At 50.0% G+C, this 70,059-nt stretch overlaps 5 protein-coding genes and 1 long non-coding RNA gene across 6 annotated transcripts in view; 2 read left to right on the top strand and 4 right to left on the bottom strand.

Moving 5' to 3' along the window:
* Positions 1-581, bottom strand: part of LOC101771746 (serine-threonine kinase receptor-associated protein) — an 8,536-nt gene extending 7,955 nt beyond the window's left edge. The window contains exon 1 of the mRNA XM_004965909.3: positions 135-581. Within this exon, the coding sequence (XP_004965966.1) occupies positions 135-255 (121 nt within the window). The 5' untranslated portion in view covers positions 256-581. The remainder of the gene's footprint in view (positions 1-134) is intronic.
* An 11,562-nt stretch (positions 582-12,143) lies between these two features.
* LOC101762989 (proteoglycan 4-like) lies at positions 12,144-12,959 on the bottom strand. Its single transcript, XM_004967143.1, has 2 exons — positions 12,634-12,959; positions 12,144-12,552 (listed from the first exon to the last, which is right to left on the bottom strand). Exons 1-2 carry the CDS (start codon positions 12,957-12,959, stop codon positions 12,144-12,146), a joined length of 735 nt encoding a protein of 244 aa, XP_004967200.1.
* Positions 12,960-42,184: 29,225 nt separating this feature from the next.
* On the bottom strand, positions 42,185-43,950 carry LOC101762178 (putative cyclin-dependent kinase F-2). The gene is made up of 2 exons (XM_012845309.2): positions 43,861-43,950; positions 42,185-42,730 (listed from the first exon to the last, which is right to left on the bottom strand). The coding sequence occupies exons 1-2, from the start codon at positions 43,948-43,950 to the stop codon at positions 42,185-42,187; spliced, it is 636 nt and encodes a 211-aa protein (XP_012700763.2).
* Positions 43,951-44,465: 515 nt separating this feature from the next.
* LOC105914300 lies at positions 44,466-45,189 on the bottom strand. Its single transcript, XR_001163876.1, has 2 exons — positions 44,799-45,189; positions 44,466-44,530 (listed from the first exon to the last, which is right to left on the bottom strand). It is a non-coding gene; the product is annotated as an uncharacterized LOC105914300 (long non-coding RNA).
* A 1,553-nt stretch (positions 45,190-46,742) lies between these two features.
* On the top strand, positions 46,743-50,228 carry LOC101770959 (26S proteasome regulatory subunit 8 homolog A). Its single transcript, XM_004965907.2, has 8 exons — positions 46,743-47,037; positions 47,651-47,748; positions 48,277-48,501; positions 48,584-48,646; positions 48,724-48,887; positions 49,021-49,276; positions 49,385-49,495; positions 49,875-50,228. The coding sequence occupies exons 1-8, from the start codon at positions 46,833-46,835 to the stop codon at positions 50,013-50,015; spliced, it is 1,263 nt and encodes a 420-aa protein (XP_004965964.1). The 5' UTR covers positions 46,743-46,832; the 3' UTR covers positions 50,016-50,228.
* A 665-nt stretch (positions 50,229-50,893) lies between these two features.
* Positions 50,894-53,576, top strand: LOC101770548 (GTP-binding nuclear protein Ran-3). Its single transcript, XM_004965906.3, has 8 exons — positions 50,894-51,090; positions 51,296-51,365; positions 51,463-51,519; positions 51,675-51,792; positions 52,565-52,654; positions 52,754-52,933; positions 53,042-53,119; positions 53,239-53,576. Exons 1-8 carry the CDS (start codon positions 51,088-51,090, stop codon positions 53,306-53,308), a joined length of 666 nt encoding a protein of 221 aa, XP_004965963.1. The 5' UTR covers positions 50,894-51,087; the 3' UTR covers positions 53,309-53,576.
* Positions 53,577-70,059: the final 16,483 nt, after the last annotated feature.

The raw sequence follows: 70,059 nt of genomic DNA, 5'->3' as shown, positions 1-70,059 counted from the left end.
ATCTCGCAACAGCATATAGCTAACAGCAGGCCATCGCGTCACAATCAACAGCCTGATCCGAACCAATCACAAAACTAAAAATAAAAAGCATCGCCCAGAACCGGAGGGAATGCCGGGGGATTCGATTCACTTACCCTTGCTGGCGCTGATGAGGAAGTAGCCGTCGGGCGTGACGGGGCTGTAGAAGAGGTCCACCACGGGCCTCGAGTGGCCGTGGCACACCAGCGGGATCGTCACCTTCTTCTTCTGCTCCATCGCGCCTCGGCTCGCACCCCGTTCCCCCGGTGAGATAAACACCCTAGCCCCGGCGACGACGATGGCCCTGGAATGCGCCGCCCCTCGCGCCCCAAACCCTAGCACTCCGATCGGAGAAGAGAGAAAACCCGCAACAAAAATCCGGGGCAAAAAAAATCGGAGGAAATTGGAATCAAATCGCGCGGATCGGCGCGGGGCAGGGCGATCCGGATCCTTAGGGTTGGATCTGTACAGGCGCTTTATTGGGTGGATGGATCGGCGGGGGGCGGGCGGGAGTGGAGGGTGAGGCGAGGCCGGCCTCCTTGGGCGGAAGGGTGGGGAAGGGGGCAGGAAGCCGGACGCCGGGCTTATATAGGGACGGGAAGAGGCGAAGAGGCACGCGCTCGAGCGGTCGCAGCGGGAGGGGAGGGCGAGACTGCGCGAGTGGGAAGCTGTCGCCTTGTCGGGTTGGGGTCGTTGTGGGCCGCAGGATCGTCGACTGACGGTCTGGATTTTCCGTGAGCGTTTTGGAAGATTTGTCTGGGCCGAGACGAACTTCTGTTCTACGGGCCTTTTATTTACGGAAAGAAATGGTGGGCCGTGTAATCTCACTTCAGAGATCATGCTATTGCTATGGTTTGCAAAGGGGTTAAGCGGCTGGGCCTTTTCCCTCTCTTCCTCTGCTCGATCTCATCAGAGATCATGCATGGTTCATTCATTCATTGGAGACAAAGTTCAATCATCGGTAACAACCAATTTTATTACATATTAAAATTTAAAAAGCGCCAATTGGAGAAGTTAAAACGTGATGGTATGAAAGAAATTGCAGAACGGTAGGTCGGTAGCACGCTAGCATGCGGTATGTAGGATGGATGGCACAGCACACTGATGAACAGGGTTACAGGGCCACTGATGATCTGCCTCGTTGGACTTGGCGGCTCAAAGACCGCCAAGCAAGTAATTGCGCAGCGCCGTCGCGATACAAGCACCGGCGGCCGCGAGCCTTGGGAACCGCCGGGCAACGAGCGACAGCATCGCGAGCGCCGCGCCGAGCAGCCAGAGGATGAGGCCGATGACCAAGTGCTCGACGTTGCCGGACGAGGGCGCGCTCCTGCTCACTTGGTGCGTGAGGGTGATGGCGCCGAGCAGCAGCAGGACACGGGCGGAGTCGATGAGCTGCTGGTGGTGGCCGCCGATCGCGCGGGCGCGGCCGTCCATGGCAGCCATTGCCGCGAGACGTCGGAGGTACCGAGCGAGCGGTGCGACCATCGTCGTCTTCCGCTGGATCTGCGTGAAGTAGGAGGTGACGGCGAGTGTTGGTGAGTGCGTACACGCGCATGGTGTTTTAAAGCCGGCTGGAATCCGGGAAAACGCTTTACATCTCTTATTCTTTGAGTCCATCCATAGAAAGGCGTGGATTTCCTAGCGTGGGTCCAGGAATGGTCCACCTTGGACTTTCGACCATCGTAGCGTGGATTTCGATCCTGAGCTGTGGGTCCAGGAGAGAACGATGTTTCTGCACAGCGTTTCCGTTCGCTTGAGCTGTGGGTCCAGGAGAGAACGATGTTTCTGCACAGCGGTTTCTGTTCGCTTGAGCTTGTAAGCCGTCTGAAAAGCTGAAACGGCTGATTTATTGTGAGAGAAAATACTGTTTGGTGGCTGATAAGCCGGCTGAATAAGCTGAAGCGAACAAGATTAGCATGTGTACCGTGCAGGGCTGAACCGGAAAAAATTGAGGCCTTGTATCAAACTCTAAAATGAGGCCTACCTCTGTAAAAATTAGGACTATTTAATATATGATATATCAAAAACCGTACCTATTCGAATCTTTGCTTTCATAATCTTTACATGAATTGCTTCATTCTTTTAGTGTTCCTTGAAATGAAATCTTCAATGATATGTCCTTGACCAAGTGACTGATTATCGGTGGACACTTGTGACTCTTTTCTAACAAATTTATCCATAGCACCTTTTTGAGATTGAGTTAAATCCTCTATTCTTTATTTTTTTTCTTACGCTTTTGGTAACCAGATTCATACTTTCTAGATCGGTTTGCAAAAAACACGACTAGAATCTTGAATCGGAACACTAGATAATCCAGAACCAGAACAAAGATAACCGAACACCTAGATGGATCAATATTATATTAGTCATCACCCATCAACATTGATTAAAATATTAAAAATTAACTGGACCAGATTAGTATACCTGAAGCGATCGATCACAATTGACAAATCGATTAGCGAAAAGGAAGTCTTCTACGGTTGTACCAGTGCCGATTCTGATACCCGACGTCGCAGATGCGCCGCACACTGCCGGCACCGGCGATTGGCGAAAAAGGAAGAGTGTGAGGGCCACACGCCCACACGTAGCACACCGGAGTCCGGAGTCGACATGCGCTGCGACGGCTGCGCCACCAGCGACATGACTGCACACCAGGGCCGACGGGCGATGGGCGATGCGTGACGGATGGACTCCTATCTCCTAGCCTCCTGCGAACCTGCGCCTGCCGTCTATACCCTATTGTCCCTATAGAACCTTGCTGGTTGGTGGCCCCCTCCAATTTGGGGGCCTGTTCCATCGAACCGCTCGCACACCCTTCGGCTCGGCCCTGGTACCGTGGTGCCTCGGAGATGCCTCAGAGATGGAGATATTTAGGCAGGCTGCCCACTGCTGCTGTTGGGGGAAAATATTAACGATCTCCTAATACCGCTTAAAGCAACAATCATGAAGGCCCAGGCCCATCCAAGATAGAGAAATCGCCGTCAAGCCCAACATGAGCGGGACTCCGCCTCGTCCGACCGCGGTCCCGGGGTCGGGAGCGTCCGACCCCTCGCCGCGAGGCTCCGCCTCGCCCGACCCTGGGCGCGGGGGTCGGACTCAGTGGGGTCCACGAGATGGATTTTCCTCTCGGGCGCGGACCGGATGATCAGGGCAACGATCTCGTGGGTCCTCCTGTCGATCTCGTCATAAATGCATCGCAGGTCTGTCAGGAAGAAGGATGATCGTGCTCCTCACGCAACCTACTGCAAGTACCCATGCACGGCCGCACTGTACAAGCTACAGTACCTGCGGCCTCCTTCCATTCGCCACAAGGCACTCATGGCCTGCGCCGCCCGGAGCAGCGGGAAGACTCGCCCGTTCTCGGGTCCCGGGCGCCTGGTAGTAGGGATGTGACGCCCGCTCTCCACGAGCCATCAGCAGGACGGCGGCATCCGCCGTCCCTCCCAACGGACACCAGAGTCACGATGAAATGCCCTCATCATGACCTGGCGGCTACAGCCACCGAGGCGGCCACCTGCAGGGCGCGACGACAGTTGGCGCGCCGCCACCCTCCTCCTCCGGCATATGCGCCGGCAGACGTCGAAGGCCGGCGTGGATGCCGGGAGCCTAGGAACTTGGTTCCCCCCTTTCGTGTTGTATTTTTACCATACTACGTTTAAACTCTTTACTGCTCTCACCACCCGGTCTCACCTGTAACCCCAACAGTCCCCTTACGATATAAAAGGGGCATCGGGGGCCAGAGACGGGGGGCTCGAACTCTTTTTCCTCAAGCGAACAGCACACCCTCACGTCCCCTTAGAGCACAAGCACCTTCAAGAGAACTGGGATCGGATCCCTTTCTCGTCCATCTGTAACCCCTACTACAGAACCCCGCGTGGGTAACACGAGCAGCCTCGATACTGGACGTAGGGCCTCCTTTGCCCGAACCAGTCTAACCCCGTGTCTCCCACGCCACCATGCGAAGCCTTATGTGCATAAAAGAAATTTACTAGTCTAAGTCTTGATCCGCAAATCTTGACAACGACAGTTGGCGCGCTAGGTAGGGGACCTTTGCGCGTACATCTCCGGCTTCAGATGGCCAATCACGATATCAGCTTCGCTCCGGGCCCCTGATCCGCTTCGGGAGTCTGGACTTCCTCGCCACTGGGGAAGGGATCGAGCTGATCCCTATCCTCGTCTTGCCCGCTCATCCCGCCATCCTTGGCCCCGCCGCCGGGACAGCGGCGAGCGGCCGGGCGCGCACCGGAGGGTCCTTCCCAGGTGGTCGGCTCTTCGGGCTACGCAATGCCGCGGAGACTTACGGTCGCCTCCTGACGCGGTCCATGACCGTGTCGCCCGCGAGCAACGAGCTCGCAGGCGTGGCGAGGACGATCTCCGACGCCGGCTCCAGCAACGGGAGCCCCCACCCCTCGCGTGAGTGCTTCATGGCCGACGTGCACTCCAAGGGGTCCAACGACAACGGCGCGAGGGGAGACAAAGGACTCCCTCCCCCCGCGCGCCGCGGCTACGACCGGAGCCTTACTAAGGGCCCCAGAGCGCTCTCAGCAGCCGGAGGCGCGCGCAGCGTCCCGCCAAGAGGTCGAGCGTCCCCGCCATGAAGGCAGAGCACGACAGCGGGCGCGCGACGTCTAGCAGCGCATTTGCGCGGACGAGGAGCATCCACAGCTCTTCGCCCGCGCCAGCCAAAACGTCGCGACTGCGGTGGCCTTGCTCCGGCAACTCCCCGAGCCGGCGACGCCCGAGGAGCGACAGGCATGCCAAGAGATGCTCGACTTGCTCGAATGCGCCGCCGTCCAGCAGGCGGAAAGTTCCGCGTCCCGGCGACGCGGGCAGAACGCCAACAGGGCGACGCCCGACGCGCCCCCGGAGAGACGGGGGGAGTCTGTCCACCAGCCCCCTCCTAGGGCAAACCAGGCCGCGTCCGCCCGGCGGACACCACCACCCGCGGGAGGCGGGGCTTGATCCGTTCATCAACGCGTCGGCCCCGTCCGCGACGCCCGCGACACCCTGAACGCGCGGAGGCGCTCCCGCATGGATAGGGAGGGCGGGGTAGATCGTGGCTATCACGTTCACCGCGGCGGGCGCTACGACAGTGGGGAAGACCGCAGCCCGAGCCCCGGCCCGGCTGGGCCCCGAGCCTTCTCTGCGCGCATCCTGAACACGCCTTTTCTGCCGCGATTCAGGCAGCCGACGAATGTAGCCAAATACTCAGGGGAGACGAACCCTGGGGTTTGGCTCAGTGACTACCGGCTCGCATGTCAAGCCGGCGGGGCGGACGATGACCTGTTCATCATCCGCAACCTACCACTCTTCCTGGCCGACTCAACACGAGCCTGGCTGGAACATATCCCTTCAGGACGGATCTGCTGCTGGAACGACCTGAAGGAGGTTTTCATAGGAAACTTCCAGGGCACGTACACGCGCCCCGGCAACTCCTGGGATCTCCGGAGCTGTCGCCAGGGAGCGGACGAGTCCCTCCGGGAGTACATCCGGCGCTTCTCCAGGAAGCGCACTGAGCTCTCCAACGTCGCGGACGCCGACATCATAGGGGCTTTCCTAGCAGGAACCTCCTGCCAGCCCCTCGTCCACGAGCTAGGGCGCCGAGGCCCGCGAACCACGGAGGAGCTCCTCAACATTGCCACCAGCTACGCCTCGGGCGAAGAGGCTGTTGGAGCAATCTTCGACCACTCCAAAGGCAAGGCAAAGTGGGAGGAGGATGTTGATGAAGGCACCTCCAACCGCCAGCAGAAGAAGAAGGGCAAACAGCGGCGCGAGGCTCCCCTCGTGGCCGCTGTCGAGCGCAAGCGAGGGCAGCCGCCCCAAGAGGGCACTCCTGGCTTCTTCGACAAGCTGCTTGAGGGACCGTGCCCGAACCACGAGTTCCCCATGAAGCACGCCTACAAAGACTACAACCTCATGAAGAGGTACTTTGTAGGCAATCCGGTGAAGGGCGACCGGAAGTGGAAGCCCGATGAAGAGAAGAAGGGCGACGAAGAGAAGGAAGATGGCTTTCCCAAGGTGGATGGCTGCTTCATGATCTTCGGCGGCTCGGCGGCGTACGATTCCAAGCGCCAGCAGAAGCTGGAGCGCCGGGAGGTCTACGCGGCCGAGCCGGCGACGCCGGCCTTCCTCGACTGGTCGGGACCGGCCATCACCTTCGATCAGTCCGACCACCCTGGACACGTCCGGCATCCAGGACGCTACCCCCTCGTCGTCGACCCCATCGTCGGCACAACGCGCCTCACCAAGGTGCTCATGGATGGGGGCAGCGGCCTCAACATCCTCTACGCCAAGACTCTCAACGCTATGGGGATTGACCGCTCCCGCCTCCGTCCCAGCAAGGCACCGTTCCACGGCGTCGTGTCGGGAAAACAGGCGATGCCTCTCGGGCAAATCGACTTGCGCGTCACCTTCGGGACCCCCTCCAACTATAGGAAGGAGGTCCTCACTTTCGAGGTGGTAGGGTTCCGCGGAACCTACCATGCCATCTTGGGGCGACCATGTTACGCGAAGTTCATGGCCATCCCCAACTACACCTACCTCAAGCTCAAGCTGCCGGGGCCCAACGGGGTCATAACCGTCGTCATGTCTTTCCAGAAGGCGTATGAGTGCGACGTGGAATGCTGTGAGTACGCCGCAGTCATCGCCATCATGGGCAATCCGGCGGTCCGGCTCACGGAGGGCGTCGAGGACCAGCCCGACTCCAAGCAGTCGGCCACCCCCTTTGAGCCCACCGAAGGCATCAAAGAGGTCCTCCTCGACCCGAGCAGCTCCGACGGCAAGGCCGTGCGGATCAGCGCTACCCTATCCCCCAAATAGGAAAGGGCGCTCGTCGACTTCCTCCGCGCGAACAGCGACGTCTTCGCGTGAAAGCCCTCGGACATGCCCGGCATTCCGAGAGAAGTCGCTGAGCACTCCTTGAACATCAAGGCCGGCTCCAAGCCAGTGAAGCAAGGACTGTGCCGCTTCGACGAGAAGAGACGCAAGGCCATCGGCGAGGAGCTCCAGAAGCTTTTGACGGCCGGATTCATCAAGGAAGTGCACCACCCCGAGTGGCTAGCTAATCTTGTTCTTGTACGAAAAAAGAATTGGAAATGGAGGATGTGTGTTGATTATACCGGTCTAAACAAGGTGTGTCCGAAGGATCCGTTTCCTTTGCCACGCATAGATCAAATAGTCGACTCAACCGCCGGGTGCGAAACCCTTAGCTTCCTTGACGCGTATTCCGGCTACCATCAGATCATGATGAAAGAGTCCGACCAGCTCGCCACCTCTTTCATCACCCCCTTTGGCCCCTACTGCTACGTTAAGATGCCATTCGGCCTCAAAAACGCAGGGGCTACTTTCCAGCGATGCATGCTGAAGTGTTTCGGGGACCTCATCGGGCAGACCGTTGAGGCTTACGTTGACGATATCGTGGTCAAATCCAAGAGGGGCGACCAGCTCGTCCCTGACCTCGAACTAGCCTTCGAAAGGCTGAGAGATAAGCATATTAAACTCAACCCCGAAAAGTGTGTTTTCGGAGTTCCCAGGGGCATGCTGTTAGGCTTCGTCGTCTCCGTGCGCGGCATCGAAGCCAATTCGGAGAAGATAGCGGCCATCAACGACATGGGGCCAATCCAGAACGTGAAGGGAGTTCAACGCGTCACAGGATGCTTAGCGGCCCTGAGCCGCTTCATCTCGCGCCTTGGCGAACGAGGGCTTCCTCTCTATCGACTCATGAAGAAGACGGACTGCTTCGAATGGACCGACGAGGCCCAGGAGGCACTTGACCGGCTCAAGGACCTTCTGACGAAGGCTCCGATCCTGGTCCCACCGATCGACGGCGAGCCCCTCCTGTTATACATCGCGGCGACCACCCAGGTGGTTAGCGCGGCCCTAGTGGTGGAGCGAGAGGAGGAGGGACACGCTCTCAAGGTGCAACGCCCGGTGTATTTCATCAGCGAGGTCTTGTCCGAGTCCAAGGCGCGCTACCCACAGATCCAGAAGCTCGTCTACGCCGTCCTCATCACGAAGAGGAAGCTGCGCCACTACTTCACCTCCCATCCGGTAACGGTTGTTTCGTCGTTCCCACTAGGCGAAGTGATCCGGAACCAGGACGCCACGGGACGGATCGCGAGGTGGGCGCTCGAGCTCATGGACCAGGGGATCACTTACGCACCCCGCGCCGCCATCAAGTCCCAGGTACTCGCCGATTTCGTGGCAGAGTGGACGGAGATCCAAACGCCTTCAGCGTCGGAGAAGCAGGAGTACTGGACGATGTACTTCGACGGATCGCTGATGAGGGCCCGTGCCGGAGCGGGTCTCGTCTTCGTCTCTCCTCTAGGCGTGCGCATCAGGTACATGATCCGCCTCCACTTTCCTGCATCCAACAATGTCGCCGAGTACGAGGCCCTCCTCAACGGGCTGCGCATCGCTATCGAGCTGGGCATCCGTCGGCTAGATATCCGAGGCGACTCCCAGCTAGTCGTCGAGCAAGTCATGAAGGAGTGGAGCTGCCACGACCCCAAGATGGCCGCCTACATCAACGAGGTTCGCAAGCTTGAAGACAAGTTCGACGGGCTGGAGCTCAACCACGTCGCAAGGCGCTTCAACGAAGCCGCCGACGAGCTGGCGAAGGCAGCATCCGGCCGAATGCCCGCCCCTAACGGCGTTTTCGTCAGCGACCAGTTCAAGCCTTCAATCCGTCATCCAGAGCCGGCAAGGGTCGGCGAAGCACCCCCGGCCCCGGGGTCGGACCCCGACCTGGGGGAGGCCGGCAGCGCGCCACTCGTCCCAGGCCTTGACGCCAGCACCGACGGGGTCGGCGCCGCTTCCCCCGATTCGGCCCCGGAAGCCGACCCCTCTGGCCCCATGGTCATGGAAATCGCGGCAGACCCCGCGGCGGGGCCCGACCTCCCAGCCGACTGGAGAGCCCCGTACCTCGATTACCTCGTCTGTGACGCGCTCCCGACAAACAAAACAGAAGCCCGTAGGATCGCACGCCGCGCCAAATCCTTCGCCATCATCGATCAGGAGCTCTACAAGAGAAGCCACACCGGCATCCTCTAGCGCTGCATCCCGGTCGAGGAGGGAAAGGCACTGATCCAGGACATCCACGCCGGAGCCTGCGGCCACCACGCTGCGCCAAGGACCCTCGTCGGCAACGCCTTCCGGCAAGGCTTCTACTGGCCGACGGCGGTCGCCGACGCTACCCAAGTAGTCCGTACCTGTGAGAGGTGCCAGTTCTTTGCGCGCCAAACTCACCTGCCCGCGCAGGCCCTCCAGACCATCCCCATCACGTGGCCGTTCGCGGTTTGGGGGCTGGATCTCGTCGGGCCCTTCAAGAGAGCGCTCGGGGGCTTCACCCACCTACTTGTCGCCGTCGACAAATTCTCTAAGTGGATCGAAGCAGGATCGGTGGCGCAAATCAAGTCCGAGCAGGCGGTACAGTTCTTCACTGACATCATCCACCGTTTCGGAATCCTCAATTCCATCATCACCGACAACGGCACGCAGTTCACCGAGAAGAAATTCCTCCAGTTCTGCGACGACCACCACATCCGAGTAGACTAGTCAGCCGTGGCTCACCCCCGCACGAACGGGCAGGTCGAGCGAGCCAACGGCATGATACTCCAGGGTCTCAAGCCACGAATCTTCGACCGCCTCAAAAAGTTTGGCGGACGGTGGGTCGCCGAGCTCCCCGCAGTCCTTTGGAGCCTGAGGACGACTCCCAGCCGGGCGACTGGCTTCGCCCCGTTCTTCATGATTTACGGGTCCGAGGCCATCCTGCCCACCGATTTGGAATACGGATCGCCGAGGGTCAAGGTGTACGACAAACAAGGGAACCAGGCATCGCTCGAAGACGCACAGGATCAACTCAACGAAGCACGAGACGTAGCCTTGCTACACTCGGCTAAGTATCAGTAGGCCCTACGGCATTACCACAGCCGCAAGGTACAAGGCCGAGCCCTCAACGTCGGCGACCTGGTGCTCCGACTCGTCCAGTACAATAGGGGTCGGCACAAGCTAACCCCCCCGTGGGAAGGTCCTTTCATCGTCGCGCAAGTACTACGGCCAGGCACCTACAAGCTAGCGACTCCCGACGGGCAAATCTTCAGCAACGCTTGGAACATAGAACAGCTAAGGTGTATTTACCCCTAGTTTTTATTTCCAAGTTCTGTACAGACTTGTCTGCAATTTTGAAGTTTTCTTTTTGCGGAAAAAAGAAATTCCAAGCCGTCTTTGTTCAGGCTTTTCCCGCCGAGCTCAGGGATATCCGACCCCGGCTTCGCTCCAGGGCCGTATACCCCTCGGGGGCTATCAGGGCCTCCGGCCCAAGCCACTTGGCACCATCTGAAAAACATTTTTTTTCTTTCGAACCGAGCCCCCCTTTCTAAACTTTCGGGCACAAAAAGGAGAGAGTGCGCGAACGGTGTTCAGGCAAGATTGATCGGACTGCGAAAAAACCTACGCCCCAGCGGCTACGGTACCTTCGCTCATCAAAGCTTACTGACACGCCCAACAACCCACTCTAAACTTTTAAGTCCAAAAGGACAAGAAAGGGGATCGGAAACTTTTGCACGGCAAGTTATGGAAAGGGCCTCTATGGCCATCACAAAATAAGTCTGAAACTGATGTATTTACAATTTGGGCGCCAGCCCGGTGCAGTTAGCTCGACGGGGGATCTTTGGGAGGGACGGCCTCATCCACCAGGAGCTTCGCCAAGGCCTCCGCCGGGGTGAACACCGCCGCGTCAATCTCGTCCAGCTCGGCCTCAGAGTAACCAGCGGCGTATCCTCCGCTCATCCCGGCGAAGTTGATGCCGGAATAATGGGAGCCGAAGACCCCGAAGGCTCGCCGCACGCTGGTGTGAAGCGCATCCACGGCGATCTCGCGGCTCCGGCGGCGCATCCTGAGGACACGAGCCGGCAGAGAGCTCGACCCCTCCTCCGGAACCACGCGGAGGTCGTCGTAGATGATGCGGACCGCATCCGGCAGGGCGCCGTGCTCACCACGCTCCGTGTCGAGCAAGTCCCTCAGCCTGGCGATTTCATCTGCAAGAACCACCCGGAAGACCCACCGAGTCAGAAATCACCGCAACATCACAATGACAAAAGAAATGAGCAGAGTCTTACCCTCGGACTGGGCCTTCAGCTGGCGCTCCCGGGCCACAGAGGCCTGAAGCTCCCGCGCTTGCGCTTGAAGCTGGCCGACCTCCGTCCCAAGGTTAGCCGCTGCCTTCTCGGCCTCCTCCTTCTGGACCTTCTTGGTGTCCCGGTCCTGCCAAGCCTTTTGCCGCTCGCGCCGGATGCGCTCGACGGTCTTATGGAGGGCTTCATGCTCCCCCTTCAGCCGTGCAAGCTCCTCGGCGTCATGGCGGGCCTTTTCGGCGGCAGCCTGGAACTCCTCACGGTCAAGGCGGGCCTTGTCGACGACGGCTTGGAGTTTGGCTTCCGACCGCCGCGCCTCCTCCTGCGCCGCTTGCTCGCGCCCTCGCAGGTCGTTGATGACCCCCTGGGCGGCAGCAACCTGCATGGACAGCTCCCTGGTTTACTCCCTCTCCAGGTTGAAGCGCTCCCAGAGCCCCCGCTCCAGCAAAACAATACACCATCAGAGGCAAGACAACGGGAAAGGGACGATCACTGACAGGAAGGGCGACGTACCTGGCTACCAGGGAGGACGACGTTGTCCAAAGCTCCCATCACTGAGGACAGAGCCGTGCGGGCGTTGGCAAGGCCACCCTGCATCGCCTGCCACTTGCGCCACTCTGCGGCGTCATCCAGGGTGAAGAGGTGCCTCGGCGGGTCCTCACAGGACGTCCAACACAGGACAGACCCTCTCCACGCCCTGGGAACGGTAGCGGTCAAAGCCGAGGTGGGAGCCGACCCTGGCGCCGCCGTCGAAGCAGGCTCCACCATCCCGGAAGCCGCCGGGTTCACCGACGGCCCCGGCGCCTGCGCACCTGTCGCCGTTGGGGCCGCTGCGGGGTCTCGCGACGACGCCACCGCCTCCGCCGCAACCGCCGAGAGAGGCTCCCCCACTCCTGCCGGAGCCCCTCGAGTGGGCACTTCCGCCTCCGCCGTCGGCGCCTCCTCAACCGGGACCTCCGGGGCAGAGATCCCCGCCTCCGTCACTGCTGCCCCCTACGCCGCAACCGCGGAGGCAGACACTCCCTCCTCCATCGCCGCTGTCGTCCCCGTCGCGGCCGCAGGAACGTCAGTCCCTGTCCCCACCGCTGCTGTTCCCTCCGCCTCGTCGGCGTCGAGGCCGATCACTTCCCCGGCCTGAGGACCCTGGGGAGCGACGCTCTGCACCGAGGGGTTGACCGGGGAAGCGGAAGGCGGAGTGGGGTCCACGCCCTCTCCCGCGCCCGATGGTGCCGCCTCTCCGCCGGTCGCCGTCACGGGGGCCGCTTCCGTGGCGGGACCCGCGACCTCACCGGGGACCCTGCCGCTCGCTGTGGGCGGGACCGTGGTCCGCCCCGCAGAGCCGGACGACACCCGTAGCGCCTTCTTGGGCGCCAGCTGCAGGACAAGACCACGGGGGGCGGCGCTGCCAAACAGCAAACAAATGTTAGCAGAAACGAACGGAAGGGGAGGGAAAGAGCGAGGTTCACGAGGAAGTCCAACTTACGTTCCCCGAGAGCAAGGACGACGCGCACGCTTCGCCTCTGTGCCAGACGCCGACCCCAGGGCATCCGGCAGTGGCCGCTTGTTGCCGCTCCGCTGCCCTCGAGTCTCAGGCGCGACGGCGGGAGCGGGCTCCGTGGACCTCCGGGGAGCGCCCCGCGCTGACTCCGGGGGGACGTCCCACACCGGATCCTGGGCAACGGTGGGGGCGGGCTCCGAAGACCCCCGGGGGGCGCTCCGCGCCGGCTCCAGGGAGGCACCCCGCGCCGGCTCCTGGGAGGCGCCCCGCGCCAACCGCTTGGGGGCGTCCCGCGCCGACTCCTGGGGCATGGCCCCGGAGCCCTGCGGAACCGAGCCCCGGGCAAACGATCCCTCCACCTTATCCCTCGTGGCCGTTTGCGAGCGCACCTCCCGGATTACGAGCGCACCCAACCGAAGGGATGAAACCAGCTCTTCCTCCTCTTCATCATCTTCCTCATCTTCCTCATCATCATCATCATTGTCGTCATCGTCGTCATCTGACACGACCCGCCCTCTTCGCCACCATTGGAACTCCTTGGCGGCCTTCTTCTTCCTTTTCGCCGTCTCCTTGTCCTTACGGCACTTCTGCTCTTCGGCAAGGAGACAGTTTTGTGTCCGCCAATCGGCGTCCTCCGGCACCGGCGGGTGCGGGTCCACGACCCGGGTCAGCGTGCCCTGCGAACACAAAATGGCCCCACGTCAGGGTGACAATTATGAGACACAAAGAAAGGAGGTCGGCGCCCCAATCCCTTACCAGGTCGACGAAGCCCGCGTCCGGGCGCATCGGTGGGTGTCCAGGCACCGGGTAGTCGGCATCCTTGTCCTCCAACGCCTCCCGAATCCGTTGCCGGATCTCGGAGGCGGCGAGCGCACCCGCCACCAGGGCGGTGTCCTCGGTCGGTGCGTCCAGAGTCATGGCGGCGAGCGAACGGACCCAAAGCATCAGCGGCGCCACCCGCCGGGCATGGTACGCCCCAATGACCCCGGCGCCGCTAAGCCCCCTCCTCTTCAACTGCTCGATAGCCTGCAGCAGGTCGAGGATCCGCTTCTTCTCCTTCTCCACCGGCCCGTACGCCCACACCTCCGGCGCCACGTCGATGGTGCAGCCGGTGAATTCCGGCAGGGGGGAGTTCGAGTAGTTGTTCACATAGAACCACTAGTTATGCCACCCCTTGTGGGACGCCGAGGTCTTTATCGCCATATACTCCTTGGAGCGAGTATGGCGGAGGTGGATTCCGGCGCACCCGATCGGCACCGGGGGCGACCGCTGCTGGTTCCCTCTCCTCTCCGTCTTCTGGTATAGGCTCACCGTGAAGAAGTACTTCCACAGCGAGAAGTTGGGCTTGATGCCCAGGAACCCCTCGCACAGTGTGACGAACGCCGCGATGTGCTGGATCCCGTTGGGGTTGAGGTGCTGAAGCTCGAGCCCGTAGTAGTGGAGGAGCCCCCGGAAGAAGCGGCTTGGTGGAGTCGTGAACCCCCGCTCATGGAAGTGAGCGAAGGAGATGACGTAGCCGGTGGGAGGCGATGGCACCTGCTCCGACCCCGGCAGCTCCCACTCGCCCGCCTTCGTCCTCTCGCAGAGGAGGCCTTTCCTCACCAGGCCTTCGGCGCGCGAGGAGTTGAAGTGAGAAATCCCCCAAGATCCCATCGTCGGAGGAGGAAGAAACCTGATGGGGGTGGGAAGAAAGGGCGCAGCTTTGAGCAGAGGAAGACGAAGCGGGCGCAGGTGAGCTAAGGGCGAGTCTGGAGGGCGACAGGCTTGAAAGCAGAAGGCGGGTGGAACCAGCAAGGCGGAAGATTTCGTTTTTATAGGAAAGGCGCGGGGGGAGCAGAACCGACGCCCCTGTCGCCATAAATGCGGCGCCAAGTACGCCCCATCACGCCCACTTTCTTTTCGGAAACCGCGCTCACGATCGGCCGCGAAAACATCCTATCCTCCTCGATTCGCGGGTCGGCGCCCTCCATAACTCCGTCTCCCGGAAGACACGCCCACGACGTCCCCCACGTTGGGCCCAAGACACAACGTCCGTCCCGATTCGGCCCAAGGCCCACCAAAAGGTAACAAGGGATACGGGGCTGGAAACGCTCCTACGGCCCATTACGGTCCGGAGGTTCGAAGGCTAGCCCGCTACGGGTTCGACAGCTGCCTCAGGACATCCCCCGAGCGAGGGGTGAGAAGGGATGGGTCCGCTAGCGGCCAATACCCAGGCGAGCAAAAGCCAAGGGCATCCCGACCTCACGTTCGAGTCCAGACCGGCATCAAAGTTCATGGTTTTTCCACGAGGAAAGGCAACGAGCCCCCGGATCTGACCGAACGGATCCAAGAACTATATGAATTGGCCGGCTGGAGACTGGAGTATGCCACCAGCTTGGCCCGAGCCGGACCCCCCCAAACGGGGACCGGGACTCCACTCGAACCTACCCGTTCGCAGCTCAACGAGCACCACGGTTCGTCCAACGATGGTAGCGTGGCACGGCTCAACCCCTCCGTCCTAGCGAACGGATGCTTGAGGGGTAACGATCAAAAGATGACCTAGCCTCCCGATCGGTCTCTTGCAACGCGCGGGGGCTCGGGGGCTAGCGTCGCAACCAACGACCACGCGTGGGGTCGCGATTCGAGGGCTCCCCGGTCGCGCTGGACTAACAACGTTCCCGACCCCTAATCAAACCGCAGCTTGCAGGACGAGCAGAAGATCTCCGGCGAAATGGCGAAAGAAGCCTCTGGAGGAGCACTCTTGCTCCACCACAGGCCCGGGGGCTACTGTTGGGGGGAAATATTAACGATCTCCTAATACCACTTAAAGCAACAATCATGAAGGCCCAGGCCAATCCAAGATAGCGAAATCGCCGTCAAGCCCAACATGAGCGGGACTCCGCCTCGCCCGACCGCGGTCCCGGGGTCGGGAGTGTTCGACCCCTCGCCGCGAGGCTTCGCCTCACCCGACCGCGGTCCCAGGGTCGGGAGCGTCCGACCCCTCGCCGCAAGGCTCCGCCTCGTCCGACCGCGGTCACGGGGTCAGGAGCGCCCGACCCCTCGCCGCAAGGTTCCGCCTCACCCGACCCTGGGCGCGGGGGTCGGACTCAGTGGGGTCCACAAGATGGATTTTCCTCTCGGGCGCGGACCGGATGATTAGGGCAACGATCTCGTGGGTTCCCCTGTCGATCTCGTCATAAATGCATCGCAGGTCTGTCAAGAAGAAGGATGATCGCGCTCCTCACGCAACCTACTGCAAGTACCCATGCACGGCCGCACTGTACAAGCTACAGTACCTGCGGCCTCCTTCCATTTGCCGCAAGGCACTCATGGCCTGCGCCGCCCGGAGTAGCGGGAAGACTCGCCCGTTCTCGGGTCCCGGGCGCCTGGTAGTAGGGATGTGACGCCTGCTCTCCGCGAGCCATCAGCAGGACGGCGGCATCCGCCGTCCCTCCCAACGGACACCAGAGTCACAACGAAACGCCCTCATCATGACCTGGCAGCTACAGCCACCGAGGCGGCCACCTGCAGGGCGCGACGACAGTTGGCACGCCGCCACCCTCCTCCTCCGGCATATGCGCCGGCAGACGCCGAAGGCCGGCGTGGACGCCGGGAGCCTAGGAACTTGGTTCCCCCCTTTCGTGTTGTATTTTTACCATACTACGTTTAAACTCTTTACTGCTCTCACCACCCGGTCTCACCTGTAACCCCGGCAGTCCCCTTACGATATAAAAGGGGCATCGGGGGCCAGAGACGGGGGGCTTGGACTCTTTTCCCTCAAGCGAATAGCACACCCTCACGTCCCCTTAGAGCACAAGCACCTTCAAGAGAACTGGGATCGGATCCCTCTCTCGTCCATCTGTAACCCCTACTATAGAACCCCGCGTGGGTAACACGAGCAGCCTCGATACTGGACGTAGGGCCTCCTTTGCCCGAACCAGTCTAACCCCGTGTCTCCCACGCCACCATCCGAAGCCTTACGCGCATAAAACAAATTTACTAGTCTAAGTCTTGATCCGCAAATCTTGACAACGACAGCTGCCGAACGGCTAGATGTAGCACAGTTAAGAGCAGGCCCAAGATGCACGTGGATGGTCAAACTAAGTTTTCTCTAGCAAATTTCGATCAATTTTCCTCAATTTTAAGGTGTGAAAGTGAGATTTTAGTTTTAGGGTCCGACTCTGATGCAGGATCCACATCTAAATCCAGTCGCACTACTTTGTATAAAGTAGCGGACTATCAAACTGATTCATCTGCAACAAATTTCAGTTAATTTCTTTAAAATTTTAAGGTGTGCATGCGAGGTTTTAGTTTTAGGATCCATCTCATGATGCGGTCCCATATAAGTCCAGTCACATTATCTTGCACAAAGTAATGCGAGATTTCAGTTTTAAGGTTTGGCTCTTGACGTGGGATCTACGTATAAATCCAGCAGCACTACATTGCACAAAGTAACGGGCTGTCATATTTAGTCATCTCCAACAAATTTCAATCATTTTCTTTAAAAATTTTCGTGAGCGTTTTGGACTTTGTCTGGGCCGAGAGACGAACTGCCATTCTACTACGGGCCTTCTGTATGGAGATAGATGGTGGGCCGTGTAATCTCACTTCAGCTGGGTCGTTTCCCTATTTTCCTCTGCTCGATTTCATCAGGGATCATGGTTCATTCATTCATCGGAAACAAAGTTCGCTCATCGTTAAAAACAAATTTTATTACGTATTAAAATTTAAGGATCGCCCATTGGAGAAGTTGAAACATGATGGTTGGAAGAAATTGCAGAACGGTGGGTCGGTAGCACGCTAGCATGCGGTATGTAGGATGGATGGCACAGCACAATGATGAACATGGGTTTCAGGGCCACTGATGATCTACCTCCTTGGACCCTGCGAATTGCCATGGCTACTCAAAGACCGCCAAGCAAGTAGTTGCGGAGCGCCGCCGCGACGTTAGCACCGGCAGCCGCGAGCCTTGGGAACCGCCGGGCAACGAGGCAACGAGCGACAACATCACGAGCGCCGCGTCGAGCAGCCAGAGGATGAGGCCGATCACCAGGTGCTCGGCGTTGCCGGACGAGGGCGCGCTCCGGCCCAGCTGGTGCGTGAGGGTGATGGTGCTGAGCAGCATCATGACACGGCCGGAGTCAACGAGCAGCTGCTGGCGGCGGCGGCCGATCACGGGGCTGCGACCGTCCATGGCACCCAGCGCCGTGAGACGCCGGAGGTAGCGTGCGAGCGGTGCTGCCATTTTGCCGGCTTGCCACTTTATCTGGAGTCCTCTTCCTTTGGCGGTGAACGTAGGGATTGCGCCCACGCGCAGAGCTTTTATAAGTGGTGCAATGTGACCTGCAGTGTACACTGATAATGATTGTTATGGTTATGGTGACCTGCACTGATATGGTGTAAATGAGTCAGGGAACAAAGTGCGTTGGACAGTTCTAAATATGAAGCTGAACATCGAGACTCATCTGATATGGAGATCATGACGCAGGACAGTGTAGTCTATATGGAAAGACACGAACCAGTCGAGAATTAGGAAAGTACTCGTTGCAATAAGAGTAGAACTTCCCTAGTCGTATCCGACTAGTATTCTTGTAACCAACCGGCTTGTAACCCTGTCCCCGGCAATATAAGGTGAGGCAGGGATTCCCTCCAAACCAATTCAATCCAACCAACACACAGAACGTAGGGTATTACGCAATCTAGCGGCCCGAACCTGTCTAAATCGTGTGTCTGCACTCCCCTCGGTAGGTTGCCGAGTTTAAACACCGACAGCTGGTGCGCCAGGTAGGAACCTCGTCGAGAATCCACTAGCGAACTCGATGGCACAAGTATTCATCAAGCCAATCGTCATATTCGAAGCAGGCATGATGTTTGTCTTTAGCTCCTGGGTTTGCATCGCAGACAATGCTGGAAATTTCCACTGCTACATTGCGTCGACCTCGGAGAAGAAGCAGCAAACCATGAAGCTCCAGCGCTAAGCTCTGCAGGATTTCATCGAGAATTTCGGTGAATTTTTAATTTCTGACCTAGTTAGAGATTGGGGGATGAGTCCAAGTTCAACGCAACTTCTCCTGCGTATCGGATTGACTTTCACGAGTCGGCACATAAGCCATCGTGCGAGTCGGACTAGACCTTGAGACCGGTAACAGCTCCAAAACAGCTCTGATTGGCACAAGGCTGGATCCTAAATAGGAAAGCATGCTCTTCAACTTACTTCGGGTCAACCGAGACATCTTCACACGGAAACCAGCGGACATGCCAGGGATGCCTAGGAAGTTTATCGAGCACTCACTCAACATGAATCCAAAAGCTACACCAAAAAGGCAACGCCTACGACGATTCACCCAAGACAGAAGGGAAGCCATTAAGAAAGAGTTGGCTAAACTACTCGCGACAGGCTTCATAAAAGAAGTCTATCATCCAGAGTGGCTCGCCAATCTTGTCCTAGTGCAAAAGAAATACAACAATGAGTGAAGGATGTGTGTCGACTACACAGACCTCAACAAGCATTGTCCAAAGGATCCCTTTGGGCTCCCTAGGATCGATCAAGTCATCGACTCCACAGCTGGATGCGCCCTCCTCTGTTTCCTCGATTGCTACTCGGGGTATCACCAGATAGCTCTCAAGGAGGAAGGCCAGATCAAGACCACGTTCATCACCCCATAAGGAGTTTTCTACTACACAACAATATCTTTTGGGTTGAAGAAAGCATGCGCTACTTGTCAACGGGTAATCCAGCAATGCTTCAAGAAGCAGCTACACTGCAACGTGGAGGCGTACGTGGATGATGTGGTCGTAAAGACCAGAAATCCCGATGACCTGATTGCGAATCTAGAAGAAACTTTTGCAAGTTTGCGAGAGTTCCCGTGGAAGCTCAACCCAACAAAGTGCGTCTTCGGCGTGCCCTCCAGGAAATTACTCAGGTTCATCATTAGTCATCGAGTCATTTAAGCTAACCCTGAGAAGATCTCTACCATCATCGACATGCATGCCCCATCAGGCATCAAGGACGTTCAGAAGCTGACTGACTGGATGCATGGCAGCGCTCAACAGATTCATCTCCAGGCTTAGAGAATAGGGCCTACCCTTCTTCAAATTACTCAAGCAGCAAGACAAGTTTTAATGGACCGAGGAGGTAGATCAAGCCCTACAACAATTAAAAGACTTACTATCAAAGGCATCAGTCCTCATGGCACCAAACCCCAATGAAGACTTGCTGCTTTACATCACCGCAATGACTCACGTTGTTAGCGCGATGATTGTGGTTGAAAGACTGGTACCAGACCATGTATTCACAGTACAAAGGCCCGTTTACTTTGTAAGCAAGGTGCTGTCATATTCCAAGACCAGATATCCATTAGTCCAGAAGCTGCTGTACACGATACTGCTCACCTTGCGCAAGTTACAATATTACTTCCAGGAGCAGAAGATCTCTGTTGTTACCAACTTCCACCTGGGAGAAATTCTCCACAATCGGGATACAACAGGAAGTATATCTAAGTGGATGGTAGAACTCGAAGCATTGTCCCTAGAATTCAAATGAATGACTGCAATCAAGTCCTAGGCCCTAGTCGATTTCATGGCAAAGTGGCGGAAGAATCAACTACCAACGCTAGCAGAGAGTCTAGAGCTAGATCGGGAGGTCATGAGGATCGACGTAGACTCGAGAGTCCCTTTCATCGACTACATCAAAGAGCACAAGTTAACGTCAGACAAGACAAGTAGAGCAAGCATTACGACGCAGCAAGAGCTATGTTCTATCAGAGACAAGCTTTACAGAAGAGGCGCATCATGAGGAGTACACATGAACTGCGTCTCACGACAAGATGACAAGGACATACTGGAGGAGATCCACAAAGGCATTTGCGGCAACCACACATCTTCACGAACAATCGTGGGTAATGCTTTCAGATCAGGGTTCTATTAGCCTATATCTCTCACTGACGTCGAGGAACTAGTCTGTCGATGCCAAGGGTACCAATTCTTCGCCAAGCAGCAGCACGTCCGTGCCTACAAGCTGATCACCATACCACCCTCTTGGCCCTTCGCATGCTGGGGGCTAGACATGATTGGCCCACTGCCTACCACGCCTGGAGGATTCCACTGAGTTCTGGTGGCCATTGACAAGTTTACCAAGTGGATCAAGGTGAATCCAGTTACCTACCCAAAAGCAGACAGAGTACTCGACTTCCTCGATGAGCTTGTTCATCGCTATGGCTTCCCCAATCGTATAATCACAGATCTGGGTTCAAACTTCAACAACTATGGGTTCTGGGAATATTACGAGAACAGTGGGATCGATGTTCTGTATGTCTCTGTCGCTCATCCGCGAGCCAACGGCCAGGTTGAGCGTGCCAACGAGGTGGTGCTTGACACTCTCAAGAAAAGGCTACATGACATCTCCAACACCAAGGGAGGCAAGTGGCTCAAGGAGCTACCCAATGTACTCTAGGGGCTTCGTACCCAGCCATGCAAGCCTACAGGGCAATTGCCCTACTTCCTGGTTTACAAATCCGAAGCTGTCCTACCTGCTGACGTCATGTGGAAATCTCCAACAGTCGAGGAAGCTGACGAGCACATTGGAAATGTCCAACAGTCAAGGAAGCGGACTGTCTACAAGGAAGGCACAGTAGAAGAAACAAGACATCAAGACATTGACAACCTCAAAGAAGCTCGCTGCGCTGCACTCGTCCAATTCGCAAGATACCTCGAAGGCCTTCGCCGCTACCATGATTGAAACGTCAAAGAACGATCATTCAACATAGGTGCCATGGTCCTTCACCATATCCAGGACACCAAAGGGCTGCACAAGCTCAACTCATCATGGGAGGGGCCTTTTATCATCTCCAATGTCACTGGATCTGAATCATATCGATTACAACACCCCTCAGGTGAAGATGTCGACAACTCCTGGAACATCGAGCAACTCTGTTGATTTTATCCCTAATTTAGATTTGCATATTCATGTAAATCGGCCATCGGCCCTAGTTGTAGAATTACAACTCAATAAAGCAGTCATATTTTCGTCGTAATTTGACGACTTATTTCTGCCTTATCGCGGCTTGCAGAAGCAAGTTCGCAGTAATCCTAATGAGCTATTCAGCTCCCAGGGCAAAATCCCCCAGGGAAACGTCCTGATTCTGTGAAGTTAGTCCATTGATCCTTTCTGTTGAATGTAATGGGTACCTCAGACCATTTGAGAGGTGTGGGGGTGGCTGGTTCGATAGCCATGATTTCTCTGAGTACCAATTTGTTGGTTCACTTGGAGGCAGTGCTTGGAATTCCATCGAAAATGACGTTGATAGTTTTAGACGTTGTCTGGAACTTGTCTTCGCCATCTTCAGTTTCATCCATCTTGCCTTTACCTTTGTCCTTATTGTTGTTATTGCTATTGTTGTTGGCGGGAGGTTCTGACAACTCTTGTATTACTTTGCGAAGGCTGTAGCAGTCTATTGTAGCGTGCTTGCTGTGCGGGTGCCATTGGCATTGTTTCTTGAGTAGTTCGTTGAATGAAGGGCCATCATTTTGTTTGTTTGGTCCTTTCTTGCTTGAGTTTGACATTGCTGCAACGGTATTGTTTGTTTTGCACTTGCGATTCTGATTGCACGAGTAGTTGTTTCGGTGATCACCATTGTGGTTTCTGTCTTGTTCTTGGTTGTTACCTTGGTTGTTGTTGTCACGCCCGCGATTGCGGTGTGAGTTGAACCTTTCGTGTTCCTTATCTTCTTTGTCTGCCCATGACTGAGCCATAATTTTGAGTTCTTTGACATCCGTTGGACGGCGTCTGCCAAAGTCTTGGAACATGCGTCGGCCCTAGAGGCCATTTTGAAAGCATTCTATCACGTCTACCTCTAAGATGTCGACATTTGTAGCCTTTTTGTCAAAAAAGCGGCATAGGTAGCTGCGTAGGGATTCATCCTTTTGCTGCTTAACCTGAGCCAAGTCAATTCTGTTGCCAGGGCGCTGCATAGCTCCCGTGTAGTTACTTATAAAAGCTTTCTTTAGATCAGATCATGAGTCGATGGAGTTAGGCTTCAAAGATTCAAGCCAGGTTAGTGGCGCGGGTTCCATGCATACGGGGAAGTGGATGACCTTTGTATCATCGCTTCCGCCCGTAGCTTGGGCTGCTAGTGAGTAGCAGCAGAGCCACTGAACTGGGTCTTGTTTGCCATCATACTTACTGATGCCCAATGGTTTGAATTTCTCTGGTAGAGTAGTCTTCATGATTCGTCTTGTGAAAGCGGGAAAGTGGTCATTGTCATCACCCTCAGCTTCACGTTCACCGCGGCGATTGTTGATTATATCTCGAGCATCACGGTTGTGGTTTAGTTTTTCCCTAAGATCGCTGATGTGCGAGGGTTCGGTGATGTGAGCCTTCCGCGGAGGCTGTACGACTACCTTCGGTTGCATCTCTATTTCGTCTTAGAGCTTCACGTGCGTCTCTACTTTGCCTTGGGCCTTGGAGTACGCCCCCATGTTGTCTTGGTTCTTCGTGTGGTTGGTTTGAGTGTCTTGCATGGTCTCTGCTGCTGCCATGCTAACTTGGGTTGCGAGGCACGGATGGGATTGGTGTTTCCTTGTCGAGGAGTTTGTATGCGTGTTCTGCCAAGTATGACGGGAGATCGCTGTACTTGTCCGGAGGCATTGAACGGGCGATAAGGTTAATAGAGGCAATAGTGGCAAGTGGCGTGTTGTGTTCTCGTGTTTGTACTGCTTCGAGTGCTCTATCAAGGTTCACGATGGGAAGTCTTGCGGCTAGAAGTCGACGATGTTCCACTCTCTAAGTGTTTCTTGCTCTTCTTTGAGTTCTCTGGTTGCTAGTTTTGCCCTCCGGGGTGTCAGCTGATAATTCATCTTGGGAGACTTCTTCGACTTGGCGTTGCTGACGAGGAGTTCTCTGATGTTGGTGTTAATCACTGGTTCCTGTTCCATCAGCTGGCGAAACAACAACAAAGAGTTCTCTATCCGGAGAATAGCTTTCAGAGCTGGATGTTACGACCTCTGTGGAGCCATCTTCTTTGCGGATTGGTGAGAGTGGAGTACCCTCTTGGTATGGGAGGATGTCCAAGTGTGCGATGAGACGTGACTCGTTGTCCTGGGCAAGGAAGGATGGCTTCATGCTCGGCCAGTAGATGAATCTGCCTTGCGGTGTTGATGTGATTACCAGGCCCTGCTACGGACCTGATAAGGGGAGTTCTTCAGGAGACTTCGAGTTGTACTCGTGGTCCTCAATTGACTCCAGTTCGGATTGAACTTTGGATAGAGCTTTTTGATGAACTATGATCGCGTTTTGGAGTCCGAGCGGGAATCGGCCTAGAGTTGTATCCAGTCCACACGATGGCTAAATTGCCTGCTCGCGCGAACTAGTCTGAGTTGTGGTTGAGTCCGAGTTGTGGTCGAACCCAGTGTTGTTCAAATCAAAAAAATTCGAATTTCTTGATGAAATCTTCCGCCGAGATGCTTCTTCTCCAGTTCTTCGATAATGCAGCATTGGAAACCTCCAATGCCGTCAGTGATGCAGATCCAGGAGCCGAAAATGAACATTACGCCCGCTTCAAACACGAACGCAGGCTTGATGATGATTGGAGCCATCGATCTTGCGCGGAGAATTTTGGTGACTTCCCCTACCTAGTGCGCCAGCTGTCGGTGTTTTAACCGGCAACCTATCAAGGGAGTACCCGAGATAGTGCCTTGGTTGGTGGGTGTCTCCGAAATCAAGGAGTCGATGGTGATGCAGGAACACAATTTAGACAGATTCGGGCCACTAGATCACGTAATACCCTACGTCCTGTGTGTTGTATGCTTGTATTCGATTGAACCTGTTTGGAGGGGATCCTTGCCCACCCTTATATATCAGGGGATCAAGGTTACAGGCTAGTCTTTTGTATAAGAGTACTAGTTGGATGCGACTAGAGAGTCCTACTCTAACTCGGCAGAGTAGTTCTATTATCTTTCGACTAGTTCTTCAGGAGTCCATGTAGTCTACGTTCCCTGTGTAGTAGTCTTCATGTCCTAATACGTGACCGAGTACGTCCTTTGTGTGAGTCCGTACAGGGCTCCTTGTCGGCCCGGGGATGTATGGCCGACACCCACTGTTGGGCCCGAATTGTCAGTGGGCCTAGCCCTCTTCTTCCTCTCTCTCGCAGTGGCGGCGGCGAACGGGCAGCACCCGGAGGGGATGGCGAGAGGAGGCGCCGAAGGTGCTATTTATAGCCCCGGGGCTACTAGGGTTTGGGCGCGGGTAGGTTGTAGAAGCTCCTGGAGCGGCGGTGGCGGCGCCCTAGGGGTTGGTGGCGAGCGGCGGCGGCGACGTGGGTGGCGGGCAGCGTGGAGCGCATATAAGGCAGCCAGCGCAAAAGAGAAAAGGTGCGGCGGGTCGCAAGCACGCGCGCGAGGGCGGAAGTGCGCTCCAGCTCGGCGCGGGCGCGGCGGTGCGTACGCCGCGCGTGCACGTACGAGCGCGCCGGGGACGAAGCACAATGCGCGCGGCTGACAGACAGGCCTGATGCGGCAGCGAGAGGGCGGAGCAGTGCGGGCATGTGCGGCGGGTGCGCGAGAGCAGGGCGGCAGCGGCCTGCTGGGTCGGGGCGAGCACGAGCGCAGGCGAGCGGCCGGCTGGGCCGGCTGCGCGGGTGCGAGGTGCGGGTGAGGGGGCGCGAGCAGGGCTGGCGAGCGCGGGCCAAGTTAGCGGGCTAGGTTAGATTGGGTTAGATTTTAGGTGTTGTTTTATTTGGTTTAAGAGTTTGATTTAAACTTAGTTTGAATTTTGAATTGAATTCAAAATTTAAACAACACTCAAACATGAATTCCAAATAAAATTCAAAAAGATCAAAATCATGCCACACATATTTTTGAAATGAAATTTAGGGTAAGAGAGAGAAATATATAGCTTTTGAAATGAGCACACAATCCAAACAAAAAGTTTTAAATTTTTTGAAATTTTTCACTCATACAAATATTACAATTTTTGGAATATTATAGACATCATCTTTGTTGGCTGCTTGCTGCGAGTTGCGACGACGTTACAGTTGGAGTTGACCTCGGATGGCCCAAGTGTTTTGTACAGGTACGTGGGCTATGGGCCGCGTAATCTAGAATTTTTGTTCACCTCAAATTTTGCATGAATACTTCGAGAATCGTCTACCAAATCAGATTTTTGCATTGATTTTGCCATGCGCATTTTGATGTTCTTTTTTTTGAAATATAGGAGCGTGTGATGGCACGAGAGCACTGGATATGTTCATCGGCGGACGGTTTGGATTTCCCGTGAGCGTTTTAGGTTGGAAAAAATTGGTCCGGGCCCAGAAGAAGTGAGTGAGGTCGGTGTGTTGGCTGGTCGCCTGGGCCTTTTCTTACCTCCTCCTCCATCATCATTTTCACTTGGGCTGCGGACGGTTCACGGGCCGGCCCACCGCACTCGTCGGAAAAACAGAGTGAGTACTCTCCTCTCTGACGATTATACGAAGAGTTCGTGGTCCATTTTGGGGGCAAAACCAAAATCATCAAAAAAATCGAAAATAACCAAAAGCATCATTGATTAATAAATTTCATTACTGGTCAAATATCTCTAAGTTGGAGAAGTTAAAATGTGACGGTTGAACAAAAACTGCATGCGGTATGTAGGATATGCAGCTGCAGAGCGGCGCAACGATAACGGATGAACAGAGGCCAGTTGTCCCCCGGTGCTCTGCCACCTTGGCCGTGTGGACTGCCATGCTGACTCAGAGACCGCCGCCGAGCCAGTGGTTGCGCAGCGCGCTCGCAAGAGTGGCGCCGGCGGCCGCGAGCCTGGGAACCGACGGGCGACGATCCAAAGCATCACAAACGCCGCGCCGAGCAACCAGAGGATGAAGGCGAGGAGCACGTGCTCGGCGTTGCTGGACGCGGCCTCCCTCACGACCAGCTGGCGCGTAATGACGATGCTGCCGATCAGCATGAGGACACGGCCGGAGTCGATGAGCAGCTGATGGTGGCGATCGATCGCGGGGGCGCGGCCGTCCATCGCGGCCCGCGCCGTGAGACGCCGGAGATAGCGAGCACCGGTTGGCTGCCTTCTTCACTCTCGTCTCTTGAGCGTGGTGAGTGGTGACTGGTGAACTACCCAAACGTGTACTGGACCTTTTATAGAGTTGGCCAGTTGGGAACTTCGGAGAACTTCTTCACCTTTAGTTTTTCCCCACGATTGACTTCTCCTTTAGTTATTCCCCACGACAGGCTTCACCTTTAGTTTTTCCGTAGCACTTCACCTTTAGTTTTTCCCCACGATTGGCTTCTCCTTTAGTTTGCTTGTAGCACTTTTCCTTTAGTTTTTCCCCACGATTGGCCTGTAGCACCCGGCGCACCAGGACAGCGCCAACGGACTTATCTCTACCTCCCTACTGTTGAAGGTTAAGGGGTGACAGTTTCTTCCGACCGTCGTGGTTATTTTACAAAAATCCCTTGAACTTTACTGAAATCAACCCGCGATCTAACTCCATCATCGACTGTTTCAACCATTAGTCACTGACCGTTGACGTCACCTCCCACTCCATCTCATTTCCCGCATCAACCGCGGACCGCCCCCAGCCCGCTTAGGAGTTTGAATCTCTATCTGTTATACTGGTCTGCAGGCTCCCCTTCGCCCTATCCGTTAGCCAGCCGCACGGCGCTCATCAGCTCCCTTCTCCTACTCCCCGCGCCGCCTACCTACGTCTCACCTCCCTGCATGAAGACGCGCGACACAACGGTAGGAGATTGAATTTGGGAGCTGCAGTTGCACGCTTGTCAATCTACAGGTGGATTGGGGCTTATCTGATTTCGTTGCTTGATGTGAAATACAACTAAGAGGGATCAGAGAGAAGGAAGATTTAGCTTGCGTGAATTGGTTGCTCGACCCAGATTTGGTGGTGCTCGCATGTTTCTGCTAGAGGAAGAGGAGAAGGGAGGTGTTGGCTTTACTTATGCCTATAAAATCGAGCATTGTCGGTGCGAATCAAGCTACAGGCTACAACAGCTGTGGAATCTCGAGCGCTGGTACCCAACCACTGCCATGGACCTGCAGCTCGACCACCGCCCCTCAACAACTCTGCCTCCCTGCCTGATGTGCTCCTCCGGCACTCCGCCATGCGCCATGGGCCACAACACCGAGGCCCTTGACCTGCACGGCGTGCCCCTTCTGGCCTCCTTGCTCGCCAGCGCTGCTCACAATGGTGCCGGCCATCGAAGCGGCGGCGAGGCATGCGTCTGAACGGACAGTTCACAATTGTAGAAAATGGACGGTGGAAGCCTGGCAGAGATAAGACTCAGCACATTTACATGAAAGCTCCCGTAGTTGTTCTAAAATGTGATGCTGACTAATCCTAAAATGCAATTTTGAAGAAACATGAAGATCCTAGGTTTCTTAATATTTGAGTGGAGGAATTCGTATTTCATAGGCGCAACAAACATATATTATATGTCATCTTTTTCAATCATATCAATTAAAATCTAACGATAAATGAATGATCCATCATTTTTTCTGAGTATAATAATCATGCTATAATATTATTTGCACATATATATAATTATTTAAGTAGTTTATTTTAAATTTAATATTTTTCTTCCGTTACAATCGTACAGGCATATTTGCTAGTATATTCTAACGTTGGGCGAAGTTCCCACGTTGCTTTGCTTCTACCGTGCACAGTCTGGATCCCCATGCTTTTGTTGAAAATTTGAAATTAGTAAATTTATTTATAAAATATATAATATCTCCGTCCAATGCACGGTAAATCCATCCAAATAGCTAAGTCTAACTAAAATCCAAAAACATAATCTAATAATCCAATTCTTTGTAAAGTGCAAGTCAATCAAAAAAATTTAACGACAGAAAAATCTAGCATGGCTACTATATATGGGTCCATGTCAAAAGCCGGGCCTCTAACTAAAACCTTGTCTCCCCATTAACCATCTCTTTGTTGATTGTTGCTATGCCAAGTTTCTCTTTACACATCGTGACCTCAAGCATAAATAATTTGTTTAATTAATGGATTCAGCAGGAGGGACAAAAACCAAATCTAAACTTGTTGATGGGGCAGCCGCCTTTTGTTGGGCAATCTGGCTAACTAGGAATGGCGTTTTATTTGACAACTTCCAACCAAAATCCGGCAAACAAAATTGTTTTTGTACGTGTTGTTCTGGGGAACATAATAGCTCAGACTTTGGGCCATGTTGCAGCGAAACGAGGATGATCAAGCGCACTTAATCTTAGCATGTCGTGCTGTAGAGATGGTGGTATTGCATTTCTTCACTTCACGTGGGTTGCCTTTCACTTTACGGATTGGCTTATGAGATTTTTATTTTTATTAACTTTTTTGTGGGTGTATAGTGTAAGCTACTACATGTAATAACTGCGGACTGATTCCTCCTCTTTTGGAGGTTGAAGCCGGAAGACTCTTCCATTATCTAAAAAAACTAAACCTTGTCTCCACATCTTTAAATTTTAGGGAATTGCACAAAATTTGTTGGAGATAAGTTAATGACTCAGCATGACAGTCAACTACTTTCGTACAGATTAGTGTGGCTACATGCGAACCCGCACTAAAAGCTTGATCCCAAAACTTAATCATGCATTCGACACCTTAAAATTTCAGCAAAGTTGATTGAAATTTATTAAAGATGACTCAGTATGGTAGCTAGCTATCAGCATGGCTAACCCGTAAGTGGGTGGAAGAGTGAGGAAAGGGCTGAGAAGCTGGAGGTTGTGCGGAATAGGTGTCAGATTTAGTGACTAACAATCCACCAGGGGTTACCCAGGTGGTAGATTTGTAGGCAGCGAAGATCGCAAGACCAAGAGCTTGAATGGTAACACAAGAACGCAAAGTTTTAGACAGGTTCAGGCCTCTGGAGAGTAACACCATACGTCCTGTATTCCGGTGGATTGTATTACCGGTATGGGATGTGAAGAGTTGATGTGCGTTGAGTTGAGTTACCCTCGGGGGTGCCCCTGGCCGCCTTACATAGGCTGACGACCTAGGGTTACAATCGGATAGGATTTAATCCTAGTCGGTTGTTACATGGAAAGCAATCTTAGTCGGTTTATATCAAGTATCCCGTAATATTCGGGCTAAATTGATTCGCCTGGCCTCCTGGATTGTGCTCCACGCATCTTCATGCCTTGGCCCGCACAGCATGGTTCGGCAGGCCCACTTATTAGGGTCGACCAGTATCCTGGTCGGTGGGGATCCGTGGGTACCCTTATCCCTCAAGCCCCCGAGCGATGTGGAGTCGAACAGGAACTTGACGGATGTGCAACGAAGGTTGTAATGAACTCAGCTGAAGGTGTGGTGTCGTCATAGTGATGGAGAGGCTGCGCGGTGCTCTAAAAAAGGAAGAAAAATTAAAGCTTCCACAGGCGTATGACCAAATGCGTAAGGCTATGCGACTGCTGAGCTCCGGGATATTTAGCATCCTGTAGATCGAAGGGAAGCACATGGAGGACATCAGAAGACGCACTCCATATGGAGTAGCACCCGAGCATTGAAGCGATTAAAGTAATCTGTCCAATGGTCGAATTGTCTTGTCGTGTAGTAGCTATATTATTAACTCGAAGATGAAGCGCCCAAGCACGCCAACCAAAAATAGGGCACCCTGTCGAGGATAGCTCCCCAGTACCCGTAAGGAAGGAACAAGATGGACTCCTACTAGGATTCCTCTGTAATCCTAGTAGGACTCATACCATTTAATCTGACTAGGACTTCTCCTTATAACCGACTAGTAATCCCACCCCCTAGAGTATACAAAGGAGGGCAGGGGTCCCTAGATCGGTAGGTGAAGACCTCATAGAACTACAATAGAAGACCAGATCCTCAATACCAAACAACACCCAAGCACAGGGCGTAATATACAACACCCCGAATAGGACATAGGGTATTACGCTACTCTAGCGGCCCGAACCTATATAAATCTGTCTTGTGTCCTCACTTTTACCTTCGAGTTACAGGTCCGACGATCCCCCACCAACCAATCTACTAACTCGGGATACCCCTTGGTAGGTTGTCGGGTATAAAACACCGACATCTAGTGTGCTAGGTAGGGGTGATCGTCGAGATCATCGGCGAGCTTGAAGGACCTCATCAAGATCAATGTACTCTACAAGACAAAAACGTTGTTCTCCTATCCAATCGACAACTCGGTGTGCAACTGCATCGAATTTCGAGGCGAAGTCGCCAGACAGGCTAATTCTGAGCTAGCATCTGTTCTCGCCGAATTGGAAATCGAAACAGAGTGCGGAATGGAGCAATTCACATGCCGTTGATTGTCTCCAAGCATCAAGATTGAAATGGAGTAGAATTGGACGATGTCAAGAACGAATCCTATAGGGAATCGATTTCCTTAGTCGAGTCCGAAACGGAGACCAGCTTTGTTGATCAGAGATAGAAAAGCACGCCAAGCATCAGAATAAAGAAACAGTTGCCATTGTTCCCTCTGGCATTGGAAATCATTGGTTTATTCAGCTATGCGCACAGCAAAAAGGCTACTAGAAGGACTTTAGCTTGCGTGGCAACCCCAACAAATCTCCGATGATGCGATAGACTACTTCTGCAAGAGCAAAACATCTACGCCGGCTCACTAACGACTACTTCAACTACTCGCCTCGACTAGAAAACTAGTCGAGGGCAGGCCTCATACCATCAACAACTAGTTGGAATCGACTCCAACTAGTTCATCAAAAACCATCACGGCTTCACGACGACTGCCATGGCTTCGTCAATAATCGTCCAGGAATCAAGCTAAGTCACTTTTTTAATTATTTATATTATTTTAATTTTCCGGCATATTTTCCACATGATGGGCAACGCGTCGAGTACTTATTTGTGTACGCCTCTCGACGGTAATTACCCTTCAGAGCTATGGTTTGCCGACTATTCTTGGGGCATGTTGACCGATAGCTATGGGCTTGGTACACCAAATTACAGAGGCTATCGCCATGGGTTTTGTGCACTGAGTTCTGGAAGCTTCGCCAACAGGCTTGGTACATCGAATTTTGGAGGCTACGGCCACGGGTTTAGTGCACTAAGTGCTGGAGGCTCGCAACAGTTACACCCTAAGGAGGTACAAATTCTATGCACGGCAACACGCTCTCTTCTTGCCAAAAGGCAGAAAAGTCTCAATGACTACTTTAAGCGCAATCACACTCTCTTTTTGTCGCAATGCTGACTACTTATTTTAAATGTCTTCTCTTAGCAGTCACTAATCTCCTCGAGCAGAACACGCCTTAATTCGTGAAAGCCTCGGATCTTTTGTCATGCCTAAATGCTAGGACGCGAGACAAAGATCTCCGTAGCAGCAGTGCCAGCACGTGTACACGAGACAAAGATCTCACACACAGACAAAGATCTCGAGCGCGAGGACTAGCAGAGCCACGAAGGCATGCCAACAAAATTTAGGCACCTAGCCCACGAGCGCGAGGACTGGTGGAGCCAAGGAGGCACGCCAACCAAATCTAGGCGCCCAGCCCCCGAGCGTGAGGACTGGTGGAGTCGCGGAGGCACGCCGAGTCGCCTCCCACCCTGAGCTAGAGGGTTTCCAATTTTGTTTTTCACTTTTTTGGTTCTCCTTCAAAATCAACATAAATCATGATTTTTTTAATTTTTTTTGTTCAAAAGTTTGACCAAATTTGGAAATTTTAAATATTTATAAAAACTATAGAAAGTTTTATACTATCAACGTAAGTTTTTCTGTAGCTCAATCTATACTATAAGACAAGAGAAAATTGAAAACAATTCTCACCCAGACTTAAATCCCCCTACCCCTCATAGAGGACCCACTTGGCAGGACAAGGGAGGGCGTAAAGGTTGGTCAAAAGGTGGGAGGAGGAAAAAACTAGACGATAGAAAATGTTTCTGCTGAAAACCATGATTTTTTCTCACCACGCGCGGCTTCTACCCACCCGTGTACCCACCCCAATTCCGCCCGCGAATCATGCTCGCGCTCCTCTCTTCCTTTCCTTCTTTGCATCCCCTCCCCGTCTGCCGCCCACTAATCACGCCTCCCAGGGATTTCTCACACCCCATCTCCCCTCCCAGGTCCCAACCTCCCTCCCCATGCGCTCGATCCGCCGCGAGAAGCCACAGTGGATGGCGAGAACGCAAGGCCGGTCCCCGTCCACCCACGAGAGACACTGTCGTCCTCCAATGCGAGGTGCCCCCATCCTCCACCGTGAGGGGTTCCCCGTCCGCCCGCCTCCCGACCTAAACGGTGTGCGGCCGTGCGTTGTGCCGCGACCGCACCCCGGACGCTCCACCTCTGCTTCCCACTACCATGTCGCGGCCGCTACCTGAACGAGGTTCATGGCACCCTGCTCCATCTCCTCATCCCTTCCACTGAAGAAGACACGAAGGCGACCCCTTTCCAGGCGGAGGCTACATAGCGGCAGCGGCAGCCTCATCTCCAGGCGAAGGAGACGCGGAGGTGGTGGCCCCATCCCTCTCAAGTCTTCACGCATCTTGGCTCACCGGTTTTCGCTCGCTGCTACTCCTGTGCCTAGCCTCGATGAAGCTGTCATCCTTATCCTCATCGACCGCACCCGGCTCGGCAAAGTGGAAGGTGCCGGGCAATGCAGCTGTGGTGGCCATGGGGAGACACAAACATCTAGCTATGGCAAGCCACTCTTGCGGATATGGCACCAGCGCTAGACCTCTGGTCACCAATACCGCTCGCTTGTCACCGTCACGTTCGAGTTTGACTGGCGCAATGGCGTATCCGCCAGGGACTGGAGCGCCGTTGACAAGAAGGGTCAGGTTGAAGTAAGTGGTGCTCCTCCCTCATTGATCCAACATGTTTGCTTTTAGTTTTATTGATATGTTCATTCTTAGCATAAGTGACCCACCATGATATGAATTGGCATAGAACAAATAGTATGATTGAGGTTATAATTGACACATAGACTTAGATAAATTCAGTGTTTTGGCAGTCGTTGATAAATCATTACCACCTCCGGTGCCACAGACTTCACCACCACCATCTCCTGCATTGTCATGACACACTCGTGAGTGTGGCATTTCCTTCTTTGTTTGTGATTTTCCATTAGTTGCTAAGCTTCCGCTTAATTTGCAGCCATTTGGATCATATCGGGGTGCTACCCTACTTCACCGAGGTCTGTGGGTACCACGGCCCTCGTATACATGACAATGAGCGCTGACTACTTTGCAATTGTTAAAATTGGTATGCAAGCTTGGTATGATTCAATTAAATTGGGATTCACCTAAGGTTGGGAAGTTGTTCAGTTTTTTTCTTCTTTTCGATCAGTGAGCTAGCTACCAATTGATAATATTGTGAGCTCACAAAAGTCATTGTGTTGTTTATGAGCTGAAGACCATGGGAGATCATATTCCTGAGTTTCTTTTATTTCTTTCTGAGTTGTTTCATTGAATTTGGTACTTTGCTGGACTAGGATGCCAAGCGGGCCGCTGGAGCAAGCTGGAGGAGCAACACCTGAAGAAGCAGTTAGAGGTAATTAACTAACCAATTACTCTGGGTACGATGCTGCCATGCTGGATAAATTGATCGTTCAATGTTTTCAGTTTAGTTATTTGATACAGGCATTGGTCGGATCCTCTTCAGGGCATTGTGCAAATTGGACTGGGTAGCAACAGCAGCATCAGTTTGAAAGGGATGCATCTTGGTTTGTATAAATTGGTGTGTGCCTGCAGGCTTATGTGAATTTGGTTCAGCAGTAGCAGCAGTAGCATTTTTTAGTTCTAAGTGAATTTGGTTTGTTACGCTCCATCTTGGTTTGCTAACTCGAAATGTTTTTGAGGCAGAGAATGGGAGGAATATTGTTGAGGTGGAGATGACCTGATCAAGGCCATGAGCGAGGGGTAACTGTGGGAGAACAGGACTAGCTCCAAGTCCAAAATGAATCAACACCTTCTTGTTGTCATTAGAGTTTACACTGGTTTTGGCTCTCATCTCAAGAGGAACGAATGTCTTCTGCGACTTCTGGATGTTAGAGAGGTTTGCTACTCTTGTCCTTTTGGTTTCTTTAGTTTTTAGTGATAGAAATATTATTTTCTAGTAGAGAGTATTTGAAGAAATTCATTGTGATAGAAAACTTCATTGATTTTAAGAGTTGAAGAGGCTACACAATGAGTTGATTGAATTTGCATGATAAACATGGAATAGAAAAAATCTACATTATGATGTCCACTACCACCCTGCAAAGTATCAAATTAAAATTCAACTTGTGTATGAAGAAACAAAAAAGATAAATTGCATTATGTGGTAAGTTGAACCAAATGGGTTCATGTTCAGTTTACTGCTCTTAAGAACTATACAATTTTTAGTTTAGCTCTTTTCCCGGGTGTCGTAGTTCTTGAATGATCTTTTGATGAATGATTAATTGAATTAGTTAGTGTTCTAGGATGCATCAAAATGAAAATCGAGGATGGCTTGTGTTTGGAGAAACCAGTCCAGTCCTAATCTTTGATGGCTGACAGACCTGCCTACACCATTCATCTAGACGTGAGGATACCAGATGCCTAGAAGTTGAACTGAAATACAAATTAAAATGGCTAGCTTTAGTACATGTAAAGTACAATATTAAATATTTTTTCTCAATATGAAGGATGCTTGTACATAATTTTGTTTCCATTATCCCATTGTGCGCATCCTATTTACTGAATGTTGTGCCCTACCACAGTCATGCCATCTCCAATGTCTTTCTGAATAAATATTCAGTTTTCCAAAACTTGTTGGACAATGGAGAGTTCCTCACGGAATATCTCAAATGGCTCTCTGATTCTTTACATTTGTAGGCTTATGCTCTTTGTCACACACAAATACACAATTAGTGGAGCTCTTATTATTTGTGGATTTATTGGAAGATAGTGTTGAAAACGTGTCTACTTATTGTAGAATTAATGGAGCTTTTGATCAATTTATCCGGCCTATTTTCAAAATATTGAAGGGCAAATCCATATAAGTAATTAGTTCAACACATATACATTTTCTTTCTTCAACAAATTTTCATATGCAACAACGGTCTATGCTGTGATTATGGATGGCAGACAATGTTTTCTGAACATTCTTAACTGCTAATTACTACAATTTTTTTCTCTTAGCTTTGAAGATTTTTGTAGAGACTATAACTACAATTAAAGATGGAGTAATTTTTTATCGAATCTTTGAACTTCAATATTGACCTCCCTATTTCTTCCACAACAAACAATGCTATTTGCTCACCTTTTGTGTATTTAGCATGGTTGTATATTCTTCTTTAAGAGTAGTTCAGTTTCACAACAATCCATGCATTGTTCACAATTATTTTGATTTAGGATTGGGGTATGTTGTAATACCTCCAATGGCTCTCTGAATCAATATTCACTCATAGAAGTCCAACAATAAAGAGCTTCTGCCTGAATACCTCGAATTGCTCTCTAATTTTCATCTTGTCATGAAAATGGATATGAAACCTTTGAAACATCTCAAATAAATTTCATAAAGTTGTTTCCTTCTAATCTTATCATTGTTGTAAGATATTCCTGAGAGGGCATGGTTAGATACTAATATGATTAATAGTTTCCAATTTTTCAGTTGGCTGATTGGTAATGATTCCTTTGTATTCCCGCATGTATGTATGAAAATTATATTAATACACATTTTTCTACATATTTCAATGACATATAAATCTTCATGCATTTTGTGGAGGTATTTCCTCCAATTTGTTGGTTCCAAGAATTGGGCTATGTTTGTCACTGCATCACACTCAGTAATCATAGTTTGTTTTCCTTTAAGATAAGAGGTATATATCTGATTAACAAAAATAAAAATGTAGTATGACAATAGGAGTTATTACTAAATGCGGCTGTGATGGATTAACAACGGTTTGTTTTTGTTGGCAGCATGGAAATTTAATGCACTTTGTTACTAGTTTGAGATAGTTCCTTATATATCAATTACAATCGCATAATGTACTTTGCTTATCTTTTGTGTTGTTAATATAACAATTCCTTTCATTTCTGCAGGCCCATACTTCCATGAGGCATGTTCAGTTTTGTTGCATTCTTTACTCCTTAATTCACAGTATGAAGTATGACATTCCAAAAGCAAGGAAAATACTCTGACATATATGGACCTGTCAGGTTTTATTCCATCTCAACTCCAAGTTCCTTTTCAAGAGGTTGTAGGTTAACATTTTAGTTCATAAGCTTCCTTGGACCCTCTTTTGTTTCTTTTTCTTGATGCCAGGCTCTACCCAATTCAACAACAACAGGAATGGCTGAAATATTATTATTTTTTATTTACTTATTAGGTGGTTGTCGGTGTTGTAATCATTAAAGGAGTGTTTTTCTATGCAAGCTATTTTTGCATGTTCCAGTCTTGTTTTTTTGAACATGAGAAGAAGCTTGTGGCAGTGCAAACTTGACATTACGCAGCAGTATGACCTGTACGTGTTCTAGGAGAAAGCCAAGCTCCAATCGTTCAAAAAAAGAAAAGAAAAGAAAGCAAGCTTCATGTTGGAGTTAGAGGCTCGCACCAAGCCACCTGCCCTATAACACCCCTTAGTGTTAAGTCCCATCGGGATGCTTGTTGCTTGCAGGAATTAGGATGTTGATTTGATCATATCACAATGTTAAAACTGAAGTATGATTCCGTTTCCAGTGTCCAATTTAGCTTAGTCATCCAAAGGCCTAAGGTAGCTCTCTAGATGCAGTTTCTTCTTGTATTATTTTTTTTTTGCTTGAATACACAGGAGATAAGAAGGTTGCAATAGTTCTTTTTTATCATTTTCACAATCAATAATTCTATTGGTTGTTCAACTATGCAGTTAGAATTTGTTTTATTTGAGTTAAATTATAAACTTTGTCCACTTGTTATGCCTTTTTAAATCTAGATGGTGGTTTCATATAGTAGGTTTCTGCATGAAGCATGATGAGAAAGTACACTAGAACTTCAACTTGATGCATCATATTTACCCTGGATTTTGTGGAATTTACTCTTCTTTTAAAATAGCATTCATAAAATGATCAACTTTTCCTTAAGTGGAAAAGGTTCACATGCTTTATAAAACTCCTTTTATAAATAATGTTTATAAATAAGAAGAGGTGTATTCACCTTTTTATTCTGGGGGTAGATGAAGAGAGGTGCTTGAGAGAGGAACATAAAAGTTTTTGACCAAGTAATATTTTGTTTCCTAATTACTTTGTGATATACTTTGTCATCTGCATTTTCAAGGAACATTTGTGATATTGATGGAAAAGGTGGCGGACAAAGCACTAGGGAGTGGCTATCAGAAAGTGCAGATTTTTTTAGCTTTGTTCAAGTCAAGGACTCAACATTCTATGGATCATAGGCATCTCCACATCTGCAGTCTATTTTAGTATATGGTGGTTAGGATTTAGAGGTGTGGAACCTCCTGTGCTGACCTGGCTTTGCGAATGATATGGAAAGAGTAATTGTATCAAAGTTTGGATATATGTATGTGTGCATTTAAACTTCTCTGCTATTTGAATCTTGTGTGTACATGGATATCGAAATTTGTATTGTTTTATTCTTATGCTATTCTGGTACATGCCTCTAATTTAAATGGAAATATTTTAGGGCTTGTTTGGTAGAGCTCCATCTGATTCTGATTCTCTATAGGAGTTGATTCTCTGAAAGAAATGATTCTGTGGCTAAAAGTGATTCTCTTTGATTCTCTAGCATAAACTCTTAAAATCAGTATGGAGAATCACTCAGGAGAAGCTACTTTTTTCAGCTTCCAGCCTCTTAGTTCATTTTAGAGAATCACTTTACAGAATCAGCAGTGAATCACTTCTCTCTGAAAAACTATTTGGCAGAGCTCCTGGTGGATTCAATAGAGAATCAGCTCTGGAAGCTCTGCTAAATAGAGCATTATGATTTCCATGTGCTTAGAAATTCCGTTCAAAGTGTTATGAGAAAAATACTAGAATATTAGGTAGTGCTGCCGAAAGTTAGGATGTTCTTACTAGAATTTTAGAAATCACGTGCGTTACATTTGAGGATCTGTATAAATCATAAGTTAAGTTTAAAAAAGATACTTACAAAATAGTATGGATTAAGTTTTTGAATACTGTAGTTTCTTCAAGTTTTTTTCATATAGTTTCTTCAAGTTTTTTGAAAATATGTTCTCACTGTATGTATATCTTTGCTAAAGATATAAAATTATTGTTTACTAGATTTTTTATAAATATAATTTTTTGTTTAATGATTCCACCAGAGGTAGAGTTTCATTTTGAATTGTTATATGTTATAATTTTTAATAAATAGTAAACATTCAATAAATGGTTGGAACCAGGTCTGTATCGTGATGAGTCTTGTAATGGTTTAAGTGAAAGGATACAAATAAGTATCATAGTTAATTATGATTACGATGGAATATTGACATATCAATAATTATGATGTCTTATAATTATATAAACATCTTATATGTAATTCTTTTTTATATCACGTGCGTGTCGCAGATGCATTTCCACTGGTGGTTCTGTAGGTTTGAAGCGATTTAGAGGAGCACGGTTCGATCCCAAAATGCTTCTACTTCCTTTTTAAGTCCCGGCCAAGGTGTGAGCAACAGCTGCTCCACCACTGCGCTATGTAACGATGTTGAAGCTTATAGAAGGCATATAAAGGTAAAAAATTCAAAAGTTATGACATTTTTTTATCAAAATTGACTTATTTCGTTTACCAGTGAAAACGAAGGAATTTCGTGAAATTTTCGTCGAAATTTGGCTGCCAAACTGCGCGAGTGGGAAGCTGTCGCCTTGTCAGATTTTGGTGGGACTTGGTCTGGGCCGAAATGCACTACCATTCTATGGGCCTTCTGTTGTTATGGAGAGAGCGATGATCACTACTTGTTGGATGAGGAGTTGCTAAGAGTCTAAGAGGACCTTTTTCCTATTTTCTTTCGTCGATTCTCTCCCTCTCCCCCCGGCGGATGGCCTCACGGCCCACTGCGCCCTCGACATAATAATAATAGAGTTAATTTTATCCAATATTTGGATGCGGAGCTTAATCATCATAATTGACGAAGCAACTTATTGTATACACGTAATTAAACGGCCGCCTGGTTGGAGAATTTTCAAAGGTAATAGTTGAACGAAAGTGGTGGTAGGACGATACAGCGATGAACGAGAGTACAAGACCCACCGGTGCTCTGCCTCGTTTCGTTTGGATCCTGTGAACTGGGCTCAGAGACCGCCAAGCAAGTAGTTGCGGAGCGCCCTCGCAATACAAACACCAGCAGCCGCATGCCTTGGGAACCGCCGGGCAACGAGCGACAGTGTCACGAGCGCCGCGCCGAGCAGCCAGATGACGAGTCCGAGGACCAGGTGCAGCTCCACGTTGCCGGACGAGGGCGCGCTCCGGGTCAGCTGGTGCGTGAGCGTGATGGAGCCGAGCAGCAGAAGGACACGGGCGGAGTCGACGAGCAGCTGCTGGTGGCCGCCGATCGCGCGGGCGCGCCCGTCCATGGCAGCCATCGCCGCGAGACGTCGGAGGTACCGGGCGAGCGGTGCTGCCATCGTCGTCTTCCGCTGTATCTTCGTCTTCCGCTGTATCTGCGTGAAGTAGGACTCCTTTTTGGACGTGACGATGAGTGTTGAAGAGTGCGCACTCGCGCAGGGCTTTTATAGCGGTCGGACGTTCGTCGTTTTGGTCCCCTTTCGAGCAACTGTTTGTCCCACTCGCGCCCACCAACGTGCCAACAATCTGATCTGGTTCAAAGTCGTCGTTTTTACACAAGGGACAGAGATCCATTGTGGCTGTGAAATACCCAGAGTGTATACTATCTTGATGTGGAAATTGAAGCATAAAGTCTCGTCGGTAGGTATTTGACCCCTGCTGTCTTAAGCTCTACATGATGAGTAGCAGTTTTGCGTCCCATAAAAACCACGGACAGGCCAGTTGCGAAGACCTGTATTTAGAGATGTATATAGTCCGTTAGTTTGTTAGCGAACCCTCTATGTACAAACGCACTTGCATTGCATCCCTGCGTGCGTATTGCCCAAACACCATCACTTGGCTAGTGTCCACGATAGTCTCTTAACGTTGTGTCACAACAGCTTACTCATGGTTACAAAGATGTGGGCACAAAGGATGGACCGTGAACAGGTGGAACGTCGCGTTCCCGGAAATGCAATGAATAAAAAAGTGGGCGATCTGCGCCAGTGCGCCGACGTGTGCTGTGGGTGGTCGCCCCGTCCAAAAGTATGCCGCACCCTACTTACTTTTCTCTCCGCTGGGTGGGATTGTTCTTCGTGCAGCTACGTGGGCTTCGGAATCACTGGTTCGTCGACGGCGTGGACGCCTCACGCGGGGGGATCCACTGCGTTCAGCAGGACAATAGGGAAGTGACATTCGAAAGAAACTGCAGGACGGTAACATGTGGTATTTGGGATATGACGCAATGATGAACTGGGCCCACCGGTGCTCCGCCTCCTTGGCCGCGAGCCCGTGGGAACAGCCGGGCGACGAGCCGACGACCGAGCGCATCGGGACCCCATCAGGCAGCAGCAGCCAGAGGACGAAGGCGAGGAGCACATGCTCGGCGTTGCTGCCTGCTTTGCTGCTGCATGTGATGGCTATGGCGCAGAGCAGCAGAGGACACGGCCGAAAATAGTTCAACCGAGGCAGTCGAAAAGTGTTGCAGCGAGGTAACTTTGTGGCAGGCACGATGGATCATGGATGTCGATGCAGCTGGAAAACAAGCGACGAACAAACTGCACCAGACGGAACTCTTGCCCGCGCTGGACACGTTGGACGATCACGGAGAGCCTCAGAGGCCGCCAAGGAAGTAGTCGCGGACCGCCCTTGCGAGAGCGGCGCCGGCGCCGGCGAGTCAGGGGAACTGCCGCGCGACGAGGGAGAAGGCATAGCGAGCGCCGCGCCAAGCAGCCAGAGGGAGAAGGCGACGAACATGTCGGCGGCGCTACAGCCCGTCACCTGAGTCCTGAGACAGTGAGACATGAAGGCGAGCGCGCGGATCAGCATGAAAAGGCGGAGCCGGAGTCGAGGGGCAGCCGTGGCAAGCCACCGTGTACGCCGTGGTGGCGGCGGCCCATCCGCCACAAGCGCATTTCCGGCGGGGGCATCACGCCATCACAGCGTGTAGAGCGTACGTGTTGCTGGGGTTGATCAGTTGCTTCAGCAGAAGTGCAGAAGCAGAACACACTTCTATCTTGATGGAACAGAGCAGATATATAGAATATATAGTACTTCTGCACGACTGCATGGAGGTGAGGTGAGGTTATTGCCATGCCTTGGATGATGATTTGATCATGTGTTAATTCGGCTTTTCTTTCTTTCTTTAGAGAGAGTCAATTCACCTTTTTATGTTTCGCAAGAAACTGTACCTGAAGATAAACGTTAATGGTGCTTTCCGGGAGAACACAAATGCCGGTGGATGGGGGATTCACCATTCGGGGATCAACATGGGGAGGCTCTAGCCGCCGGTGCTGGCAATCTGCGGCAAATGAGATATGGAACCAACAGCAACAACAATGTATCCCTCCCTGCCAACTTGTTGAGATTACAGAGCTAGGAGCCAAGAACATTGCAACGCATCATACACCACAGCAAGCTACTGGACTCTCCTACGCTTCAGAGAACGACGGCACAAAGCCAGGGAGCTCCGCTTCGGCAGCCGCAGGGGACATCGCCTCCGCATCCTCCTCCGCCGGTGCTTGAGCGCGTCCGCCGCGGTGAGCCTCTCCTCGGAGTGGAAGGCCAGAAGGCCAGCAAGGACCTCGCGCCCGGCAACCGACAGCTCCACCATCCCGTGGAACGCCTCCACCCCCATCGTGATCATGTCCTCCTCCGTGGTCGCCGTGAACAGGGGCTCGCCGCCGGTGAGGAGCTCGGCCATCACGCACCCCAGGGCCCAGATGTCCACCTCGGGCCCGTAGCACCCGCTGCTGCGTATCAGCTGCTCCGGCGAGCGGTCCCGCAATGTGCCCACGGGATCCTCCGGGCGCATCGTCTTCCCGACGCTCCTCACCGTCCACGCGCACCCGAAGCCGCGGATCTTGAGCGCGCCGTTGCCGTCGGGGCCGACGAGGATGCTGCCGGGGTTTATGTCGCCGTGGACTGTCCCGGTGGCGTGCAGCTCATCCGCCGCCCGCAGGAGCTACCTCATGGAACCGCGCGTCTCGTCCTCGGAGAAGGGCCGCGTGAGCCGGCTGCAGAGGCTGGGACCGAAGGCGAGCTCCGTGACGATGACCGCCAGATGGCCGGTCGTCTGGAACGTGGCGACGTTTTTGATCTGCACGACGGCGGGGTGCCCGCGGCGGGCACGCGGCAGCCTCGCCCGCGGCCGCGGGAAGGCTCGGAGTGGCGCCGCCGCCGCCGTCACCCTCGCCGCCGCGGATCCGCTTGACGGCGACCGTCTCCCCCCGTGCGGCGATCCCGCTCCTCGGCCACCACGCCGGACGTGCCCTCCCCGATCTCCTCGAGCGTCTCGTCGTCGGACTGGTAGCGCGCCCGCTTCTTGCCGGCCTTCAAGCTTCATCCGCCGCCGGACGCTTGTGTGCTGCGAACGCCGCCGCCATCATCGATCGAAAAGCTGAGCGGGATGGAGTCCTAGGCGTGCCGGGAAAGTGGAGAACGAGAGAGCACTGCAGATTGGGATGATTTGGGCGGCCTGCGCGCGTGTCCTCAAGACTTTATAGTTAGTGATCAGCCGTATGATCTAACTTTGTCAGGCTCTTGACTCTTGTTACTAGTTTGTGATCCACTTTTCGCGAACTAATCTTCGCTAGTATGATTCATTCTAAAGGCAAAGCTGTGACAAAATGACAACAATATCACAATAATGCATCTCATATTGAAGTTCATTATTCAAAAGTAGCACTACTCAGAGAAGAATGGAGAACAGACTTGCATTCAGTACGTAGCTATTACTCCTTCCTTCCTTTACAAAATGTATGATGTTTTATTTTGTCTTAAGCCAAATTTATCAAATTTTGTTCAAGCTTATATAATGTATTTTTCTATAAATTTCCTCAAAGTAAAAAAAAACGCTTGAGTTAGCATAAAACTTATTACATTTTGGAACGGAGGGTACAATTTACAGGACGGCCACACAATGAGAAACGAGGTAGTCGGGATGTAGCTCACTAGCTGGGGAACCGCTGATGAACCACGGATGGAGTACTAGATAGCCTTCTTAGCAGCGACAACAACATTCAACACGTAAGGCAGGAGAAAATGGCACTACACCGCTATTCATGGAGGCTTAGACGTTAGATTAGACGCCACCAAACAAGCAGTAGACGCGGAGCGCCAGTGCGACGGCCGCGACGGCGGCCACGAGTCCGGGAAATCGCCGCGCGCGGCGAGCGTCAGCATGGCGACCGCCTCGCCGAGCAGCTGAGATGCACGAGAACGACGGCGCCGAGTAGCATCAGGACGCGCCCGGAGTCGATGAGCAGCGGCTGCTGGTGGCGACCAATCGCGGCCTCGCGGGGATGCGGCCGTCCAACCCGGCCTGACGGCCGGCGAGACGCCGGAGGTAGCGGATTACACGCGGGAAAGCCATTGCAGCAAGTGCCTCTCTGCGCGTGATTGGCGTGAACTAGGCGTTTCTAGCTAGGCTGGCTTAGGGTCCGTTCGGTTAGGAACCAATCCAGCTTATCAAGATTATACAAATTGAGTGCGAGCTGCTTTAGCACCATTGACCAGTAGACCTGAAAAGGGAATCACCAGGAGGCTAGGATCATACTGTTGGATCCAAAATAAAGAAGGGAGAACTTATGAAGTGTCTTTTTTTGTCTGTTGACTCATACATGGAGCATTTTATCTTATTAATTTAGAGCAACTGACCTCTTGATTTTCTACTGAAAACCTGTAAAAGTGCCATGATGATTTTAACAGCTTCGGTCCATTTGCTTCCATCAATCTCCCCAGGTTCGTTTGCTTACTGTCAATCCTGCAACAACCAAAACGCTTATGCTACTAATTAATGCCGGTACAGCATACTCGGTAGAGGTACAACCAAGAGCATCTACAGCCTAGCTCTGTTAATCATTCTCTAGAGCCTGTCAATCTCACTGAATTGGTTAGGCACACAGCACTAAGAAATGATGCTATCAGCTGCTTGATACACGCTTGAAATTTGCTGTGCATGTTACATCACACAACAGTTAAGGCCGTTCAACCAAATCAACAATAGCATCAAGATTCACTTAGCCGGCTACCTGGGCTGCTGTAGGAGCTGTTGTATCCCTGTCCGTGGTGGCTTCGGATGGCCTTGAGGGGCCAAGCGCTGCCACGCGGGAGTCTGCTGCTTCAGGCCTCGAGCGCTAGCGCTGGTCGGCGTTGGACGGCGAACACCAACTTGCCACATCTAACCCCAGCCTCCCTCCCCCTGCCGAGTCGGCATCACCGCCGCCGGCTCCGGCCAGCTGCCATGCCTCCCACCGTCACCCCTCTCTGGCCGCCACTCCATGCCACCACAGCCTCCGCCCGCTCCCGATGCGTCCGCTCCCCCATCCTACACTGCCGCTTCCGCCGCCCGCGCTCCTCCTGCTCCTCGGCCTCCCCGCTCCCGCATCGGGTGTCAATTAATTGGAGACATTACCTGTATCCGCATCCCGGGTTTTAAGCTCATAATTAATTGGAGACATTACCTGTATCCGCATTCCGGTTTTAAGCCCACGATTTTGGGTGTAAATTGGCGAGGTGGGATTATACCTGGTGGGCGGCTTGCAATCCCCGCCGCCTCCGAGTGCGCGACGCTCCGGCTGCCACTCCGTCACGCTAGAGGCCACGGAGTGCGCGCTGGAGCCGTTCCTGCCGCTGGTGTCCGCGGGAGAGACGCGGAAGTTGGAGGAGCGGCTCGGGGAGGCGGCCTTGGGCCGGGTGTTCCTCCTACAAGGCGGCGACTACGCCAAGAGCTTCAAGGAGTTCAGCGCCAACAACATCCGCGACACGTTCCGGCTCATGCTGCAGATGGCCATCATGGCTCTGGCCGCCCGCGGCCCTACACGTACGGCGACCCTGCAAGGGAGCCTGGCCGGAGAAAATGGCTTCTGGGGTAGCGGTGCAGCACAACCGCCCCGTCCATCGCGTGCCGCCGGAGCTCGCTTGACCTCGTCTTCGCAGTCCGCACCCGCGGTCGGGCCGCCCTTCACACTCTCCCTCCTCCCCCTCTCCACGGCCGTGGCTGAGCCCAGGACACCGGCTGCCGCACCACCGACGCTGCCGGCCGTCCGCGCCCAATCTCCCTCCGCCTCTCTGTTGTGAAGAAAGGAGAAGTCTTTTTCCCTTTAACCCCCTCCCTTCCCTTCTTTTTCCACCCGAGCTCCCCTCTTTTCAGCATTTGGACTGCGGGTTGATTATTAAAAAGTTAAGGAACTTTTTTGCAAAATGACCACGACGGACGAAAAAAAGCTGGCAGAGACGTTGCTTGCTTTAATAATAGGTATAGATATAGATTAAGAAAGTGGGTTTCACCCAACCATAGGGGTCTAATAATGAAAATATACACTAAGAGCATCTCCAGCAGAACCCCAGTCCCCAATTAAACTACCATATTAGGAGAGTCGTTGAAACAATAGTGCTGCAGCAGACTCTACTTTCCCTTTTGCCAATAATTATTGGGACAATCCAATAATTCACCCTAACTCTCCCTAAATAAAGGAGAAGCTGTGACTCTCCTAAAATGGTAGTTGGATTGGGATGAGATTATTAGGAGACTGCAAAAGTAACTCTCCCAGTAATAATAAAAGAGATATTGAGATATCCTTGTTAACTAGTTATTAAGAAATTTTATTGAAGAATTGCTGGAGATAATCAATGAATTGTAGCACTAAATACTAAGTTATGCAAGAGTTAAATGTAATCTAGCCTATGAAAACGAAATAGAAAAAAACTTGTTGCGGTTGAGACCTATGGTGGCATTCAGAACAACCTAGGCCCTGACAGCTTGAATCTCGAGCTCCTCCAAGAGACCAAGAGGCAAGGCAGCTTCGAGATTAATCCGATCCGTATTCAAATTCTATTTGAATCGAATCCGGTGGGCCCGAGACTTCAACTTCAGCCACAAGAAGATCGTGTGGGCATCCGAGGCGGCTCCTTCTTCAGTCCTATATATATTCCCGCACGAGCCCAGGCTCCAGAGCAGAATCGAAGCCCACCAGCCCACGAAAGCAGCAGAGCTCCTCGTCGAAACCGAACGCGAACAAACAAAATCCAGCCGCGGGGAGGGAAGCGGCGAAGCGAATCGCGCGATGGCGACGGTGGCGATGGACGTCTCGCAGCCGTCGGCGCTGCCGGCGGACGGCGACAAGGCGGCCGCGGCGAAGGGGAGTGGCGTGGGGAAGGGGCTGGAGCGGTACTACAAGCAGCAGATCCACGACGTGGACCTCGGGCTCCTGCAGAAGATCAAAGACCTCCGCCGCCAGGAGGCCCAGCGCAACGTCATCAACTCCCGAGGTATCAAAGCGCCGCCGGTTCCCCCAAACCCTAAACCCTGGTCTCGCAGTAGGCCGGACTCCTTGTTTGGTTTAATTCGGGCGTGTGGAGTGTACCCAAAAGACGATCCGCTGAGTTATGCTTTCGTTCTTTTTTAGGAAAAAAATAGAATTGTGTTCGGAAATTTTCATATTTAATCCAAGGCCTCATCGGTTAGGTTTTAGATTCAGGTCTCGCTTGCCGCAGGGAATTTTCTGGTCCTGTTTTGTTCTTTGTGTTTCATGCTGGGGATTGATGAGTTTTGTTGTGCGTGTAGTCCTGAAGATGCTAGCATCTCTTTTCAGAATTGAAAGTTGCCTATTTTCTAGTACCCTGGTCTAATTAACTGCTGAAAAATTCTAACTTTAACAATTCGCTGCGGCTTCCATGGTTAAATTTCAATGTTACATTGTATCTAGACATTAGCATGTATTATGCATTCTGTGTAGGGCATCCATGGAGTCTGCTTTAGATGAGGTGCTGATGCTAGATGCTATTGTGTAGATAAATTGGCAATGGGTATTTTGGAATGAACTATGTTTGTTCTTACTATTGTTGATCACTCTTTTCTGTCTTGCGAAATTTTGCATTGCAGTCAAATTTTGCCGGGATGAGTTGCGTCTGCTTCAAGAACCGGCTTCACATGTTGGTGAGGTTGTGAAGGTGATGAGCAAATCAAAGGTTCTAGTGAAGGTACATCTCCTTTCTTTGCTTTGCTTTTCTAAAGTGCTGTACTTGATGGAGCATTACCTTTTCGTGGAGAGGAACAATTATGTCCTTTCTGCAACTTCCAAAAGTATGCTGTTAAAAAACTACATGCGAACTAATATATGTGGACTTCTATTTCTATTGCTATGCAAATATCTAGTAGTACTTGGTGATGAGTCTAAATTGGGAATAGAATAAAAACTGAAATGATGTTTTATCTATAGAATTCATCTTAGATTTCAGAGCCAGGCACTCCTCATTTGACACAGCATACTAATGATTTCTGTGGAAAAATATCCATAGTTTTAAAGATGATACATAGTTGCAGAATGCCAAGAGATTTTATTAAAATTATTTCTGTTTCGATTCTCCCTTTCTTTTCCTGTTATTTTTTCATAGGGTGGCTCAAAGTACGTATTGAAGCAGATGTATTTGTATTGGCATGTATGCTTTGAACGAGACTGAGTTTTCCATTCATCCTACTGTATTTAATTGGTTATCGCAATCTCTCAGGTGCATCCAGAAGGCAAATACATCGTAGATGTTGATAAAAGCATAGATATTGCAAAGCTCATGCCTTCCACAAGAGTTGCTCTTCGAAGCGGCAGCTATATGCTTCATGTTATCCTGCCCAGTAAAGTCGATCCATTGGTTAATCTTATGAAGGTTGAGAAGGTTCCTGATTCTACATACGATATGATTGGTGGTCTTGATCAGCAAATTAAAGAGATCAAAGAGGTGTGTAAGGAGTTTCATGGCACAGTACATTTTGTTGTTTCATACTACTGTTAGCACTCTGGCTTAAAAACTCAATCTTCAGGTGATCGAGCTTCCAATTAAGCATCCTGAGTTGTTTGAGAGTCTTGGCATTGCCCAACCAACGGTTAGGATTTGTTTACTACCCCTTTATGCCATCAATCAAGTGGATGATATACTAATATTTACCTTTTCATCTTTCAGGGTGTCATTCTCTATGGCCCTCCAGGTACAGGAAAAACATTACTTGCACGTGCGGTTGCTCATCACACGGACTGCACCTTCATTAGGGTCTCAGGTTCTGAGCTGGTTCAGAAGTACATTGGAGAGGGTTCCCGGATGGTTCGCGAACTTTTTGTGATGGCTAGGTAAACACTCTCAGTTTATGTTGCAATCAAATCATCACTGTCAGTGTTACTTCAATGGGATTCTAAGATTTGAGATAAATGTGTGCATACTGTACGTAGTCTAAGGTATTAGTACCTCATTTTATTTTGACAGGGAACATGCACCATCCATTATATTTATGGACGAAATAGACTCCATAGGATCTGCTAGGATGGGGTCAGGAGGTGGTCGTGGTGACAGTGAGGTTCAGCGAACCATGCTTGAGCTTCTAAACCAACTTGATGGTTTTGAGGCAACACACAAGATTAAGGTTCTTATGGCAACAAACAGGATAGACATATTGGATCAAGCCCTCCTGAGGCCTGGCCGCATTGACAGGAAGATTGAATTTCCAAATCCGAATGAAACTGTAAGTGGTGCAGTACTAAGCACACTAGTTTTTTATCAATTATGTTCGTAGTACTGCCTAATTATCTGCTGCTAATTTTGACTTACCTGTAATCATTTTCTCTTGTAGTCTCGCTTTGATATTTTGAAGATCCACTCCAGAAGAATGAACTTGATGCGTGACATTGATCTGAAGAAGATCGCTGCGAAGATGAATGGAGCATCAGGAGCAGAGTTGAAGGTGTGTATTGGTTCCACTGATACGCCAACATTCTACTTTAGAAAATGTGTCTTAAGTAAGAATAAAAAAACATTCAGAATTGGACAGTGCACAGTGATCAGTGAACACAAAAACTACTTTAAGCAGTTCCAGGTTCAGTTATTAGCACCATTTTAGTCCATGTAGTTAAAATGTCATCTACGCAAGACTCAGCCCGGGTAGCGAGTGCAAAAATTAGCAGTTGTCCTGATTCACCCTCACGATTTTAGCTGTACAATTAGGCAAAACTTTAGTTCCGTGTCCCCAGTATTGCTCTGTCATTTGTGTACTGGAAGTCTGACATCTACAGATACTGTAGTGTGTATACATGAATTTCCCAAGTTGATTCTGGGTTTTGCAGGCTATTTGCACAGAAGCGGGAATGTTTGCCCTTCGCGAGAGAAGAGTGCACGTCACCCAGGAGGATTTTGATATGGCCGTGGCAAAGGTGATGAAGAAGGATACGGAGAAGAACATGTCACTGCGGAAACTCTGGAAGTGAGGTGGTCACCTCTCGTGCCAGGGCCAATGCTTCCGTGCTGAGACAGCTGAAGGGCTGAAGCGAATGGCCGTGCGTTGTCGGATTAACTGTTGTGAGATTCTGAAAATGTTTGTCAAACCTGTCGATGACGTGTACTCGTGTAACAGCTTTACAAGTTAAATTTCGTTCATTGGTTCATCAAAGAGGTGTGGGGGATGAAAAATCAGTTTTTCAGATGCTTCTCGTGTTGTGCTTTATCGTGTCGCATAATCGCCCCCCCTGTTTTGCCATCCTTCGCCCAAATATCATGCGGGTTTGGGAATCGCCAGTGTGCCATTGTCAAAATGAGTCATGCTAAGAATGCCTTTTGAATACATTTAATCATTTTTTTTGCCAAATATTACCATATGAATTGCCAAATTGCCGCTGAGGCTGGAATGAAGCCTGCGTTATCTGGCTAGGCCTGAAAAAAAGCTGGAGCCGGACCTGGATCTCTTTTCCCCTTCAGAAGCTCTTTCTTTTTGGAGGAAATTGGTAGGGTGACCCTACCTATTTTCATCATCATGCAAAAAACAAAAAAACAAACTATACATGTGCATACGAGTGTTTCCTAGAAAAAGGTCCATATGAATGCAAGTATGGAACGTTACAAGTGTTTGATCAAAGGATAACATAGAAAAGAAGCAAAAATTGAAGTAAGCACGTGAATTAATGTACACATGAATTTCAAGTCAGTCGGGCTCCGATTTCCCCTGCGTGAATCCTACGCGACGGCACTGCGTCGGAAGGAAGCTAGCTTTCCCGGGGACACGTGGACGGCAGAGTTGGTAACACGCTACCCCATCCGACGGCCTAGAAAGTCATCGGCGGCCACCGGCACCGGGCAACCGGGGCGCAGGCGGTCGCGTCGAACCCAAGCAGCCGACGCTCATATAAGGCGGTCGCCACCCAGCCACGGCCGCACCGCCGCATCCTCCCAACCCGAGCACCCCCCGTCGCCGGCGATCCGGTCCGATCCCCTCGCCCACCAGCCGTCTCCGAGACCTCGCTGCCTCGCGCCTCGAACCCCAGGCCCAAGGATTCGACGACCCCGATGGTGCGTTTCCGCTCTTGAACCTTTGCTGATTGTTTGTTCGTCTCGGTCTCCCTCGAGGGTTTCGGTTTATTTGGTGTGCAAGCGAGATCGACGTCGTTCTTGGATACCTGATGATCCGTTTCGCTCTTCGGAATCGTCTAGTTCGTCGCGACATCTTTCTCTCGTACGTGCTGATTAATTAGTTTGTCTTTGTGTACGGACGCAGGCGCTGCCGAACACCCAGCCCGTGGACTACCCCAGCTTCAAGCTCGTCCTCGTCGGCGACGGCGGCACCGGTGAGACGCTTGACCTTGTTGCGGGCCGCGTATCAATCACACCACAATGTTGCCTGTGTCTGAACTTTTGTTAATCTGTGCTTGTTTGTTCTTGCAGGGAAGACGACCTTCGTGAAGAGGCACATCAGTGGGGAGTTCGAGAAGCGATACGAACGTGAGCCGCAGAATTTTCCGCATTGTTCTCGTTTGCATAGTGATATTTCGGGTTCTTCATGAAGGGAATAGAAGAACCTGTTCCTTTTGCTGTTAAAGATGTGCGCCAGTTGTCTGATTGAGTTGGTCGTTCTTGATGTGCTTGACATTTTGCAGCAACCATTGGTGTGGAGGTGCGGCCGTTGGACTTCACCACGAGCCATGGCAAGCTGAGATTCTACTGCTGGGATACGGCCGGCCAGGAGAAGTTTGGTGGCCTCCGCGATGGATACTAGTAAGATCCTTGTAACCTTAGTTCTTGATTCAGATGTTGCTATCCTGATTTTTGTAGCTAGTACTTCCTCCGTCCCAAATTACTATTCGTTTTAGTTTTTTCTAGATTCATTGCTTTTGCTATGCACCTAGATATATGCTATGTCTAGATACCTAGAAAAGCCATGTATATAAAAAAAGCTAAAACGAATAGTAATTTCGGACGGAGGGAGTAACAAGTAATGCACTGGTATTTATAAGTAATTATCCAAATAACTGCATTAGAATCTTTTGGTTCACATTGTCTGGTCTTATCAACAACAAAAATCAATCATTCAGTAGCATCACTCATACTCAGAAAGGTCAACGTGGAGACCAGCTTGGATAGCTTCAAATGATCCAATGCTGGTAGACAATGCTGCACGAAGTGGTAGAAATCCCTGGAGGGACTTGTCATTAAGTGATTTTCTTGAATTCAAACCATACTGGCTGATGTAATTTGAAATTCAGTGGGTTGATCCCTGATTTTTCTTTCTAATAAGCTCAGAAAAAAAGGTGTTTAAACAAGCTAGTACAAGTAAAAATTGATGATATAAATTAATGTGTAGAGCAGCCTTGACAGCTGGAGTAGGTCCAAGTCCATTGTGGTAACCATAGAGTGACATTGTACTAGAGCTGGTAGAGATGTCTGCAAGAACTAAGACTAGATGATTTACTAAGGATTTGTCAGGCGTGTGTCAGTACAGATAGATGCCATCATCAAAGGTTTTTGCTTATATGTTTCAATTGTGCAGCATCAATGGCCAGTGTGCCATCATCATGTTCGATGTCACCTCAAGGCTCACTTACAAGAATGTTCCCACCTGGCACAGGGACATCAGCAGGTAAAAAATATGCTTTGAATTGCTCACCTGCCACTTGTTTCAGTGTCCTTAATTGGTCTGAATGCATCTTTTAATAATTGCTCCATTGGTTCATATTAGGGTCTGTGAGAACATCCCGGTTGTCCTGTGTGGCAACAAGGTGGACGTGAAGAACCGGCAGGTGAAGGCCAAGATGGTGACCTACCATAGGAAGAAGAACCTTCAGTACTATGAGATCTCCGCCAAGAGCAACTACAACTTCGAGAAGCCTTTCCTCTACCTTGCAAGGAAGCTCGCAGGGTGGGTATTGTCATCATTCTATACATGCCTGGCTTCCTCTTGATCGCAATGTTATACCGAGACCAAACGATTAACAATCCAATGCATGACTGATGGCTGTAAATGCAGGAACATGGACCTCAGGTTCGAGGCGGAGATCGCGCTCGTCCCTGCCGACGTGACCATTGACCTTGCTGCACAGAAGAAGTAAGTGAGCAATCGATCATTATGTTTATCCGACGCTGATAGTGACTCCCCTTGCTGAATATACAGTTTATATAATGCTGAGCGCCTTCTGAATCTGGAATGGTTTTCGTGGCATGCAGGATTGAGGAAGAGATTACAGCTGCAGCGTCGATGCCCCTGCCGGACGAGGACGAAGATATCATGGACTGAGCTGAGCTCAGCAAGATGCTGTCAGGCTGCCATAGTTTAGTTCTAGGTCTACTAGTTGGTGGTTTTAAGAGAGACACCTATCTCCGTTTCAGAATTTTAGTCGTAGCGTCAGGTGAAGCTGGTTTAATTCTGTACTAGCTAGCTATCGTCAGTTTCAGTGGTTGCCGATGTGAATTCCGTCTCAAGGATCTACTGTATTTGGATGGTCAAGCTATTTCTTGGTATATTCTGGAGAAATATATATATGTGGTAGTTCTACTTGGCACTCGGTTGAGGCCGTTCTTGCAAGCATGGCCACATGCGTTGTCTCGGCATGCCTTAGTGCAAAGTACCGAGTACCCTCTATTTCCAGGAGCACAGACAACCGGCGTGGATCAGTAGACAAGTGTAGGACCAACAAGTGCATAGTCCGCGTACTACCACCGCCTGAAGACTCTTCCGAAGAGCTTTTGAGCAGCTTGTTAGGCAGTCAGAAACTTAGCTGAGGACAAGACCTGAAGGGGAATGGTAAACACCAAGATAAAGTTTTTGTTGAGTTTTCAGACACTACGAAATTATACTGTTAACTTTTGAATGCATTTTGTGCCTGTGTTGCTTCATTTACCCGAATGATCCACAAACAAAACAAGAAAAGAAACAAAAGCTCTACCTGTTTCATAATCAAGTCTTGAATGCGCCCCTCCAAAAGATTGAGGCAAAAGGTGTTTTTGTTCATCTATGAGCTACATATCCTCGCGGAGGCCCTTGTATCGCTATCAAAAACAAGTCATGTTGTTTCGTATTTGATCACGTCCCTCTATAAGTGAAGGTCACGTTTTGGGTTACCTGCATTCAATTCAAACAATCTAAACTTGTTTATCATAAATTATCTTTTTATGCATTGAGTGTGAGCATTTGAAAATGACATTCCTAGTTTTTCTAATTGCTGTGAACTTTTGCATATTGCAGTCTGAAAGCTTTTGAGCATTTTTTGAAGTAAAAAAATGATTATCTTTAATAGAAATCCCTACGGTTAGACGCATCAATATCTTTTTATTTGCTTACCTGAAGAAATTATTAGAAGTCTTGCAAATAATAACTATGATAAAAAAATATCTTACAGAATGAATGTATCTTCCATTATTAATTGTGCTTTCTCGAAATTGATTTTACTGTATCTGATTGGCTGACCATGTCCGGAAGGTCCATAACATATGTTCCAGCCTTCTAGATTGTAATTCCTCTCCCCTCTCGTCCAAAGTTTCTTTTTTATTTGAAATACATATTTTTACAAAAAATATTTGGTAATACTATATGTGTTAAATGACCCAATTATGTTGGACCAGAGTAAGTACATACGAAAGCCTCATATCATGCCATTATCTACCATATCATGCATGCATATTCTGCTACTAATGTGTAATCTCCACTTATCTCCATATATCTTACAAATCTATCACGTTTGACAATGTTTATAAGAATGTCAATCAACAGATCTTGCATACAATATTTTACTCCTCATATGTGACACGAGGTTATTTCTCCCATCCTATCTGATTCTTGGACATTTACTCACTAATCGAGCAGTAAGAGGTAAATTAAGGTTCAATATAAAGGGTGTAGTTTGTGTGTTTAAATTTATGATAAATTTTTAAATGGATTATCACATCGGTGAACTTTAAAACATGACAATAATAGGTCGTCCACAGCCGCTAAAAGCCGGAGCAGGCACAAGGAGGAGTTCTTCGGATAATCTTACCTACACAAGTAGTGATGATACCGCAATAAACTACTCATTAGATTAGAGAAAGTTGAAACTAGTATTTTGCAAAAGAGAATCGGGTGATTGTTTTCTCCATTGTTTGTGCTTAATTCTGCTGTCTGAAGCCTGAAAAATGTCCGGCATCGGAATCCGACTGCAAGCAAAACTTGCCTCGTTTGCGACCCTAAATGCCCACCCCAAACAGCTATGGAAAGTCAGCCATTACATCAATAATTGATGCAATGTATACTAAGAGGTTAGATGAATGATCTCAGGATCAAGCAATTTCGTTATTGTTATAACGTCTCCTGCTCTATAAGATCCGTTCTTTGTTGCTAGTTTTGTTGCTCGATCAATTTGGTAAGGGGTAAAGTACATGATCGATCCTTAAACTTGTCTCGTTCTGTCACTTGGATCCCTGTATTCTCAAAATGCATATATGACTTCCTAAACTTAGGCTCAGGTGTCATTTAGATCCATATACTCTCAGAATGCAGATCTAGCCCTCTAAACTTGGCTTCGAGTGTCATCTAGATCCATATACTCTCTAGAAGCATTGTCGTCTCAATTAAATTGATAAAAACTTAATTTTACATAGATATAATTTAATTATAGTCAAATAATTAAAGTGAATTTCAGCTCAACGTATGTGGAGAATATTGATGTGGTAAACCTAGAAAGGTTGATGATCTTTTAGGTGCGCATTACACGCATACTCTGTTATTCTTGGAAGATTGTTCAAATTTAAATAACTCGTTGCACTTACTAAACTAAAATCAGGGTTTTATAAGATAAATTCCTGATCAAATATTGGGAGAAGCTAACGGGGCAATAAAACAAGTCTAGAAATGTGCCAATGAAAGTAATGGCTTGCTTGAAAGTATAAAATTTTGGTTTTATCATGTTTTATTAGTAGGATGACACTGCATTTTAAGAGTTTAGGGACCTATATGACACTCGAAGCCAAATTTAAGGAGTGAGATCTGCATTCTGAGCCTAGGGAGCTATATATACATTTTAAGAGTACGGGGATCTAAGTGATACAGCAAGATAAGTTTAAGGACCGACCATGCACATGATGGCTACCAACGGGGTGATGGTACGGTGTATATGTCCAAGTGCATGGTCACTTATAAGGTACGCGCAGCTTATACCGGTGCCTTAATGTTCATTCCCTCTTATATTAAAAAAGAGGGTACAGAGTACGTTTCCTCAAAAGAAGAAGTAGCACATATTTAACCAGATTAGACCTTTTTCTATTGCAGTACATGCTTGAATGTTTTAACCAATTTTTTTAAGTAAAAAAGGGTGTTTCCTATGATACCGAATCCATACTAGTAGATATGTAAGGCACATCCACATATTTTTATTTGTTTACATGGAGGAATTATATACTACCTCTATTTCAAATTGCAGGTCGTTTTACCTTTTGTAGATACATGATTTTTGCTATCCACCTAGATATATATTATATTTAGATACATAGAAAAATCTATGTATCTTTTTTTAATTAAGGAAAAACATCCAGTCTTGAACATTCACATGCGAATGTCTACGACCATAAAGAAACAAATCCGGCCACATGGCCAGAAGCTACACGAGTACTTAGACTCCAAACCTCCAATTGAGGAACACAAAAGAAAAGAAAGAAAAAAAATTAAGAAAGAAAGCTTGAAAGACTAAGTTTCGAACTTCTTTTACGTGCTTCGGTCCCTGTAACAAACATCTTACATCAATTGTCTTCTTAGAAACTTTTGATACAAGGATAGTTGATGGTCATGTACTATCTGGTAATCCTTGTCATCTAGAAACCGCACAGAGTCGATCTCTACCACGCAAACAGATCGGGCACCACCATAGCTCCAAGCTGACTATGGTGTCGCCCTTAAGGACTCCAAAACGATCTACAATTTGGAGGAGTAAATGTCTTAAATATAGTAACCATGCAAAAAAAAAAGTCTTATACCCGTTATGTATCGTCCAATATAATTTTGCAACGTCCATATATTGATTAAATTATCTAGCTGATTGGTCATGTTTGGATTGTCAGTAACATGTATTCTAATTCCCCTATTTTCAAACTATGACGTTCAGGACTAGTTAATTAGGCTCGAGCTGCTTGAGACGACAAACCCGACTCGACCTGCCCCAAAAACAACCTAACCCAATACTTCGGGCTATGGTCAGCCTTAGTTGAAGAAACCTCGCCTGATGCATCCATGGGGCAGTGCCTAAATTTTTGGCCTCATGTCAGGACCGTGCCATATGTTTTTTCAACCTGACCGAAACCGGACAAACTATGTGTTTGATAAGGTCAAAATCTAATTAGTTTGAAATGATCTCATTATCTTATCATTAGTATTACATATATATTTAAAAACAAAGGGACTAGATTGTAAATGTTATGCCCGATTCCAAAGTTCAAGTCCTTGCTGCAATTTTGTTGGTCAAACATTTTAAGTTTTGGTCATTGTTATATAAATAATTATGACAGTTGGCAGCCTAAAATTGGCGGTGCTAGTCCATAAACTGGCTTTCATGACATATAAACATTTATTTGAAATATAATATTTTTTTACGAAAATTAATGGTCAAAGTGTCACCTGTATACAAATACAAAGTCACTACCTTAAATAGCTCATCTTATATTGGGCAATAAAAGGTACATATGAAAGCCTCATTTTGTGCAAAGCATATACTACTATTATTAGTGTGTAATCTCCAATTATCAACCAAATCCTACAAATATATCTCGTTTGATAATGTCCATAAACAAGTAAATCTCAAAAGATCTCACGTAGAAGATTTTACTCTCCTCTGCGTATGTTGTGGCACAAGGCCATTGCTCACATCTAGACACTAATCGAGTGAGAGGCTGGTACATTGCGATTCAATATGAGGAGTATAGGCAGTGGCAGTCTATCATGCAAGGTGACCGTCTTGTTCCTTGTGCTCTGTGGATGCCTCTCTTTGCCAACACAGTGTAAGTACCCACCACCATCTAGTCTCCTCGCAAACCTAGCTTGTCTCACTACCTTTACAATGAATTTTTTTACATGGATTGTCATACTGAAAAACTCAAAATGTTACAATTAACAGGTCGCCGACAGCTGCTCAAGGCCGGAGGTACAAGAAGTGATTCTCCTAGTAGTCTTGCCAATACAAGTACGAATGCTACTGCAGCCAACTCGACATTACATGAGAAAAAGTTCATAGTGGCCTTTTGCAGAAGACAACTGGGTGATTGTTTCCTCGAGTGCTACTGCTGTTTGAAGCCCGAAAGGTGTTGGCCAACACAACCAGATTGCCAACGAAACTGCCTCACCTGCGACCCTAAATGCCCCCCCTGACGAAACAGATGTGGAAGGGCGGGCGTTAAATCAATAATCATCGCTGTGTTTTACTAATAATCTCAGAATCAAGGGAAACAAATATTGGCAAATTGTATGCTGCTGTCGCTTTCTGCTATAATATCCGTGCTCTATTGCTGGTTTTGTTGCTCGATCAATTCGATGAGATGCTACCGATCGGGGTGGTGGACTCTTGCATCTCTAGCAGTTCCCCCCAATATCCCATCCTCAATAAGTAGTTAGTGGGGCTGTCCCAATAACAGTTTTATGGTTATTAAGGGAGATACTTTTTTTAGTTCCTCAAAAATCCAATTCCCAAAAAAGTTCTGCACACACACTACCATATGGAGTGTCCTTACGTCAATTCTTCTCTCCTCTTTCTGTAGGGATCTCCCACCTCTCCCTCTCCCATGCTAGTGCCGCCGCTTGTGGGTATAGATGGTCAGATGGGCCGCCTGGTCCTAGCCCGGCTCTAGCACGAAATGGACCGGCCCTATCAGGCACGACGGCTTGTCCGTGCCGTGCCGTGCCGTGTTGGACTGTCGTGCCTAACTAGCGGCCCAGGCCCGGCACTACGGCCTCTTCTTCGTGCCGGGCTAGCACGGTGGCACGGCAGGCACTAACGTGCTTGTGCCGGGCCAGGCATGAACAAGCAGCTAGACAAATAACATCTCATTCAACTCAGAAATACTTGTACATGCACAATATTTCAACAATTTCATTGAAAAGTTCAAAAGAATCGTAAATTTATCATTCAAAAGAACTCAGATAGATCACACATTCACATCAGAGTTAGAGACAAGAGAGAACACACATTTTCAAAAGTTTGAGCTAGTGCAATGACAGCCTCATTAAAAATATATCTAGGTAAAACTCACACCTCGTGAGAAACCCTAGATAGGAAAAAAGAGTGCAGCCCAACTCAATCAATTCAAATATGAAATAGTTCAAAGTTATTACAGTCCAAGTTCTAGTTACATCCAGTTACACAGTTGAATAAGAAGGAGCATCTAGATACAAATCAATAAAAGATTCTTCAAGTTCCTTGTCCTCCACCTATTGCTGAAGCCTTGCTTCTGCAGCCTCCCAGTCCTTGGTGCAGGTGAGCATCTCCGCCATCTCTGGGCTCAATCGACGTCGCCGCTCCTTGATAATCCTTCCAGATGTACTAAAAGCAGACTCTGAGATATGGTAGAAGCAGGCACAGTCAAAACATCTCTAGCTAAGATTGAAAGTAATGGATAAGTAAGTTTGTGTTCATGCCACCAGTTGATGATGCTGAAGCTATCAGCAAATTGGGTGACAATATCACTATCCAAGTAGGTAGAGAGTTCAGAACCAACACCCATAGAAGCTCCAACAACTGCACTAGTGCTTGCTGCTTGCAGCAAGGCACTTATAGATGTTCTTCTAGACAGAGGGAGAGGGGGGGGAGGGTGCAGAAAGAGTTACCAGGACTTGAGAAAATGTCAGATGTATCATCATCATCTCTTGCACTTGAAAAATGTCATCCCAAGCACTTTTTTTCTTACCAGAACTGGGTGGTTCCGAAGGCCTTCGCAACTTAACTACACCAAACTTATCATCATATTGCTTAAATATGGTAGAAAGTTGAGCTCTTACCTCAGTTAAGTAAGAAGAATAATCAGTACTAGTAAGCTTAGATAACAACCTAAGGATATTGTGAAAATTCTTTAATTTAGCTCTAGAATCCAAGATGAATGCAAAAAAGTAAATCATAGGAATGTCCCTCCAATACTTAAGATAGACATCTTGCATAGGAACAACCACAGGCCTAAGCAATTTATCTTTCTCATAACACTTCAAGTGCTTACATATCAAAATGAGATGATGCAACATAAGTGGAGTACTAGGATAATAAACACCAAAAAGTGCAATAGTAGAATCATAAAACAGTTCAAGAAATGATAATACATTCTCTACAACAGTCCAATGGTCATCTGTTAAAAGTAAAGGCTCATCCTCACCTCTGGGATTGTTAGCCTCAATGAACACATTAAATGTCTACTTGTAAGGGATCAGATGCTTAAGCATGAGGTATGTAGAGTTTCACCTCACATCCATATCCAAACCAAACTTTTTTGGATGAAAATTCACAGCAATGCAATACGTCTTAAATGCAGCAATGCGCTGGTTAGAGGAATTTATGAAAGAAATTGCAGTTCTAAATGCTTCAACATATGCCCTGATCACATTCAAAGCAGATTTAATCATAAGATTAATAATATGAGAAGCACAACACTGATGCAAGAACAGATTACCAACATAACCAGACAATTTAGGAGTCAATTTGGTAATGGCATTGGTATTAGAAAAAGCATTGTCCAAAGTGACAGAAAAAAACCTTAGCCATTAAACCATACTCCTCTAGGACAGTAGTCACACGATCAGCAATGTTTTGACCATTATGAGATTCATCAATGAGCCTAAACCCAATGATCATCTTCTCTAGTTGGCAGTCAGGTAAGGTAATCCTCCTTAGCATTGCCAGACCATATATCAGAAGTAAGAGCAACAGAACAAACATCAGCTAAAGAATCAATAAGCTTAGCATGGCAAGCAGTAAAGTACTTGGTCAAATCTCAAGTTGTGGTTTGTCTAGAGACAGCAGAAAATCTAGGATTATGAGCAACCTTCATGTACTCTTCAAAAGCATCATATTCACCAAAACAAATAGGGAGATCTAGTCTAGCAATCAAACAACATAGCTGAGTACGACCTACATCGGCACTGTACTCCCAGTGATGTACACTACCATCAGCACTGAATTGAAGCAAAGATTGAGATTGGAGTTGGTTTGCCTTTCTCGCTCGGCGTACCTTGACATGCTGCTAGAGATGGCTAGTGCCAATAGCAGAACGAGGAGCGTAAACATGGTCGCAATGAAAGCATTTGGCACCGGTTTTTACCCTCTTACCATTGATGTCCTCGTAGAGCTTTTTGAAGTCATTCCATGCTTCAGATGTAGTCATTCGGCGCTTCTTGCCACCGGTGCTCACAGTGGCAGCATGATTGTCCTCGCCATCACTGACATCAATAGGATCGGCTGCGCTACCCAACAACACTTGCTGATCGGCTTCGATGTCACTCTCATCATCTCCACGCAGGCTGCACATCCGAAGGTCATCTCTCTTGCCTGCACATAGAGAGAAGTAGAGAAGGTCAGAGGTGAGATGAGAATGAGAGACAGAGGACCAGAGACAAGAGGGAGATACAAAGAGCCAGAGAGGCTTACCTGCTGCGAATCCAGAGCACCAAAGCGGCCGGCGAACGATGGATCCGACCCCCTCGTTCCTCAACGGCTTCACGATGGCCGACGACCTGCACAAGGTAGAAGAAGATGTGAGAAACAGAGAAGAACCAACAAGAGTGCTTGGTGATGTCGATGAACCACGGATCTAGTCTAGGGGATGACGAGATGACACCAGAGCGGCTGGTGAGGACCACGAACAAAGATCGAAGCTAGCGTGGACGATGAAGGAGAGGACAAGGAAGAGAGTCAGGGAGAGACGGAGTAGATCAAGAACCATGTCGTGCCATGCCGGCCTGCGACGACGGAGCCACGGAGTGGCACTCACCGTCGTCGGAGAGGGAGAAGATGAGAGTTGAGAGGGTGGCGAGATGAGAGTGAGCCTCAACTCGATCACCAGAGAGGTGAGACGATAGACAGATGAGAGGGCGAGCGAATGGGGGCTAGGGTTTTGGGCAAGAGATGAGGGAGGCCAGCCGTATCTTATATACGCCACCTCCCAACGGGCGGATCCAATGGTCACGAGGGGGCACATTCAACAGTCGGCGGAGGGGGGGGGGGTCTGGCAGGCCAGGCTGCCTTTGTGCCAGCCCAAAATTCATGCCATGCCGGGGCTAGCACTATGGGCTGGAGTGGTGGCCTAGGCACACATGACACCTCGGGCTAGGCTGGCCCAGGTGTGGCAGATCCACTTCAGATTTGCTTGGTTAGACATGATTTAGCCGCATGACACGCGACGCTCATGCCTAAACCGAGTAAACACGAAGTGCCGTCGGATTTCATCCGATTTAACCACTTGAACAGGACCGAATAGTAAACCCACACGAAGGTGAGCGGTTCCAGAGAATACAACAAGTCCACTGAGTTAACAAATTAACCATTTGGTTTGGCCATAAAAACAACATCAGAGTTTTACAAGGTTCAGCAGAAAGAAACAACAAAAGGTAAAACAACTAGCGGAAGCTAACTTCGTCGGGGTCGGACATCCCTGGTGAGGCCAACCGGGACGTCAATGATCCCGCTCCTCACCGTCCGAGGAGGGATCCCACTCAACCGTCCAACCCGGAGGGAGTTGGGGCGGCCAAGTGCCAGCAGAGGGAGGTTCAGAGGCAGCAACTTCACCTGAAAAAGAAGAGCCACAACAAGGCTGAGCTACTAAGCTCAACAAGACTTAACCGACAGGGAGCGCGCTAAGCTACCTCTCCTAGACATGCAAGGCTTTTTGGCTGAGGGGTTTGTTTGCCAAAAGCGCTAGGTGTATCCCTACTTTCAAGTTTTAGCTCCAGTTCTAAGTTCATTACCCGGTCTAAGTTTGCAACCTATTCTAAGCAACCAAGAATCAACCAAAGGGTATATACATCATCAATAAGACCATGTCATCATCAGATTCCTCATTTACTCAGGGTGACATAGCGATCAAGCAGTCTCAAACTGTGAGAGGCAGACGAATTGATTCGAGTTTCTTAACCATGCATGGCGAACCTAATCTCACGACATCCGCGCACCACAAGGGTCGCTTCCTGTGTTGGTCGTCCCCATCAATTCCCAGGCGCGTGTCAGGTCCAAACTTCCCTTGGCATGCAATGCTCCATGGTCCCGACCTCTACCGTACTGTGACCGCACTTGCACCCACATGATGCACCATGGGAACCTCGTTCCAGGGACAGCAGGGGTATAAGCCACGCCATAGTTTGATCAGCTACTAGGCTTCCCCATCCCATACTAGGTATGAGATTAGTACTTTCAAACACTTGATCACGAACACCACCACTGTCAGGCCTTAGCAAGTTCATAGACAGACGGGGCGATCAGCCAACCACCAAAGAGTTACCCAAAACCCTGCCCCGTCCATCATCCTTATAGTTGTAACAGAAGAGAAACAACCAACTCCTACAACTCGCGAGTGACAGGAAATCACTTGGCTTTTACCGTATCCTAATTAAGCAAAGCATCTACTCGGTCCAACAGCTAGTGTTCAGATCAAGGGAGCTAAGTTATGCATCTATGGTTCCAAACAACTCCTATACGTAAATGCACAAGCATGTTAAAGGAGGCATGCGCAAGTCTGGTAAAACATAGGGGGATTCATGCATCCGGGGCTTGCCTTCGAGCAAGGGGGAGGGGAACTGTTCTTCTGCCTAGGCAGCTTCGGCTTATGGAGGCAAGAGCTCAGCTACACCTTCGTCTTCTGGCGCCGGGTGCAACTCGTAGAAGCCGTCGGCGAGACGCAGTTCTACACGAATGCAATGCATGGGTTAGCATAGACGGTTATTTCAACAACAACACTTGCAAGTTTGAGCCCATAAACTTGCGGCAAATTACAGGAAGGTGGGGAGGTTCGATGGAGTTGATGAAGATCAAGATGTAAGGGTCGGAGGGGGAGGAACTTATGATCTGGCCCTTAATCTAGAGGAATAGATGTGCTAGGGGTCCTCAGACTTAACGTTGAAAAGTCCCCAAGTTTTACACATATACCCTCGGTTCAAAGAAAAAGATACAGCCGAGCCCTCGGGCGAGGCGGAGAAGGGTCGGCGGAACAGACAGGGTCGGGCGAGACGGAACTGGGGTCGGGCGGATAGGAGGGGTCGGACGAGGCGAACAAGGGTCGGCAGCTTACCTTCGTCTTACAGAGAAGGCTTGGACGGAAAGACTAAGGGGCTTGGGACAGTGGCGAGGATGTCCGGCAGTGTTCCGGCGGCTGCGGTGCTTCTTGCGGATCACAGCAAGCTCTTGGGCGGCACTGAAAGCAGTGGCTGATGGATTTGGGAAAGTGGTGTGGCGCGGAGAGGAGAGTTCCTCAGACTTAGGTGGTGGCACTGTGAGCTCGAACAGGGAATAAGAGAGAGAGCAGTTAGGGCAAAGGGGAACTCCGGCGGGGCTTCTGCATCCCATTTTATAGCGGCGCGGAAGTGATAAGGGGAAGCGGCGCGAAGGCCGGGGAAGAAGCGATGGAGTGCTCTGCCGGGGCGGCGATTGAGCGACGAGGGCGGTGGAGCAGGACTTCGGGGATGACACCGGCGGTCATTGGGCACCGACGTCAGGGCGGCGCAGGCGCGGGTTTGCCAGTGGTTGAGATTTGGCGGAGGTGGGCGTCGTCGTGCGGTGGATCTGATGGAAGTGACCGGGAAAACGGCGCTAGAAACGAGGGTGCACAGGTGAGAAGACAGGCGGCTGTGGTCGTGCGGGCGAGCACGGAGCAACAGATTGTCGGGGCGGCTTCTGACAGGGCAGGAAAAGGAGTTGTCGCTGCCGCGGTCTGGGTTGGCGGAGGAGGAATCGTCGCGTAGCGAGGATCGGGACGGCGCGACTGTAGCGAGGTGACGGAAAAGACGGGCGGCATCGGGCTCTGCAGCCGGGATCTGGCGATGTGATGATGGGCGCGGGCGGCGAGGTGCTGCAGAAAGGATAGCAAAGGAGCTTCCGTCGCGATTGGGGAAGGGGCGCGAGAATCCATCCGGTCGTGGGCCGGTGACGAGGCGGAGCGGCGGACGTCGGAGGAGTTGAGCCACGCGGCTGGGGAACTCTGAAGCGAGCATGCAACTCGAGTGCGCCTGTCGCGGGAGATTTAAGGAAAAAGATCTCGTGGGCCCACCGGTCAGTCTCGGTGGTCCACGGCTCGAACTGAAGGGCGACGCTGCGGGATGGCTTAGAAAGATCCGACGGTGGGTTGGGGGTCGGCGGGGTCGGAACTGGGGAGACCACGGCGAGGGGTCGGATCGAAGGGTCGGAAGATCTGGAGGTTGAACACTTAGGCTTGGAAACTGAGACAGGGGATTAGGGACTCGGATTAAGATTAACGCGAAGGATTTTTATCCGAGGCCGTTACACCAGGGCTCAATCCACCTCGAGCCGAGCTTTGCTAGGGCCAGGCTTTTTTGAGCCAGGCCATGCCCCGGGCTACCCATCGTGCCTGGCCCATCTGGCCATCTATTCTCGTGGGGCAAATGCGCAGACAGATCCCACAATGCCCAGTGAGTGGCTAGGTGTAGGGCGGGTCTCACCAGTGGCCGAGTTTAGGAGAGGAACGTTTGTGGCAGAAGGCGATGAGGTCAACAAGGGGCTTCAGTTGGACAACATTTGTCGGGAACAGATTGCCGCTTGTTGGGAGGAATGGAGAGGGGCACAGACGTTTACGATGGTTAATCTGCACACATAGGTGTCAATGTCGGACAACAAGGCAGTATGATGTCGCAGATGAAATTGACAACCCTGTCACTTATGCACTTGACCAAAGGTTTTCAATCCACTTGGTAAACTTGTCTTGAGACCAGAAACCCTGTCTAGTAGATTGGTCAGAGGGATTTCGTTGAGGTTAGGAACTATAGCATGATAGCGAGACACGGTTTAGACAGGTTTGGACCACTAGAATAGTGTAATACCCTAGATCATGTTTGAAGTATTTCCTTGTCTTGGTATTGGATATGTTTTGGAGGGGATCCTGCCTCACCTTATATATTTGGAGGCAGGATTTCATGTCGTCTGTGCATGAATCCCAGTCGGTTAAGACATAAAGAGTCAGTCTAGTTACAAACAAGTACTTTGTTATTATCTTATTAGTTCTCTCATAATTGGTCAGCTATGCCATCCTGCACCGTAGCTTCCATCCCCCCTAGGATGTTCTATCTGTTTTCCGAGTAGTTCATGCCATGTCAGCAGGCCATGGATCTTGATCCATCAGTCCTCCACATGGCAAATCTATGGAGCTTGAGCTTGGCACCTTCTTTGCATTCCAGTACTGGGAGGTTCATCTATTTTGCTGTCAACTTCGCCAAAATTCATATTTTTCGTGGTTGCTTGAACTCCATCATCTAGGGTTTTCTATGAGGTTCATGTACATAATTCTTGTTATGGTGCAAGGTCATATTGTACTCACCGTATTCTTTCTTGATCCAATGGTTGTTGCACATAATCAAGGTCATTAGATTCTAACTAGACTAAGATGACATATTTTAAGATTGATAGAGTAACTACATCCCTCTGCTATTGATAGGCATGTCTGTCGTATATACATCTATGGGCTCACCGGAAGGTTTGGACGGTCCCAGATATGGGGCTGGACACGGGACGCATCTGACATGGAGACCATAGCGTAGGGTGGCGTAGTCTACATGGAAAGATAGGAACTAGTCGAGTATTAGGAAAGTACTTGTTGTAATAGAGTAGAATTTGTCTAGTCGTATTCGACTAGTATTCCTGTAACCAACTGACCTATAACCCTGCCCCCGACTATATAAGGCGAGGTAGGGACCTCTTCCAAAGCAATTCAATCTAACCCACACACAGGATGTAAGGTATTATGCAATCTAACGGCCCAAACATATCTAAATTGTTTGTCTGTGTTTACCTTCGACTTCCTGATCTTGGTGAGCCCTACCAACCAAAACACTACCCCGGGCACCCCCTCGATAGGTTGCTGGGTCTAAATACCGACAGCTGGCACGCCAGGTAGGGGAACTCGCCGACACTCCACTAGTGAACTTGATGGCACAAGTCATCATCAAGCCAATCGTCGTGTTCAAAGCGTCTTCAGCTCCTGGGTTTGCATCACAGACAGCACTTTAAGATTACCATCTGGGGAGGTCCGTTTGGTATCCCAAAACTGCTTAGCAACAGTCGGACAAGTGGGTAATGTTGGGGTGAACCAAAAAAGTTTGGGTAGAGCCGGATCTAAAGCAGCAAACCATGAAGCTCTAGCGCCAAGCTCTGGAGGATCACGTTAAGAATTTTGGCGGATTTTAAATTTCTGACCTAGTCAAAGGCTGGGGGGACGAGTACGAGTACAACTCGACTTCTCCACCAGTCGGATTGATTCGCATGAGCCGACGCATAAGCCATCGTGCGAGTCGGACTGCCCCTAGAGTCGATTCTCGTTCGGACTCCGCAACATGGCCACTATCTACCAGGTGGTCTTGTTCAGATCACAATCCGATGCGGATGAGATCGAGGACCTCGACTACTACTCGGATCTGGATGAGGAGACTCCTTTACCAGGTCCGCAGTAGGGCCTGGTAATCACATCAACTCCGCAAGGCAGATTCGTCTATTGGCCCAACTTGAAGCCACCAGCTCTCAACAAGGATGATGTCTCGTGCCTTATCGCCTACCTTGAAACTTTCTTGTACCAGGAGGGAGCTCCTCTGTCATCCATCTACGAAGAGGGAGGCACCATGGAAGTCATCACCTCCAGCTCAGGAAGTTTCTCACCAGAACGAGAACTCTTCACCGTCATTGCTAGACAAGAATACGAAGAAGAAGAGCGACATGATAGGAACCCACACCACGAACGTCACCCAGATGACGTCTCGCAAGATGAGTGAACTGTTGATGTTGTTGGAGAAGAAACTGAAGCTCAAACAACTCGACGATGAGCAAGAAATGCCTCAAGAGTAGAGCGTCGTCGCTGCCTCGCAGCAGATCTACCAATCCAGAATCTGGATAACGCCGTTGAAGCAGTTCAAATGCGTCACCATCATATTCCTCTGGTTACCGTTGCATCTATTGATCTCATCACATGCGCGATGCCCTAGAACAATTACACCCAACAATTGGCCGAGCTGGTAGAACTAAAGTACGAACAACTCGATCAGCAGAACTCAATACAGTCAGTCCAATGTTCTGCATCATAGCAAAGTCAACATGGCGGTATCCATAGAGGCCCCCCGCCCAGACCAAGCCAAGTCGGAAGCGCCAGACCAAGTCAACTCGGAGGCACTAGACCAAGCCAAGCTAGAGTTGAAGATAGTCGGGCAAGACCCTCGGGAGGCCGCAGCCACCGTGGTGGCACCCCAGAGTCTGAACGCCTAGTAGGAGACCACCGCAGTAAGATCAATGCCAGCCATGATGCCCATACCATCATTGAAGGATGGCGCTGCGAGCGCGAGCAAGAAGTCGAATACCCAGGGGATGATACTGACGGGTTCCCTACCTTCTCCACATGTGTGAGGAGGTACCCGAAAAGTTCAAACCCCCGGGCATCACCAAGTATGACGACAAGCAAGACCCAGTGCCATGGCTCCGGTGCTATTTGCTGTCAGTACAATCAGCTAGCGGAAATGATGACACCAAAATTATCTACTTCCCCATCTGCATGGAGGCAGCGCCACTCACATGGCTTGAATCATTGGACAAGAACTCCATCGACTCATGGAAGGACCTCAAGGTGTGTCGGGGATAGATCCCCAGTACCTGTAAGGAAGGAAGAAGATGGACTCCTACTAAGATTCCCTTGTAATCCTACTAGGACTCATACCCTATCATCCTACTAGAACTTCTTGTAACCGACTAGTAATCCCACCCCCTGAGTATATAAAGCAGAGCAAGGGTCCCTAGATTGGTAGGCGAAGACCTCATAAAACCACAACAAAGGACAAAATCTTCAACACCAAACAACACCCAAGCGCAGGGCGCAATACACAACACCCCAAACAGGACGTAGGGTATTACGCTACTCTGGCAGCCCAAACCTATATAAATCTGTGTCTTGTGTCCTTGCTTTTACCTTCGAGTTCTAGGTTCGACGATTTTTCACCAATCAATCTACTACCTCGGGATACCCCTCGATAGGTTGCCAGGTATAAAACACCGACATCTGACGCGCTAGGTAGGGTGATCGTCGAGATCATCAGGCAAGCTTGAAGGACCTCATCATCGAGATCAAAATATTCGGCGCGGCGAGGTTGTTCTTTCCTGTTCGGATCGGTCAGCAACTCAACATGCATCAAGCACTCAAGTCCCAGCCGGATTGGATTCCATATTCTCATCTGATTCAAAGCCAATCCGAAGTCGCCGAGTTGAAGTCATCTCCCTGTCTCCATGCGGATTTGCTGCGGTTGAATCCGAGTCAGCGAGTGTTGTTCATATCTACAAATAAAAAACAAAAGACCCTGGTCTATTGCACTAGGCCGTGGCACGTGCGATGTTCAAAAGAAAAATTGATTGCTACACGCGCATCTAGAAGCATACAAGCTAAGGCCAACACCGCTGATCCTTTGGGGAATTCAATGCAATTTTACTACACGCACAAGAAGGCTACTACAAGACTTCTAGTGCTTCACAGCAACACCAACAATTGGCAACGCCGACGACTACCTTGACTACTCGTCTCGATTAGAAACTAGTCGAGAGCGGGCTTCACACCATCGACAACTAGTGGGAATCGACTCCGACTAGTCAGCTTCATCAACAATTGTCGCAACTTCATCAACGACCGCCACGGCTTCATTGACAATCACCCATGAATCAAGCTAAGTCACTTTTTTAATAATTATTTTTTCTCTGACTTGTTTTCAACATGATTGGCCAATGCGCTGACTATCACTTATTTGTGTACGCCTCTCAACGGGAATTATCCTTCAGAGCTACACTTCACCGACTACTCCTAGGGTGTGTT

The sequence above is a fragment of the Setaria italica genome, chromosome IV (genome assembly GCF_000263155.2).
Source record: "Setaria italica strain Yugu1 chromosome IV, Setaria_italica_v2.0, whole genome shotgun sequence".
In the NCBI taxonomy this organism is placed as follows: Eukaryota; Viridiplantae; Streptophyta; class Magnoliopsida; order Poales; family Poaceae; genus Setaria; species Setaria italica.
The sequence above is the reverse complement of the archived record's forward strand: the minus strand, read 5'-3'. Positions and strand labels throughout refer to the sequence as shown.

What these genes read in the sequence shown, in the direction of transcription:
- LOC101770959 (XM_004965907.2), top strand. Translation starts at nt 46,833, where the DNA reads ATGGCGACGGTGGCGATGGACGTCTCGCAGCCGTCGGCGCTGCCGGCG. An exon ending in AAATTAAAGAGATCAAAGAG is followed by an intron (nt 48,502 to 48,583) that starts GTGTGTAAGGAG and finishes CTCAATCTTCAG; the next exon opens with GTGATCGAGCTTCCAATTAA. An exon ending in TTCCAAATCCGAATGAAACT is followed by an intron (nt 49,277 to 49,384) that starts GTAAGTGGTGCA and finishes TTTCTCTTGTAG; the next exon opens with TCTCGCTTTGATATTTTGAA.
- LOC101770548 (XM_004965906.3), top strand. An exon ending in GTTCGAGAAGCGATACGAAC is followed by an intron (nt 51,520 to 51,674) that starts GTGAGCCGCAGA and finishes GACATTTTGCAG; the next exon opens with CAACCATTGGTGTGGAGGTG. An exon ending in GGCCTCCGCGATGGATACTA is followed by an intron (nt 51,793 to 52,564) that starts GTAAGATCCTTG and finishes TCAATTGTGCAG; the next exon opens with CATCAATGGCCAGTGTGCCA.
- LOC101762989 (XM_004967143.1), bottom strand. Translation starts at nt 12,959, where the DNA reads ATGCCCCAGGAGTCGGCGCGGGACGCCCCCAAGCGGTTGGCGCGGGGC. An exon ending in CGTCCTTGCTCTCGGGGAAC is followed by an intron (nt 12,553 to 12,633) that starts GTAAGTTGGACT and finishes GCTGTTTGGCAG; the next exon opens with CGCCGCCCCCCGTGGTCTTG.
- LOC101762178 (XM_012845309.2), bottom strand. Translation starts at nt 43,950, where the DNA reads ATGCTGACGCTCGCCGCGCGCGGCGATTTCCCGGACTCGTGGCCGCCG. An exon ending in CCGCGTCTACTGCTTGTTTG is followed by an intron (nt 42,731 to 43,860) that starts GTGGCGTCTAAT and finishes TCCATGAGGTAG; the next exon opens with CTCCTGCGGGCGGCGGATGA.